The sequence below is a fragment of the Panthera pardus genome, unplaced genomic scaffold (genome assembly GCF_024362965.1).
Source record: "Panthera pardus isolate Hobbes unplaced genomic scaffold, ASM2436296v1 HiC_scaffold_27, whole genome shotgun sequence".
In the NCBI taxonomy this organism is placed as follows: Eukaryota; Metazoa; Chordata; class Mammalia; order Carnivora; family Felidae; genus Panthera; species Panthera pardus.
In genome coordinates this window covers 114,416,760-114,488,495 of record NW_026526843.1, presented here as the reverse complement: position 1 = coordinate 114,488,495, position 71,736 = coordinate 114,416,760, and the positions used below count along the sequence as shown (strand labels likewise).

At 46.8% G+C, this 71,736-nt stretch overlaps 1 protein-coding gene across 2 annotated transcripts; it reads right to left on the bottom strand.

Annotated features, from left to right (window-relative positions):
* Nucleotides 1-30,374: 30,374 nt before the first annotated feature.
* Nucleotides 30,375-49,574, bottom strand: GEMIN8 (gem nuclear organelle associated protein 8). Of its 2 annotated transcripts, XM_019417929.2 has the most exons (5): nucleotides 49,441-49,574; nucleotides 45,442-45,524; nucleotides 41,597-41,641; nucleotides 40,590-41,028; nucleotides 30,375-30,899 (listed from the first exon to the last, which is right to left on the bottom strand). In XM_019417929.2, exons 3-5 carry the CDS (start codon nucleotides 41,606-41,608, stop codon nucleotides 30,643-30,645), a joined length of 708 nt encoding a protein of 235 aa, XP_019273474.2. In that variant the 5' UTR covers nucleotides 41,609-41,641; nucleotides 45,442-45,524; nucleotides 49,441-49,574; the 3' UTR covers nucleotides 30,375-30,642. The 2 variants fall into 2 exon arrangements, with proteins under 2 accessions (XP_019273474.2, XP_019273476.2); XM_019417931.2 differs by lacking the exon at nucleotides 45,442-45,524 and having other exon boundaries at nucleotides 49,441-49,553.
* Between the last annotated feature and the right edge of the window lie 22,162 nt (nucleotides 49,575-71,736).

Here is a 71,736-nt window from a genome sequence, read left to right as displayed (position 1 = left end):
ATTCCATTGAGTGTATGTGTCCAAAATTTTTTATTTATTTTTAAATATTTTATTAAAATTTTTAAATAATGTTTATTTTTGAGAGAGAGAGAGAGAGAGAGAGAGAGACAGAGACAGAGTGTGAGCAGGGGAGAGGCAAAGAGAGAGGGAGACACAGAACCCGAAGCAGGTTCTAGGCTCTGAGCCATCAGCACAGAGCCCAATGCGAGACTCGAACCCATGAACCGTGAGATCATGACCTGAGCTGAAGTCGGATGCTTAACTGACTGAGCCAGCCAGGCTCCCCTAAAGATTTTATTTTTAAGTAAATTCTACACCCAACGTGGGATTCCAACTTACAACCCAAGATCAAGAGTCACATGCTTGACCAACTGAGACAACTAGGTGCCCTATGCACGTGTCAAAATTACTTAGCCAGTCCTATACCGGTAGATGTCTGGATGTTGGCATTGTTTCCAATCTTTTGGTATCATAGACAATACTTGTATATATAAGTCATTTTGCACATATACAACTGTATCTGTAGAATACATTCCTAGAGGTAATTCAATTTGTCACTTTGTGCATTTATAATATTACTGCATATCTTATTTTTGGGTATGAGGACACAGGATTTTCAAGATGTCAACCTTTGGGGTGCCTGGCTGGCTCAGTCGGTAGAGCATACGACTCTTGATCTTGGAGTTGTTAGAGCTCTACACTGGGTACAGAGATACTTAAAAAATATATATATTTTACTTAATATATATTACTTTATATACATGACTTATAATATGTGTGTATATATATACATATATGTGTGTGTATGTATATAGACACACACACACACACACACACACACACACACACACACACATATCCTCTGTAAATTAATGTGAGATTTCAACGTCATTCCAACCAAAATATCCATAGTATCAGTTTTTGGAACTTTAAGTCCACTTATGACACACTTTTGCTCTGCATTCACCAATGGCTCCCCATCTTGCTCAGAGAAACAGCCCAAATCTTCATTTTCCCACAAGGCCCTCTTGGATTACTCCCTGTTACTTCTCTGACCTCATTTCCTTCTCTCTCTCATGCGCTTTGCTCCAGGCACACTGGCCTCTGGTCTCAGGGCCTTTGCACAGTGCTTCTGCTTGTCCGCGCACTTTGTTTCCTCACCTTAACCGCCATATTCTCAATGAAGCCTGTCTTGATCCCCTGGTTTCGTACTTTCCCCACTTCCTATCTTCCTTCCCTATTTTGTCTCTCTCCGTCTCACTTATCACCCTTTGACACTGTAGGTATTTGACTGATTTGTCTTCCTCTCTCATGCAGCTAGAACGTAAGCACCACATGGGCAGATATTTTCCCTTTTCTGGTCACTGCTGTATCCCCAGTGCTTAGACCACTGCCTGTTGCTTAGGAGTTGCCCAGTCAACACTGATTGGTTTAAATAAGCATGTGGAATAGCCGGAACCCTGGGGGGGAAATGATTAACAGGTAAGGGGTGGTGATTAGCTTTACTACATAGGAAAATAGGTTATAAAGCAAAACTAATTAAAATTGGGTTTCTGGACCAAGAATAACTTGAGCAGAAGAAGAGAACAGGGTTTGGAAATAGACCCAAATCCATATGAGAATTGGAAACACGATGACAGTCACGTACGAAATCAAGACAAGAAAAGATGGATTATTCAATAAACGGGTTTGGAATACCTGTCTAGTCACTTGGAGAAAACAAGATGAAAACTCTATGTCTCCTCTTACACCAGGGAACCAAAGATACACAGTAAAACCCTGGGTTGTGAGCAACTTGTTCTGTGAGTATTCCGCAAGACCAGCAGGCACTGCTGATAAATTTTTATTTATTTATTTTTTTGAGGCTTCTTTTTTTTTTTTTTTAATATATGAAATTTATTGTCAAATTGGTTTCCATACAACACCCAGTGCTCATCCCAAAAGGTGCCCTCCTCAATACCCATCACCCACCCTCCCCTCCCTCCCACCCCCCATCAACCCTCAGTTTGTTCTCAGTTTTTAACAGTCTCTTATGCTTTGGCTCTCTCCCACTCTAACCTCTTTTTTTTTTTTTTTCCTTCCCCTCCCCCATGGGTTTCAGTTAAGTTTCTCAGGATCCACATAAGAGTGAAACCATATGGTATCTGTCTTTCTCTGTATGGCTTATTTCACTTAGCATCACACTCTCCAGTTCCATCCACGTTGCTACAAATGGCCATATTTCATTCTTACATTGCTGATAAATTTTAACTTGATAAACGAGTGATGTCTTACAATACGAGTAGTAGGTGATGCCGAACGTTACATGATCACAACTGAGCCAATGGTTCTCGAAATTCGCTTTGATACACAAGTGCTTTGGATTACAAGCATGTTTCTGGAATGAATTATGCTCGCACACCAAGGTTTTACTCTATCTGGAAAAAAAATCTAACACTAAAATTTGGGGGGACTAATTTGTAATCATGGGGACAAGACTAAGAAGAGATGTAGGAAAAGATTAATAAATTTCACAAAAAACAAAAAAGCTCTCGTAGGGAAAATTGCCACAGACAGAGTTAAAAGACAACACGTACTAGTAAGAACTTTTCAAGATATATGACTTGTGACTAATTTCCGAAAGTTGCAAAAAGCTCTTATTAAATCGATAAGAAAAAAATGAAGAACCTGACAGAAAAATGGGACAGGACATGAATAAGCAGTTCTCAGAACAAGAAATCACAGTGGCCAATAAATAGTGACAAAAGGCTTACTTTCACTTATACTTTTAAACATGCAGATGAAAATATCAAGAAAATACATTTTTTTTCATTATCAGATCGGCAACGATCCCCCAATTTGTTAACAGCTACACTGGCAAAGAAGAGACATACACATTCTCACTTACTGCTGGGAGAGGGCGGTTTCGGGCGATCTCTTTGCAGAGCACTTTGGCAATATCTCTGAAAATTAAAGCTGGACAATGCTCTCTGACCCAGCAGGTCCACATCTAGGAACTTGTACTATGGAGACAAGGAAAAAAGATCAAGCATATACATTGTAGAATTATTTGCATTAAAAAATAAAACCCCGATTGTCCAATCATAAGGAAACACCAGTTAAATAAACCATTCTGCATCCATACAATGGAAATATTCTACAGCCATTTAATAAATTACTTGGGATCTTATATGTGATTATGTGATACAAGATTCAGTAAATGCAAACAACACGTGTAGTATATTTCTATTTGTGATAGAGTGGACATGCGTATATATTATTGTATATGTATAAAAAGGGTTCTGGAAAGATCTATAATGTAGCAGGTAGTGGGAGTTAGGTCTATGTTGAGGAGACAAAACTGTGCCTCTCATTTTGTAGCTCCTTTCTGGTTCTCATTTCTTGCACTGTGCATGTGTCACATGTATTATAACAGTAAAACACACACACACACACACACACACACACACACACACACACACACACAAAGTTAAATTTCACTCTAAAAATTGTCCTAATTCTAAGGAATGAGGTTCGGGGTGCCTGGGTGGCTCAGTCAGTTAGGCATCTGACTTCGACTCAGGTCATGATCTTGCGATTCCGTGGGTTTGAGCCCCACATCAGGCTCTGTGCTGACAGTGCAGAGCCTGCTTGAGATTCTGTCTCCCGCTCTCTCTCTCTCAAACAAATAACCTTTCAAAAATATGAAAAAAAAAAAAAAGTCTCTAATGACATTCATCTCTACTGAAATGACTTCAACTATGGAAGGTAGTTTACTCCTCATTCATATTATCTTTGTTAGCAATAACAAAAAGACCTTTCCAGAGGCAGGAAGCTGGAATCAAAAGAGAATGTATGAAATAAAGGCCTGATTTAAGTCCATGAGATCAAAGGACATTTTCGTCTCCCAATTAAAGAGACATTCCCACTTTCCAGTCCACAGACACGGATGATTGGCCCCAAGCCCACTGTAGCCCGAGAGAGCTCGGTTTGCATTCCCAATCTATAGCTACAAGGTGACCCAGGAAAAGTTATCGAGTCCCTCTCCATCAGTTAAGTTACGAAGTTGTATATAAAGCAAATCCCCAAAAAACGGCTTAAAAGAGATAGAGGTTTTTCTTCCCTCTGACACGAGGTAATTCCAGAGTTGTGCCCTCCGTAGAATTGTGAGATAAGAAATTTGTGTTCAAACTGCTAAGTTAGTTTGTGGCAATGTGTGCCACAGCTGTAGAGAACTAATACAGAGGATGGTGGAGGTCGATGGCCCTAGATCAGGCGTCAGCAAACTCTGACCTGGCCCACCAACCAAACCCAGCCCACTGCCTGGTTCTGTAAATACAAGGCTTTACTGGCACACAGCCACACCCGTTTTTGTCATGTGTTGTCTTTGTGCCCGTCTGCCTCTCGTGCTGCCATGTTGGAGCTGAGTAGCTGCAACGCCTAAAATATTCACTATCTAGTTCTTTAGAGAAAAAGTTTGCTGACCCCCGCTCTAGCTGATCTCGAGATAACCAGATGACAAAAGCAGTTTACTTGGGTGGTGACTCCTGAAAGCACTGGGGACATGGTAGAGGTGAGATGGGGAACAAAGGCAGCCAACAGTGTGTGATTGAGCAGGGCATCACTGTGGGTGACTGAGGCTGCATCCTACCAGAAAGTTCTGGGAAGCGGCATAGAACAGGCACCTCAGTTATCTATGTGATATAGGCAAGGGAGCCGGGAATTAATCAACCCCCATCAGTCACTGGTTGTGCACTGCTGATTCCGTAGTTTGGAGAAAGCCCTTGGGAAAAAAGATGTTAATACAGACAGTCGGAAGTCAGCCTTAAGTGGTAAGTCCTGGCGGGTAGAGATGGGGCAAGAACTGAGTCTGCTACAAGTGGGAAAAGGACATGTGTCCGAGTCCAGCTTCTGCCCACGCCCCCACCCCACTAACCATCCCTCCCCCGAGAAGGAATGACCCATTTAATTGGTGAATTTGGAAGAAGGAGGTGAGCATGCTTGGCTCAGGGTTTCTTGAGTTCTCTTCCAGATTTGTCTGCCCACATAAAGGGTCCACTCTGTTTTGCTCTCCATTAGGAGAGAAGCTTATGGCATGGGCACCACCCCAGAAATAGCAGAGCCCACACTTAGGTTCAAGTCGGTGAGAATGTATTGGAAAGTCTGTTGGCCCCTGGATTTAAGGCCACATTCTTCGGTCATCAACAATGCTGATTATTTCTATCTCCACTTGTTGGACTCTTGAATTTATTTTTCAGTTGGTCTTAAACTTGGGTAGAAGGAGGGTTGCAATTTATTAGGCTCTTAAACCCCACAGATGATTATTATTTCTATGGACTGTCTTACTTAGGTTCATAACATAATCGAACACGTTACTGTGAAAATCTCAAACAATGCCCAATTTGTGGTCAGTATATTTGCTTCCTTATATGGAACAGGTCTAAGAACAGAGGACAGAATGTTGTACCAGAAATTTGCTTTCCCAGCTAGTACCCAGAACTGTTTTACTGGAAAGATGACAGGAAAGTGCTGTGTACTGGAAAATGCTCATGATAGATTCATACTCTTCTCCTCATAACTTGGGCAACAATGGACTTTTGTGACCTGAAGAGACACACTATATTCTAGAACAGAAATAACAGATGTGCATGTCTCCATTGCACAGGGAATGCCATTTACCCCAGAGAAAGCGGAAGGAGCCACAGACGACAGAACAGTAGTGCCTTTTATGGGCTCTTTTTAGAAACTTGATTCTTATACCCCTTTGCTTTTCACTTCACGCGGGGTTATAAAGACATTCTCTGCCACTTGTATCTGTTCGGTAACAACTTCTATTTCTACTGCACATTTTTTTTTTTTAAAAAAGCTTGAAACATCTCATGAAGCACTCGCAACAGAAAACAGAAAAATGATACATGCAGGGAAGCAGAAACGTCAGACAAAGTGAGTTATTATAAATGCGACTACAGTGGGCAGAGGATGTGAGTCAATAATGGGAGGAAACGGCCATGGCCGTCCTCCATCTTGAATAGCCCAGATCCTGACTGGCCTGACCCCGGGGCCTTCTCACAGCATGGCTGGTGGCTACATGTCTCAAAGAGGATTAGGTGCCGCTGTCGGTAAAGCGAGACTCTAAATCACAGTAGTTCAAGAAGACAGAACTTTGCTTCCTCGTGTAAAAGTTAGGGCAGGGCAGTCCAGAGCTGGTGTGGCTGTTGTGCTTCCTGCAGTCCTCAAGGGTCCAGGCTCCCTTCCTCTCACTGCTCCCCAATCCCCAGGGTGCGACCTTCCATCTATGGTGTGAGATGATTGGGACTCTAGCCACCACATGGGAATTCTGGGCAGCAGGAGAGGCAAGGGGTGAAGAAGAAAACTGCACCACGGTATGTGCCCGCTGTCTTTTGAAGGAGGTGCCTGACGGCAGCCATGGGACACTTTCGTTCACACCTCATCAGCCAGGACATAGGCACACAGCCACATCTAACTGCAAGGGAGGCTAGGAAACGTGGCGTTTCCGTAGGTCCAGCTAAAAATCACAGTTCCTATGACTATGGAAGAAGGGACATTGGATATTGGGAGACAACCAACAGTCTCTGCCACAATGAGCTGGAAATGGATCACTGGGGTGTGGTCTCCACGTGCTGTTCCCAAATGCTGGTCCTCAGAAGCAGTGCCAACCCCCCGACAAAGTATTCACTGGGCTCTGCTGAAACGTAGACAGGGGCGCCCGGGTGGCTCAGTTGGTGAGGCGCCAGACTCTTGATTTCGGCCCAGGTCATGATCTTACCATTGTGAGATCTAGCCCTGCATCGGGCTCTGTGATGGGCGTGCAGCCTGCTGGAGATTATCTCTTTCCTTCTCCCTCTGCCCCTTCCCCACTCCCCCACACGTGCGTGTGCACTCTCTCTCAAAATAAATAAATAAATAAATAAATAAATAAATAAATAAATAATTGATTTCAAAAAGAAATGTAGACAGATTTGTGCAATGTGGTTTTTTTTTAATACTTATCTTTAAAGTTTATTTATTTTGAGAGAGAGAGAGAGAGAGTGCACGAGCAGGGTAGGGGCAGAGAGAGAGAGGGAGAGAGAGAATCCCAAGCTGACTCTGTGCTGCCAGCACGGAGCCCAACTCTGGGCTCGAATTCACAAACCATGAGATCATGACCTGAGCTGAAATCAAGACTCGGATGCTTAACCGACTGAGCCCCCCCCCCCCAGGCTCCCCAGTAGTTATTTTTTGAGGGACTCCATAGGAACATCTGTGGGGCTTCCTAAGACCCTGTCTACCTCTGCCACCCTCAGACACATGGGGAACATGCTTTTGTGCCCATGCCTGGCTGCCTGAGACCCATTTGCCACAGACCGAGGGGCCATGATTTTTCTAGGGTCTTACTCCTGCCACAGGATTCCACCCAGGAGGCGAGACACAACCTCTTCTGGGATACCTAGGTCAGGTCCGTATTAATTAGAAAGCTTTTGGCTGCAAGTCAAGTGGTTTAAAAATATGGATTGAATCATCTCACGTGACAAGAAGGTTGGAAGCAGACAGGCTACTTCTTTGCCGTTCTCTTGGCTTCCTGCTCTTAGTCATAAAATATTTGCTTGGCACTAAGTATCACATTGTCTCATGACCACATCCAAAGCAGGGAGGAGTGGTCCTTGGCTTTCTTTCAAGGAGGAAGAGTCTTTCCAGAACTCTTCTCCTTAATAACTCATTGGGCAGAACTGGGTCACATGGCACCCCTAAACCACCCGCTGGCAAAGGGCGGGATCACCATGGCTGGATTAGAACAATGACGATTCACTCCCTGGAGCTCAACACATTGTCACCCAATATCTGAACAGCATCAGGGTTCAGGACAACCGTTGGTGTCTGTCACAGCTTCTTTCTGTCCTCTCTTGCCTCCGGCTTTTCTGGGGGAAGGGTTACAAAACCCAAAATGTATCTGCTTGTGTAACTGCCCCTCTGGCAACTGCCCCTCCTGGGACAGGAGACTGGGGAATGGCTGAGAGAGGGTGACGACACATTGTTGAAACTGATCTCCTGTTCTCCAAAGTCTATGCTATTTGCACATAGGAGTTCCACTTACCCCTCCCGAGCGTGAGGCTGTTGGAACCCAAGAGCCCAAAGGTGACTCTTATTTTCTCTATTTCCGGATCTCATCTCTTCCCAGAGTTAATGAATGGCTGAGCAGGGGTAGGGTTACAGAGGAGAATCCTTTCTTTCGCATTCACCGGTATCCCCAGGTAGACAGCAGCTCCTTGAGGGCGGAGGCTTGCTTTGCTCTCCCTAGCACCTGACAGCCCGGACGGCGAGCTCTCATGCAGTACAGATGCAAACAGTAAAAGACCTCGCCCAGGGGCAGGAAAGGTAGCTGTCAACTAGTCAGCGGGTTCGAACACTAACTGTTGTACTCCTAAGTCAATAAAGATGACATTTCAGCTCTCCAGAGTTTCTGATTTTCCTGAAAGGGAACATCCAGATCGGGAAGCCAGGCAAACTAGCCGAAGCCGAGCTAATTAGAATACGGCTGGGGTCACCACAGGATTGATAAATCCTATCTGTTTCACAGAAAGGGTATGGAAAGGAGTTGTAAAAGTTGAAAAGTGTTCAAGATGGGAGGGAATGCCTCCAGTGCTATGAGGCCAACGGAAACATGGTATAGAATCCCTTGAAATCATGCAGACGGTTATACTCTGAGGAAGAGTAGCTAGAGAGTTCAAGCTTACCTACGAAGAGCTTTCTTAACAGAGACTGAGAAGCTACTGTGTACATTAGGTAGAAACGCAGAAAAAGCCCTGAGGGGGTCAAAGATTAGAGTTACAGAGCCATAGCGGAGAATTTCTTTCTCACCGTAGACAAGACCTTCTTTGTATTTCTTCCTTCCTTCCTTCCCTCCCTCCAAGTGGTTGACACCTTACATTAATCTCAAGTGTACAACACAGTGATTCGACAGCTCTATACGTTACGCTGTGCTCGCCACAAGGGTGGCCGCCATCTGTCACCATGCAGCGCTATTACACTACCAGTGACCGTATTTCCCAGGCGGTACCTTTCATCCCCGCGACTTACTCATTCCGAACTGAAGCCCGTATCTCCCACACCCCTTTGCCCATTCTGCCTATGTCCCCACCCCACTCTCCCCCGGCAACGATCTGTTCCTTCTCTGTATTTATGGGTCTGGTTCTGCTTTTTGTTTATTCATTTGTTTTGGTTTTGAGATTCCACATATAACTGAAGTCAGGTGGCATTTGTCTTTCTCTGACTTATTTCACTGAGCATCATGCCCTCGGGACCCATCCATTTTATAAGACCTTCTTCATATTTCTCAGCCTTTTAAAAATTTTTTTTACTGTTTGTTTATTTTTGAGAGAAAGAGAGACGGAATGCGAGTGGGGTAGGGGCAAAGAGAGAGGAAGACACCGAATCTGAAGCAGGCTCCAGGCTCTGAGCCGTCAGCACAGAGCCCGACTTGGGGCTCGAGCCCACGAACTGTAAGATCATGACTTGAGCAGAAGTCGGACTCCCAACCACCAACTGAGCCACCCAGGTGCCCTATCAGCCTTTTTCATAACAGCTTTGTTGAGATATAATCCACATCCCATACAATTTACCCATCTAAAATGTCTGATTTGGGGCACTTCAGTGGCACAGTTAAGCGTCTGGCTTCGGCTCAGGTCATGATCTCATGGTTCGTGAGTTCGAGCCCCGTGTCGGGCCCTGTGCTGCTGGTGCGGAGCCTCCTTGGGATTCCCTCTCCCTGCCCCTTCCCCGTTTGTGCTACTTCTCTAAATAAAGAAATAAACCTAAAAATTTTAAATAAAAAAATAAAATGTGCAATTTAGTGATATTTTTAGCACGTTCACAGAGCTGGGCAACCACCACCACGATCAACGTTTGAACATTTTCATCACCCTGAAAAGAAACCCCGAACTCGTTAACATTCCCTTTCTCTTCGGTCTCCTCACCCTCGCAACCACCAATCAATCTACTTTCTGTCTCTATGGATTCCCCTTTTCTGGACAGTTCACATAGACGGAATTGCCCAATATTTAGATACTGTACGTGGCCGTGAACTTCGCCATCCTCATAAATTGCATTGCTACAGTTAAACAGCCTGGAGAAAGCCATGTTTGTCATTAAATGGGCATAATCACATAAGTAGGCCATTGTCCAGGCATATACAGAAAAAGAGATGGGATGATCATTGACTCCCTTAAAATATCTGTGTTATCTGAAAATTAATACTAACATGGGAAGGCCATATTTTTGACTTATAGTATTATTAGTGTTGTTTTTATAAAAAATGTTGTTCCTGGGGGCACCTGGGTGGCTCAGTCAGTTAAGCGTCTGACTTCAGCTCAGGTCATGATCTCAAGGTCTGTGAGTTTGAGCCCCGTGTCGGGCTCTGTGCTGACAGCTCAGAGCCTGGAGCCTGCTTAGGATTCTGTGGCTCCCTCTCTGTCCTTCTCCGCACCCCCCCCCCCCCCACACACACACACTGTCTCTCTCTCCCTCTATCTCTCTCTCACAAATAAACATTAAAAAATTTTGTTTAAATGTTTTTCCTGGTATTTCCTTACTCCTTTGGTCTTCCCACAAACTCACAAATTGGAGCCCTGCCCTTCTGTCTGTGCTCATTACGGAGGGAAGGGTTGAGATGGGAAAGTAGAGCAAAGAAGAACCTCTTCCAGGCTTTTAAAGTTCAAAAGCCATGCCCTTCCACCAGACTTGTGCAGACCTGTGAGGTGGGCCCTCTTCTGTGGCACTGTGGGGGCCCAGAGTGCACTGGCCAGGGGCTGTGTCCCCCTGGATGGAGGGGTGCTTTGGTCTCATGGGCTAGCAGCCTCCTTCTCAGCTGAGAACGGAAAAGCTTAAGATTTGGCCACACCTGGGGCACCTGGGTGGCTCAGTCGGTTAAGGGTCTGACTCTTGATTTCGGCTCAGGTCATGATCTCAAGGTTTGTGAGATCAAGCCCCACATTGGACTCTGCACTGACAGTGTGGACCCTGCTTGGGATTCTGTCTCTCCGTCTCTGACCCTCCCTACCTCTCTCTTGCACCCGTGCTCGCTTGCTCTCTCTCAAATAAATAAACTTTTTAAAAAAACTTAAAAAGAAATTTGGTAACAGATGTCAGAGAGTACTTGAGTCAGAACCAGGCTTCACACACAGACCCCACACACAGACGGCCGAGGGACTCGGAGAGGTGAGATCATATCCTTTCCCCCTTTCAAAACCTCAGCTTGCTTCTTGCTGCGCCTGGTACAAATCTACACTCATTTCCACCAATGCCGACCGCAAACCCGTACTGTCCGATACGACTTTGTGGGATGATGGCAATGATCTGTTCTGTGCCATCCATGTGGCTGCGGAGCATACGAAGTGTGGCCAGGGTGACTAAAGAACTGCATTTTAAAGTAATTTCCATTTAAGCGTCACACGTGGCTAGTAGCTACCGTCCTGGAAAGTGCGGACATTGAACATTTCCACGATTTCATTGAAGACGTTGGTATTAGATAGCGTTGTTCCTTCAGAAACCAGCCTTGAGACAGCGTGTGGAATTTACTGGGAAGGGTCAAGAAGGGGGAAGATGAGACCTGAAAGGAAGGGAGCCAGGAAAGAACAGGGCCACACTGAGAGCACCTAGAGCCCAGGGACGCAGGGAACTCTGGTGATCCGTGCAGAGCACGCACGGATGATCTCAGAATCGTCCCACTCAGGGGGTACAGGACTTGGTATATTTCTCCATTAATTCCCACCAGTCATTGATTGAGGGTGGCTCTCAGGGGGTGTTAATTCTCGAGCATTTCCACCCACCCAGAGCATGGCCCGGGAAGGCTCTGTGGCCCCAACGACGCTTCAAGCCAAGTCATGAGGGCAGTGGTTGTGTTGACGGGGCCTGAGGGCTGGGGGCACCGGCAGTGGCTGCCCCCCTCCCACTCCTGACCCCCCAGTCTGCTCTCCAGATGGGACTGTAATGTTTCACGCATATCCTTAGAGGCATTTTTGCATGTATAAATATAAATACACATAATACCTGTAAATAAATTTCTAAGTTTTCCATTTATGCAAATGGGATCATTCCACACGCAGTCTCTTGCCCGTTGCCTTTGGCGCTTAATAGTTTACCCTGGAGCCATTTCGTCGTAGTTGTTTCTTTAATTTCCCCCGCTCGGCTGTCTTTATCACGAAGAAGTTCAGACTCAGAAAAAGAGCCGCAACGGCTTGGCTGCAAGAATGCAAAGAGATTTGTGTTTAGCTTATGGATTTAAAAGGCAAGCTGTTTGTTGAGACTGCAGAGTTTGGTTCAAGGCATTGCAGGATGGTGTGATTTTCCTGTTAAAAACAAATGGGAATTTGCTTGGTGATAAACTCAGGCAGTGTGTGGGCTGATTAGACAATAGAGTCTGCAATCAATAGATTAACCTCCTAGGATGATTGCAGTCGCAGAAGGCAGCTGTCTCCGGGGTCGGGCGTCCTGCCCGGCAGAGAAGCCTCGTGAGCCCCGGGGTTCAGGCCCCAGCTCTGCCATTGACCTGCTGTGTCACTGCGCGGCCGCCTCTTGACCTCTGAGGGCGTCTGTTTTCTCGTCTATTTAATGAGAAGGGTAGCGCCTACGTTGCTGTCTCTCGATGGGTTTGACGCACCGACCAACGGTGGCGGGGGGAGGCTGCAAACCCAAATGCCTTCGGGGGCTCCCAGGCAAACGCACGAGTCCAGCGACGCTGCCAGAACAGGCCGCAGTGGGCACTCTGGCTAAGAGGGGGATAAATCCCGCACCGCCCGTCTCCCACGTGGGAATCTTTTAACCTTTATCTTGGCCAAAACAACGCCGATCTGTGGGCTGCGTGGGGCCCTTGGGCAAGAGCGTGCATCCTACAAATTAGAGTCCTCGTTGCTGCAGGGACGAGACGGCACTCCTGTGGCCGTTTACTAAGCCGCATCGCTACGGACTCTTCCGAACCCCCCCTCCCCCTCCAGGAGGTCCCTCGCTGCACTACCCCCCCCCACCCCCCCCCACCCCCCGCCCCGGTCAGGTGAAGTTAGACTGGGCTGTGGGAACGACTCTAAAACGTGAGTAGCTTTAAACACCAAAGGTTTACTTCTAGCTCACACGCCACGTCCCCTGCGGCACGACACGACCAGGTTGACGGCTGGACGCTGACGGTCACATTCTCACCGCACAGCCTGATGGGCCTGGGGAGGGGAGCGGAAGCTCCTGCGCAGGCTCTTACCGGCTTCCGCTGGCGTCTCATTGGCTAGGGCTGGTCACGTGGCTCGGGGGTACCTGAGGCGGACCTCCAGCCACGTGCGTGCATTCCTTCCATCGATTTCTTCTTCTCTCGGTCGGATAAAGATGTTCCTCATCGGGCCGCGTCCTTTAGTCACAGCTTTGCAAGCATGACGAGTGACATTCTTTGGAGGCTCCAGGACGTTTCGTCTTCCTCGTTGCCATGGCACTCCACGCCTGAGCTCCTCATGGCCAGAGCAGTGCCATAGTGGCCGGACGGTCCCTTCTCCGGCTCCTGCGACCACCAGAGCTCCTCAATTTGGGGTTCGTTCTTGGGCAGTTTTTTTCTTTTTTCCAGGATTTCTTTTTTTTTAGAGCGGTTTTCGGTTTACAGTAACATCGAAAGTTACAGAGATTTCCCGTGTTCTGCCACCACATATGCATACCCTCTTCCTCGTCAGTGCCACTCACTACAGTGGTACCTTTTTGTTTGTTTAGGTTTGCCTATTTTCCAAGAGACAGAGCAAGCAAGGGGAGAGGGGCGCAGAGAGAGAGAGAGAGAGAGAGAGAGAGAGAATCCCAAGCAGTCTCCTTATGGTCAGTGTGCAGAGCCCGAGGTGGGGCTCAAACACATGAAACTGAGATTATGATCTGGGCAGAAAGTAAGAGCCAGATGCTTATCTGAATGAGCCACCCAGGCACCCCATCTTTTTTTGTTTTGTTTTCTTAATTTTTTTAATGTTTTTATTTTATTTTTGAGAGAGAGACACACACAGTGCAGGTGGGGGAGGGGCAGAGAGAGAGGGAGACAGAATCCGAAGCAGGCTCCAGGCTCTGAGCTGTCGGCACAGAGCCTGACATGGGGCTCGAACTCACGGACCGCGAGATCATGACCTGAGCCGAAGTCGGATGCTTAACCAACTGAGCCCCCCAGGTGCCCCTGTTTTCTTACTTTAGAGACAGAGGGAGTGTGTGAGCAGAGGACAAGGGCAGAGGGGCAGAGAGAGACAGAAAATCTCAAGGACTTTATGATCCCAGGACTCTGGGATCATGACCTGAGCTGCAATCAAGAGTCAGACACTCAACCAACTAAGCCATCCAGGCACCATCAGAGAGAGAGACAGAGAGAGGGAGAGAGGGAATGAATCTTAAGCAGGCTCTATGCTCAGTGCAGAGCCCGACACGGGGCTTGATCTAATGATGGATACATGTCATTATACATTTGTCCAAACCCATCGGATATACACCACAAAGAGTGAATTCTAAGGTAAACTATGGACGTAGTGTGAAGATGTGTCAGTGTCGGTTCATCCTTTATAAAAAACATACCACTGAGGGTGCCTGGAAGGGGGAGTGGAGGGAGAGAGAGAGAGAAAGAGGGAGTCAGTCTCAAGCAGGCTCCATGCTGAGCACAGAGCCCGACATGGGGCTCGATCCCAGAACCCTGGGATCATGACCTGAGCCAAAATCAAGTGTCAGACACTCAAGCGAATGAACCACCCAGGTGCCCCCAGAGTGCCATATAGTTGGAATCACACAGTATGGACCTTTTCACATTGTTTTCTTTCACTTAGTAATATACATTTAAGGTTCCTCTATGTCTTTTCATGGCTTCATACCACAATATTTTTTCAGCACCGAATAATATTCCACTGCCTGGACGGACCCCGGTTTATGTATCCATTCACCTACTGGAAGCCATCTTGGGTGCTTCCGGGTTTTGACAATTATGAACACAGCTGCTGTAAACATCCATGTACAGGCTTTTGTGTGGACGTAAGTTTTCAACTCCCTTGGGTACATACTGAGAAACATGATGATCGGATCAGATGGTAAGAGTTTGTTTAATTTAGTAAGAAGCTGCCAAACTGTGCTTCAAGGTGGCTGGAGCGTTTTGCGTTCCCACCGGCCGTGTAGGGAAGTTCGTGTTGTTCCAAGTCCTTGCCAACATTTGGTGGTGTTGGTGTTCTGGCTTTTGGCCATTCTCCCAAAAATGTGTAGTGGTATCTCATTAGTGTTTTAATTTGCATTTCCCGGGGGGACATATGAGGCAGAGCATCTCTTCACGTGCTTACTTGCCATCTCTGTGGATCTTCCTAGTTGAGGATTTTTGTATCTGTGCTCGTGAACATATTGGCCTGTGGTATTCTTTTCTAAGAAAAAAATTTTAACGTTTATTTTTGAGAGAGAGAGACAGAGTGTAAGCAGGGGAGGGGCAGAGAGGGAGACACAGGATCCGAAACAGGCTCCGGGTCTGAGCCATCAGCATAGAGCCCAACGCAGGGCTCAAACTCACAAACCGTGAGATCGTGACCTGAGCCCAAGTCGGACCTTCAACTGACTGAGACACCCAGGTGCCCCTGTGGCTTTCTTTCCTTGTAGTGCCTTTGTCTAGTCTTGGTATTAGGGTAATGCTGGTCTCATAGAATGAGTGAGGAAACATTCCCACTGCTTCTATCCTTTGAAAGAGACTGTAAAGACTTGGTATAATTTCTTTCTTAAATGTTTGGTAGAATACACCAGTGAACCTATCTGGGCCTGGTGCTTTCTGTTTTGGAAGATTATAATTACTGATCCAACTTCTTTAACAGATACAGGCTTGTTCAGATACTCTGTTTCTTCTTGTGTGAGTTTTGGAAGATTGTATCTTTTAAAGAATCGATCCACTGGGTCTAGATTATCAGATTTGTGGGCACAGAGTTGTTCAGGGTATTCCTTTATTATCTTTTCAGTTTCCATGGGATCTGTAGTGAATATCATTTCTGAGATTAGTAATTTGTGCTTCGCTTTTTCCTTGTTCCCATTTTAATCTCCTACTCTTTTTCTACCTTTTGTAGTTTTAACTAAGCATTTTATAGGACTCCATTTCCTCTCCTTTCTTAGCATATCAGTTATGCTTTTTTTTTTTTTTTACTTTTTTTAGTGGTTTTCCTAGAGTCTGCAATTATACATTTACAACAAATCCAAGTCGACTTTCAAATATACCACACAATGTAGTATGAGTACCTTAAAATAACAAAATAATCCCAATTCCTCCCTTTTACCTCTTCTAATATTGCTGTCATTCATTTCACTTATACATAAGCATACATAGGCATATACACTCATAAGATATACACAAGTATAGGTAATTGAATACATTGTTGCTATTATTATTTTGAGCAAACTGTGATCTGTTAGGTGAATTAAGGATAAGAACAGTAAGAAATAAATGTAAAAAATAAAAAGTAAAATAATCTTACACCATACACAAAAATCAATTGAAAAATGTATTAGGGGCACCTGGGTGGCTCAGTTGGTTGAGCATCCAACTTCAGCTCAGGTCATGATCTCATGGTTCATGGGTTCTGGCCCCACGTCGGGCTCTGTGCTGACAGCTCAGAGCCTGGTGCCTGCTTAGGATTCTGTGTCTCCCTCTCTCTCGGCCCCTCCCTCACTTGTGCTCTGTCTGCCTGTCTCTCTCAGAAATAAATAAACATTAAAAAAAAAACAAAAAACTGGGGCGCCTGGGTGGCTCAGTTGGTTAAGCGGCCGACTTTGGCTCAGGTCATGATCTCATGGTTTGTGGGTTCAAGCCCCACATCGGGCTCAGTGCTGACAGCTCGGAGCCTGGAGCCTGCTTCAGATTCTGTGTCTCCCCCACTCTCTGTCCCTCCCCCACTTGTGCTCTGCCTCTGTCTCTCAAAACTGAATAAACATTAAAAAAAATTAAAAACAAAAACAAAAACAAAAAAGAAACAAAACTGGGTGCGCCTGGATGGCTAACTGGGTTAAGCGTCCGACTTCAGCCCAGGTCATGATCTCCTGGTCCGTGAGTTTGAGCCCCGTGTCAGGCTCTGTGCTGACAGCTCAGAGCCTGGTGCTGCTTCAGATTCTGTGTCTCCCTCTTTCTCTCTGCCCCTCCCTCGCTTGTGCTCCGTCTGCCTGTCTCTCTCAAAAATAAATAAATATTAAAAAAAGATTTTTTTAAAACATATTAAAGACTTGGATGTAAGACCTGAAACCACAAAACTCCTAAAAGAAAACATAAGAGGTAAAAGCCTCTTGATATCAGTCTTGGTGAGGATTTTTTAGATTTGACACCAAAAGCAAAGGCAACAAAAGTAAAATCAACAAATGTGACTACATAAAACAAAAAAAGCTGCTTACAGCAAAGGAAACCACCAATAAAATGAAAAGACAACCTACGGGATGAGAGAAAATATTTCCAAATCATATATCTGATAAAGGGTTAATAGCCAAAATACATAAGGGACTCCTACAGCCCAACAGAAGAAAACCTAATCTGATTAAAAGTGAGAAGATCTGAAGAGACATTTTTCCGAAGAAAACAAGTGGCCGACAGGCACATGAAAAAGCACTCAACATCACTCATCATTGGGGAAATGCAAGTCAAAACCACAGTGAGAGAGCATCTCACATCTTTTAGAATGGCTTTTATCAAAAAAGTAAATAACACTTGTTGGGGAGGATGTGGAGAGAAAAGAACCCTTGTGGACTGTTGCTGGGAATGTAAACTGGTGCAGCCACTCTGGAAAACCGTATGGCGGTTTCTCAAAAAATTAAAAACAGATTTATCATATAATCTAGCAATCCCACTTCTGGGGATATAGCCAAAGGAAATGAAATTACTCTCTTGAAGAGATATCTGCACACTAATAATGTTCACTGCAGCATGATTCATGGTAGCCAGAACATAGAAACAACCTATGTGTCTACTGACAGATGAACACACAGTGGAATATTATTCAGCCGAAAAGAAGGAAATCCTGCCATATGCAACCACGTGGATAAACCCTGAGGGCATTATGTTGAATGAAATAAGTCAGACAGAAAAAGACAAATACCACATGATCTCACTTATATGTGGAATTAAAAAGAACATCCCCAAACCCCTATAAACTCATAGATACAGAAAACAGATTGGCGATTGCCAAGAAGCAGGGGGTGGGGGGATGGGTGAAGGGTGAAATGGGTCAAAAGGTACAAACTTTAAGTAATCTCTACACCCAACATGGGGCTTGAAGTCATGACCCCAAGATCAAGAGTTGCATGCTCTGCTGAGCCAGCCAGGCGCCCCTGAGAATAAATCTGGAAAGTTCTCATCACAAGAAAAAAAATTTGTTAACTACGTGTGGTGATGAATGTGAGACTAAACTTACTATGGTGATCATTTTGCCATATACATATATATATATATATAATTATGCTGTATGCCTAAAACTAATGCAATGTTATATGTCAATTGTATCTCAATAAAAATTTTAACTTAAAAAAAAGTAAAAGTAAAACCAAAAAGTAAGACCTTTGTTGGAATTTAGATTCCAAAAGACGTAGCTGGATAGGTTAAAAAGCTATACTGTTGAATCATATATTATACACCTGAAACTAACATAACTCTGTATGTTAACTACACTGGAGTTAAACGAAATAAAAGGACATACTGTTAAATGACGGGTTTTATTTTCTGCTTTATAGTTGGGCCAAGTTTTCAAAGGATCCCATTTCCGAACTGTTTCTCAGCCCATGATTAGGCCTCATCCTCTTTGGCCTAAATGTCTCACGTGTGACTTAGCACACTGTATCACTTATCCATTCCCGTTTGGGTGGTTTGGTGGGATGTAATGTATCCGCAGCGTTTCCCAAAGAACCTGACTTGTAACTTGGCAAAAATGAATGTACTCAGACATTCTGAATTTCGCCTCGGGGCAGACCAACTTTGAAGTCACTCTTCGACTAATATATACAAATATTTTAAAGCAAGAGTGGGAATGTGAAACATAACCTACTTCTCTTTCCTATAGAGATTCTATTGTATTTAAAATCTATTTTTACACCAGTTGGCATCCTGCTTTTTGGCCAAGTACTCGTCATGCACATCCGACCTTGCGGAGCCTGGGACAGATCGCAGCATACTAGTGAAGAGAATTCCAAGTAGTTTGCAAAGCTTGCTCGCTCATTTTCCCATGATCACCTCCATCAAGCAGCCCCACCACCAGCTGGAAGAACAGAGATTTTCAGGACAGGTGGGATAAATGTTCTGAGAGGCTGTGCCCAGAGGAATGAGCAAATAGGAAATGTTTCTGAGCTACTTGAGTGTTTTAAAAAAAAATGTTCCAGGGGCGCCCGGGTGGCTCAGTCCGTTAAGCATTTGACTTAAGCTCAGGTCATGATCTCGCCATTCATGAGTTCGAGCCCCTCCACCCCCGCTGTCGGGCTCTGTGCTGACAGCCCAGAGCCTGGAACCTGCTTCGGATTCCGTGCCTCCCCCTCTCTCTGCCCCTCCCCCACTCATGCTCTCTCTTTCTCAAAAATGAAAAATGTTAAATTTTTTTTTAAAATTCCAGATTAAACAATCTTATCAAAGAAAACGTTTAAGGGGCGCCTGGGTGGCGCAGTCGGTTAAGCGTCCGACTTCAGCCAGGTCACGATCTCACGGTCCGTGAGTTCGAGCCCCGCGTCAGGCTCTGGGCTGATGGCTCGGAGCCTGGAGCCTGTTTCCGATTCTGTGTCTCCCTCTCTCTCTGACCCTCCCCCGTTCATGCTCTGTCTCTCTCTGTCCCAAAAATAAATAAAAAAATGTTAAAAAAAAAAAAAAAAAGAAAACGTTTAAAAACAACAACAAATTGCCAGTCATGTTTGAATTTGACACTATCACGTAAGATAGAAGCTGTCAGTGTTTTGTTCAAGAAGGAAATAAACCACTTAACATATCCATACTATCTTAAACAATGACATTACATTAAAATAACCAAACCTTAGTTAAAAGAATTAAATAGTTTGGGGCACCTGGCTGGCTCAGCGGGTAGAGGACACGGCTTTTGATCTTGGGTCATGAGTTGGAGCCTCATGTTGGGAGTAGAGATTATAAATAAATAAACAAATAAATAACCAAACTTTGAAGTGAAAAAAAATACAAAAAATGTTTTTATTTTACCTCGACTGATTTCTCCTTTGATGCTCTTCCTTTCCCTGTGTGAGTCCAAGTTTCTGACTTGTATTATTTTCCTTCTGCCCGAACTCGTTAACATTTCCTGCAAGGAAACAAATTTCCTCAATTTTTAGAAAAATTATTTTTTAATGTTTATTTATGAGAGAGAGAAAAACAGAGCGTGAGCAGGGGAGGGGCAGAGAGAGAGGGAGACAGAATCCAAAGCAGGTTCCAGGCTCCAAGCTGTCTACACAGAGCCCAACGCGGGGCTCAAACCCACGAACTGTGAGGTCATGACCAGAGCTGAAGTCAGACGTTTAACCGACTGAGCCACTCAGGCGCCCCAAATTCCCTCAACTTTTATTTGAGAAAGTCTCTATTTCTCCTTCATGCTTGAAAGATAACTTCACCAACTACAGAATTCTAAGTTGGTGGGATTTTCCTCTCAACACTTTAAATATTTCATTCTACTCTCCTTGCTTGCCTGCTGAGAAGCTGGATATGATTCTTATCTTTGTTCCTCTATAGGTAAGGTGTTTTCTTCCTCTGACTTCTTTCTGGAATTTTCTATCTTTGATTTTATGTCATTTGAAAATGATCTGCCAAGGTGTGGTTTTGTTTTTGGCATTTATCCTGCTTGGTGTTCTGTGAGCTTTCTGGGTCTGAGGTTTGGGGTCTGACACAGAAATGATGGAAATTCTCTACCATTATTGTTGCCAATCTCTCTCCTGTTCCTTTCTTTCTTCTCCTTCTGGTATTCCCATGTGTATCTAACACGGTTTTGTAGTTAGTTGTTCCCCAGTTCTTGGATATTATGTTCTGGGTTGTTCTTTTCTTTCTTCCCCCAGTCTTTTTTCTCCGCTTTTTGGTGTTCAAGGAGTCTATTTTTTTTTTAAGTTTATTATTTTGAAAGAGAGAGAGAGAGAGGGCACAAGTGACAGAGGGACAGGGAGAGAAAGGGGGAGGGGGAGGGAGGGAGGGAGGGAGAGGGAGAGAGAGGGAGAGAGAGAGAGAGAGAGAGAGAGAGAGAGAGAGAGAGAGAGAGAGAATATCAAGCAGACCCTGCACTGTCAGCACAGAGCCCGACGTGGGGCTTGAACTCCCGAACTGTGAGATCATGAGCTGAGCAGTAGTCAGAGGCTCACCTGATTGAGCCAGCCAGGCGCCCCTCAAGTGAGCCTATTGATACATCCTCCAGCTCAGAGATGGTCTTCCTCAGCTGTGTCCAGTCTACGAATAAACCCACTAAAGCCACGCTTCATCTGTGTTCCGGTGGTTTTGATCGCTAGCATTTCCTCGTGGTTCTTTTTCAGGATTTTCCCCTGCTGACGTTGCCCATCTGTTCCTGCGTGCTGTCTCTCCATCAGAGCCTGTGCATACGAACCACAGCTGTCTTGAATTCCTGGTCTGACAATTCCACCGTTCCTGCTACGTCTGGTTTGGGTGGTTGCTTTATCTCTGCAAATCGTCCTCTCTGTCCTTTGCCACGCCTGGTCCTTTGTTCCTGATAGCTGGACATGGTGTGCCAGGTAAAAGGAACCGCCGTAAACGGGCCTTTGGGGGATGTGCTGGCGAGGACGGGGGGCGGGGCTAGGAGGGCTGCAGTGAGGTTCTGAAAATACCCCGGCAGGGTAGGCTCTGGTTAACTAGCTTCCCCTGCGGGCAGCCAGGCCCTGCTGCGAAAAACAGCCTTGGCTTAGTTCGAAAATGCTTCCTTTCCGCCTCTCCCTGCCGGAAACCTGATTTTCTGCCACACGTCCTCTGGGAAATCTGCTCAAGCTCCTGGAGGTAAATCTCAACGACCGATGTCTGGCCCTCGCCCCCGGAGCTGTCCACACTAGGCCTCCAGCAGTCCGTGTCCTCCCGTCCCGACACGGGTTCTCACGGACGCTTCCTTCCGCCTGGGGGTCTCTGCCCGTGGAAAAGCCACCACTCGTGTTCACCTGCCTCCCCACCCCCACCCCTCCCCTTTCTTACGGAGCCTAGAAGACACGTTGATTTTTTTTTCAGCCTGTTCAGCTTTTTACTTGTTTTAAGGATACGCTGGTGACTCCTGAGCTCCTTACGTGGGGAACCGGGCTCTGCCAGTTTTAAGTCTCCACAAACCAGTGAATGAAAGGTTTACACTCACATCATTTACAAGTCCATTAACACCGCAAGACTGACTCAAACAAGCAGCAGTCCCCGCCACCTTCGTTGCACACCTGATTCCGCTCCCCAGAGGCCAGCAGGTGGTTAGAAGTGTTCTGGAGGAGGGGCGCCTGGGTGGCGCAGTCGGTTAAGCGTCCGACTTCAGCCAGGTCACGATCTCGCGGTCCGTGAGTTCGAGCCCCGCGTCGGGCTCTGGGCTGATGGCTCAGAGCCTGGAGCCTGTTTCCGATTCTGTGTCTCCCTCTCTCTGCCCCTCCCCCGTTCATGCTCTGTCTGTCTCTCTCTGTCCCAAAAATAAATAAAAAACGTTGAAAAAATTAAAAAAAAAAAAAAAGAAGTGTTCTGGAGGAGATAAAGGCGAGAGAGAGAGAGAGAGAGGGAGAGAGAGAGGAGCCCCTCCCTGATGGAGGGGCTGAGGTTTTCAAGATAGAGAAGACAACATGTGGATCAAGGAGGGAGGGAGTGATTTATGTGGGTACATAAAGGGCAAGCTGTCTGGACAAGGAAATGAACACACAATCCTGGGGGCAGGAGGGATACCCCAGGGGGCCTTGTTGCAACGCAGATTCTGATTCAGTGGGGCGGGGGGAGGACTCCAGACAGCTTTTCCAGTGGGTTCCCAGTAGGTGCTGATGCCGCTGGCCCAAGGAGGCACACTTTGAGTAGCAAGCTTCTAGAAAGAGGAGCTCGGTGGGGCCAGAGCAGAAAGAGAGAGGGGCAAGGAGACTGAACCGGGGTCAGAAGGTGAATAGGGGACCAGACCTGGCGGTGCAGTGAGGGCCGCTGGAGGAGGGGCAGAGCTGTCGCCAGGAATGACATGAAGCAGAGAAAAGCATCTTGGACGCATCTGCGTCGGGGCCTTGCTGAGAAGAGCTCGCAGGGGGCGGAGGCGGGTAGGAAGCCGCCGAGTGAATCCAGATGAGAGAGGGCGGTCCTTCCGACTCAGCGGCCGCGGGACTGGGGGTGGGGGGCGGCGGCGCCCCCCGGATCCGTGATGGATTGGCAGGGGGAGCGACAGGGGGCTGCGGGCAGGTTGCCGGCTCTGCCCCATCCGTCCTCTCCCTGCAGACCCCCCGCCGCCCCGGCCAAGCCCCGTTGGTCCTCACTGCTGTCACTGCCTGCGAGCAGGTGGTGTTCCTGAGAGATGCTCCGACCCGGCTGGGCCTTTGCAAAGACCTCGCGGTTGCCTGCTGCGTCCACAGCCGGGCGGGAAGAGCCTCCGGAAACTGGCCCTTTCCCCCGCTTCTGGGCCACCACTCCCCTCCACGAAGCCTCACTCGGGCCCAGGTCCCGACCACCTTCTCCCCACACTTGCTAGGGAGCAGGGAGAGCCGTGGGGTGTTCGCCAATCCGGCCGGCTGCCCTGACACCAACCCGGGTGTCTCCCGTTCAAACACCTGCATCCGCTGTCTTATAGGTACTTAAGCAAATCACTGGAAACTTCCCTTCACTGGTCCGCTACTGTCATACCACATGGCTTCCCTCCGTGCCACTCAAGGTGGAGTCCGTGGCCCAGTGGCATCAACATCACCTGAGGGCTTGATAGAAATGCAAGTTCCTGGGCCTCACCCCAGACTGCTGAATCGGAATCCGGCAGTAGGGCCCAGGAACCCCGTGTTCTAGGGAGCTCCCCAGGTGATTCTTGTTGAAGTCTGAGAGGTAGGGAATAACACCAAACCTCAAACTGAACATCAGTAGGTCCCGGCGCCATGTTTGAGAAAGCGGGTCTAGCCCAGTGGGCTCAACCCTGGCTGTACATCAGGATCATCTGCAGAGCTTTCAAAAAAAGATACCCGTGCCTGGGCCTCCACGGCCAGCAGTTCTGATGTACTTGGCAGGAGCAGGGCCCAAGGGAGTCTAACTTGCAGCCGGGTCTGGGAATCTTGGGAGCTTGGCAGATGGCCCTACATTCTTTTTCCCACACCCAGCTGCATTTCCTGTCCCTCGCTGGTCACTCTACCTGAGGGGTGTCCCTGCCATCTCCATATTGCCAAATCTACCCATTCAAGGAACAGACCGAGTCCAAATCAAGCTGCTCCTCAAACTGGTCTCTGATTCTCTTTCGGTTTCCTGAAGCCACATGGGCACCTGTAGCCTAATAAGACCCCTGCGTTGCTCTCTTTGTTAAAATGAGGCCTCGTTCAGCGAACTAGTGGTTCTCAAAGTGTGTCCTCAACACATAAAACTTGGGAAATATTATGCACCAGATGATTTCTGCACCTCACTCTTTGGGTTTTCCTCCCATCCCCACACTATCCTTTCTCAGTCTTCTTTGTTTGTTACATTTTCTTCCATGCAGCTGAAATTCACAGAACACAAAAGCAGCCATCTTGAAGTGAACGATTCCGTGGCATTTAGCACACTCACTGCGCTGGGCCACCACCACCTCTATCTAGTTCCAGAACTACAATTTCATCGCCTCAAAAGTAGTCACTCCCCATTTCTACCCAACCCCCAGCCATTAGGCGTGTTACTTCTTTTTACTTTGAATCGATGTGCTCATCAGAAAATTGAGGATCACGCTTCATCAGGTTGTTAGAAGAAACAAGGCAGGTAATTTGTGTAATTGGCCCAGCACTACGTATGCTGGGCACCTGACAAAGGTCGGATCCTCACTTGGCTTTCCCTTCAGTCCTGTCATACTCGTGTTCAAGAGGTCAGATTTCATCAAGAGGTCAGATTTCACGGCACTTTGGCTTTGTAAATGCCTCCTTTAGAAAAATAAAAATATATCTTCCCCCTTTGGAAGGTGATGCAAGGGTAACTGGTATAAATACGATCACCAAAAATCAATATTACGTTTCTATTTTTATTTTAAAGTTTTTTTTGGAATTATTTTAGATTATACAAAGGTTGTAAAGATCACAGAGATCCTGTACTTCTTCACCCAGTTTCCCATATTAACATTTTACACAACCATGGCAGAAGTTGACATTTGGCAAGACTAAGAAATTAACATTGGCACATTCCTGTTAAATAAATAAAACTATAGACTTTGGGGCACCTGGGTGGCTCAGTCGGTTGATCGTCTGACTCAGTTTCGGCTCAGCTCATGATCTCGTGGTCTGTGAGTTCGAGCCCCACGTCGGGCTCCATGCTGACAGCTAAGAGCCTGGAGCCTGCTTCAGTTTCTGTGTCTCCCTCTCTCTCTCTGCCCCTCCCCTGCTTTCTCTCTCTCTCTCTCTCTCTCTCTCTTCAAAATAAATAAATACACTGACACACACACATAAATAAAACTACAGACTTTATTTGGATTTCACCAGTTTTTCCATCAATATCCTTTTTCTCCTCCAGGGTCCAATCCCAGATCCCACATGGCAATTAGTTGTCATGTCTCCTTAGTCTCCCCTGTGAGTCTCTGTCCTTGCTTGTTTTTCCTAATTCTGAGGGTTTTGAAAAGCGCTGGTCAGGCATTTTGTAGACTGTCTCTCAGTTTGGGTTTATGTGACGTGTTTCTCATGATGAGACTAGGGTTATGGGTTTTGAGACTACTGTAGAGGTGAAGTGCCCCTTCTCGTCACATCAGATCCCATCAGGTAGCACAAGGTACCACAGAACTTATTACTGGTGATGTTAACTTTTGAGCGCTAGGAGACAGTGAACTGAAAGTTGTACTTTTTCCCTTTCTATCCTCTGTCATGGGTTTAGCCCCCACTCAGTGGGGAAGGGAGAGTATGGGCCACCTCTTGGAAGGGGCAGTATCTACAGATCTTTGAAATTCTTCCGTAAGGAAGGCTTGTCCCTTCTCATTTATTATTCGCTCATTTATCAGTATGGACTCGTGTGTCTTTCTTTTCTCCGTGGCTTACAATCCGATACTATGTTATATATCTGTGCTCAAATTGTTCCAGTTTGCCCACGGGGAGCTCCTTCAGATCGGCTCCCATGCCCCTTGGACATGCCCCAATCCTTCCCTGCCCCCATCCCAGTATATTCACTTTTGATGTAAAATGTGGTTTTCTGCCTCACCCATCCACTGAAACTGCTCTAAGGTCTTTTAGATTACAACGGTCTCTAGATGGTGAGGCCAAAGTCTACTCTTACCAGACCTTTCTGTGACAATGCTCTTCATCTCTTTCTTTCAAAGTGCATTTGATTTTCCAAAAACTTGCTATGGCATGTTCAAACACAGACCACGCTAGAGAAAAGAGCATACTCAACCTCCGTGTACCCATCTCCCAGCTTCAATGGTTCTCAATGTTGTGTTCATCTTGTTTCACGGGTCCCCTCTCCTGCGCTCTGCCACTGGAACCCTTCAGAAGGAATCCCAGGCATCCCAGGAATTCAGCTGTAAAGAGTACAGTGTCTTTAACAGGTCAGAACTTTAAACAAACAAACAAAACAAAACCAACCATAAGCACAGAACTATTACACCTAACAAAATAAACAATTCTCTAATATCCTCTAGCAGTTCATATTCAAATTTCCCAAGTTTTTAAAAAAGTGTTTTTAATGTTTATTTATTTTTGAAAGGCAGAGTCCGAGTGGTGGGGGGGGTGCACAGAGAGAGAGGGAGACACAGAATCCCCAGGTTCTGAGCTGTCAGCACAGAGCCCGACGTGGGGCTCGAACCCACGAACCGTGAGATCATGACCTGAGCTGAAGTCGGACGCTTAACCGACTGAGCCATGCAGACGCCCCAAGAGTCTGTATTTAAAAAAAAATTTTTTTTAATGTTTATTTACTTTTGAGAGACAGAGACAGAGCGCGAGCAGGGGAGGGGCAGAGAGAGAGGGAGACACAGAATCCGAAGCAGGCTCCAGGCTCCGAGCTGTCGGCATGGAGCCCGACGCGGGGCTCGAACTCACGAACCGTGAGAACATGACCTGAGCCCGAAGTCAGTTGCTTAACTGACTGAGCCACCCAGGCATCTCAGTCTGTATTTTTGATGTAGACCCTCTCCACTGACTGGCAGGATGTCACTGGATGCCATGTGAGCTCTTCACACTCTGTCCCAAATGGAATTAGTTCTTCATCTCAAACTGCCTCATTGTTTTCTTTACCTCAGTGACTAGAACCGCCATCCAAGACAGAAACCCGAGCCATCCCAGACTTTTCCTCACCTGCCCCCAAGTCGCTGAGCCGCAGAACTTTCTACCCTCAATATCTCAAGCGTGTCCCCTTTTCTTCCAGCTGCCACAGCCTCAGTTCTAAAATTCAAAGAGCACAAGTGCACCATCCAGGGTCACACATTCTCAAGCAGAGCCGGGACTGGAAGCTAACCCCGTGGTCCAGCACGGAATAAGCTGGAATCTTTGCTGAGGGCTGTCGGCGGCTCCAGATTCTTTGCTGTGCTCCGGATATATTGTGCTTTACCCATATTGCGAATACGGTTGTAGAGGCCGACTTCCGCAGGGTGAAGCGGCTCAGAGTGGGGAGCTGGGGAGTCAGAATATTCGGGTTTCACACCCACATCCGCCACTGAAAGCGGACTTGGTGAAGGTGGTTAATTTCTCTGTGCTGTTTCCCCGCATCCACGACAGGAATGCTATTCCTTCACTCTTCCGAGATCCCCGAAGCCTTGGAAACTGGCAGGCGTGCATGGGTTTTAAATAATGTTTGGCAGCTCGACCCGAGCTGACTGTAAGGATTTGATGCCGAAGGCCGATCTGAACGGACCTGAGGGTATTTATGGTCTCTACTTCTCCCACCGAGAATACTACTGACAACTGTCTGTGAAGAGAGGCTGCTGGCGTGGCCCGCTGGGACAAGTTCTACGACATGTTGTACTTTGCCAAAGTACAGCAATGTCTGTGTTCTGCGACACACCTGATGGAAGGGTGTTGGAAAACAGGCCGGGCAGCTGAAACGGCTAAATCACGGGTCTGTCACATAGGTTAATTGCTACAGAAATTAGCATTCGTAAAGCAGTTAGAAAAGCGCGTGCCCGGAGTAAGCCCTGTAGAAGCGTTTGATAAACGCTTCACGTAATGGCTAACCCTATGAATGAAATGAAAGATTAACTCTTTTAATTTTTTTTTAACATCTATTCGTGTTTGAGAGACAGAGACATAGCGCAAGCGGGGGAGGGGCAGAGAGAGAGGAAAACACAGAATGTGAAGCAGGCTCCAGGTTCCGAGCTGTCAGCACAGAGCCCGACGCGGGGCTTGAACCCACGAACCGAGATCATGACCTGAGCCGAAGTCGGACACTTAACCGACTGAGCCACCCAGGCGCCCCGAAAGATAAGCTATTTTATGTCAGAAGAGAGTTTGAGGAATTCGGGGGCTTCCGTCAAAGCGGGGTTCCTACCATGGCTCTTCTGTTGGAAAGAAATTAAGTATCAGAGAGACCGAAAAACGCCTTTTGAATGGCAGTCCTGTCCTCACCCTGCTCAGAACCAACCAGTTTTGAAACTGGTGTGGATCACGTCCACGCAGGCTTCTTGGTTTTAGTACATATATGTGCCTCCAGAGTACATAGGTTTTTTAGAACCAAGGATGATCCGGCCCCGAATGTCAACAGTGCGGAGGCTGAGAAGCCCGGCCCTTCCCCTCTTGTCCCCACTCTTCCTCCCCTTCTTCCTCCCCCTCCCTTCCTTCCCCTGGCCTGCCGGCACCTGGTGACCGTCACCGCACACCGCACACCAAACTTTGCTGAACAGACCCGCCAACAGATCGTGGGTCCCTCCCAGACCCCAACAAGGCAAAGCGTCCATTGGAAGAGCCGCCGGGGAGCCCTCTCTCCGCATTTGAGAGGTTTCACACCCGGGACTTCCTGGGGCACTCTGGCAGTTTTTGAAGGCAGGGAATACACGTCGACGCTTCCCGAGCATTTACCGCGTGGCCTGCACTCTGTTGGACAGGCACGAACTCCAACGTGGTCTTCACACGGACCTGGCGGGGGGGGGGGGGGGGGGGGGGGGGGGGAGGTGGGCATCACTGATACTCACGCGTGTGACAAAGTGACTTGCCCGCACCGGCGGCAGCGGTCACAAAGCCAGCAGGGCCCGCCCCGCCCCGCGGCTCCTCTGGGGGAAGCCATCGAGACCTTTGCAGAGAGAACAGTTCACTCCCCGAGAGCTAAGCTGCTCCATTCCAGGCTCGCTTTGTATTTGTGCCCGAGCCACACTTCCTGTCTCTTTAGGATTTGAAATTTTAGTCATGTGCCACCTCAGGGGAAGTGAATTCTGATTTTTGTCGGCAGGACCCAAGCACAAATCACAACTCCAGGAATACAAAGAGAGCCTGGAAAAATAGGCAGCTGGGGCTGAGGAAAGCAACGCACTGCTCTCAGCGCAGGGGCTGAACCGTGGAGCTAAGTATTCTTTGGGACAGACCTGTCGATACTAAATCTTTTCCCCCAACCTCTGATGGATGTGCTCATCTTCTCAGGTCAACACGGGCTCACCCAGGCAACGCGCTGTAATAACTTATTGAAAAGGCAGCTGGCGTTTATAAACGGACTGTTCCATCAATTTTTAGATTTTCGTCCTCAGAAATGTATTCTCTTCTCAAAGCAGTATTTGCTATACGTAGTAAGAGCTCAATGACATCTCTTCTGCAACACAGGATCTGCAGAGGTGAGCAGGTTTGGGGATTATTGTTCTTTGCTGTCAATTCTGGGTGACATTCAAGCTCTGTAGAGATGACGAGATAACCAGAGGTCAGAGAGGTATTCTCATTCCATTAGAGCAGGGGTCGCCAAACTACCGGCCACAGGCCAAATCTGGCCCGAGGCCCGTTTTTATAAATAAGGTTTTATTGGAACACACCTACACCCATTTGTTTACTGACCGTCTATAGCTGCTCTCATGCTGCAAGGGCACAACCGAGTAGTTGCCAAGCAGTGGCCTGCAAAGCCGGAAGCGTTAACTCTCTGGTCCTTTACGGAACACGCCCGCTGACCTCCACGTTGGCCAGAAGCGCGATCTGTCCCGCTGGATCATTTTCAGTGGGGGCTAACGGGAGCTCCAGCAGGGGAGGACGTCTGACCCATTTAAGGCATCTGTGTTGAAGTTCAGTTGGGTTGAGAGAAGGACAGAAGAAAATAGAAAAAGGCAAAAAAAAAAAAAAAAAAAAAAAAAACCCAAAAAAACCCCAGCCAAACCAAAAACCAAAAACCAAAAAACACTAGGCAGTGGCAAAAAGAGGACTTTAATGAACCGAATATTAACCTCAAAACCAAGTATAATCTACATGAAATCATCACTTTAGGCCAAAAGAAAACCTTTCATGTTGGCAACAGTATCCGTCTCGCCGACTTCCAGCGGCCGACGTGTTACCCCTGTGGTGGGCCCCCTGGGACTTTGGTGAACATGCCTTATTCTCGGGCTGAGAGACATTTCCCTGAGAAGATGCGCGGGAGGGGAAGGGGGTGATGGCTGGGCACGCTGCACCCCGGGCTCAGAACTTGAGCGGAATGACCGGCCAGTATTTGGGCTGCTTCCTGTCACAGTGCTTGTCGAAGCTCAGCTGCATGGCGGCCTCCATGGCCTGGATCTTGGCGGCGCTGTCCCCGTACAGGCGCTTCATCTCGGCCTGGCGCCGCTCGCCGGGCCTCTCGGAGGGGGGCTCCACCGAGCGCCGGGTGCCGTAGTACAGGCCGTGGTCGGCGTTCACGTAGTCGTCCAGGCGCTGGGCGTCCAGCTGCTGCTGCCGCCCTGAGAAGGAAGGGACACGGGGGACCGGGGTGAGCTCGGGGACGCCCCGTGGCCTGCGCCCGCCGAGCCGTCCATAGGCCGAGGCGACGCCCGCACACCGTCACCCCCGTGGTTAGGGGAACGCACCGGTCGCTCGCCGGGGAGGCAGACGCTGCCGGAAACGGCAAAAAGCCGCCGGGAAGCAGGTCACCGGACACCATCAAACCTCTGCACGGAGCCCCGAAGATCCAGTTCTCTCTCCCTCTGTCACGTTCGCGGCCTGCCCACATCCCGGCCAGCTAGGACCGGCTGGTGCAGCTCGCCTGGTTTCCCACTCCCCCAGGCCAGCAGGGAAACGAAGTGCTTTCTGGCAAGTCCAGGGCTGCAAGAAGTACTACTTCCACCCACAAAGGAGGCGCTGGGGGAAAAAGTACGGATTTTAGGCAAACTGCAAAAGAGCAAGTGCTGGTAACCACAGAATCGCAGCGACGGTCCGCGATCCTTCACACCCGTCCGAAGCACAGGGCACACCAGGCAATGAAGTCAAATGACTCGGCGCTTGCTCGAGGCAACCGGGCCAATCAAGGGCAATTCTGCCAACGGAAGGGAGACCTGACGTCTAATCTTCCTGCTGTGTTCACAGATGTGCAACAGCGCGGGGACCGCCTCGCTATGGGATTTGACTTTCCACTTCACAGGTTAGCTTAGGCTAAATTTCAAGTGATAAAGTGATCTGCTTTTAACCCTACTGATTCTTTCTTTTCTTTCTCTCTCTCCCTCCCACCTCTCCTACCTTCCTTTCTTTTAAGACCAAGAGTGTGCTCGCAACAAGAGAGTATGAGTTGGGAGTGGGGAAGGCAGAGAGAGAGGGAGAGAGAATCCCAAGCAGGTTCTGCATGGACAGTGCAGAGCAGGATGCGGGACTCGAACTCATGAACCATGAGACCGTGACCTGAGCGGAAATCAGGAGTCAGATGTTTCACTGACTGTGCCACCCAGGTGCCCCTGGTCCTACTAACTTAACTGGATTCTTGTAAAGTAAGAAATTAAATTATATTCTCCCCTCTCTTTTTACTAAAATGAGTCCTAATATCAGAACTGTTATTCTTATGTAAACAGAAATAATAAAAACACATCAATGAAACAATGATGCATATGGTAACATTTGGCCCACCGACACATTTTTGTAAGCAACTGTCACAACTGTCGAGAACAGAGAAACAGACAGTAGAAGGCACCCATCTGGAGCTACTACTGCTACCAAGACAAATGCTACTGAATAAGGAGTGAAGATAGTTGTAGGGGATAAATGATATAAATCATTCTTTCCTTGTTAAAAAAAAAAAAAAAGTAGCAGAATAAAACCTTAGTATATAGGAGGGAACCCAAAAGTGAGCAGCAAGATATATCTGTGGCTAGGCAGTCACACTCCTAAGCCCGTTCTTCATAAACATCACCCTGGAGCTGGGGAGAAGGAGTTCTGGAAACTTAGAAACACCATAAAATGCAGACAGTCACTTCTGACGTAGCACATCTGCGGTTTCTTTCTTTTTTCTTTTTTTTTTTTTTAACGTTTATTTATTTTTGAGACAGAGAGAGACAGAGCATGAACAGGGGAGGGGCAGAGAGAGAGGTAGACACAGAATCTGAAATGGGCTCCAGGCTCCGAGCTGTCAGCACAGAGCCCGACGCGGGGCTCGAACTCACGGACCGTGAGATCATGACCTGAGCTGAAGTCGGACGCTTAACCGACTGAGCCACCCAGGCGCCCCTGTGCGGTTTATTTCTTATACGAGGAGGTAATCTACGCAGATGCCAGATGACCCTCAAGGAAGTAAATGCAACGTAAGTAACTGTTACCTTATCCACAGAAAAGAGATGCCATTGTCTTACTGTGAAGTGCAGAACTAAACCGAAATATTGGCGTAATGTGCACATGAGTGGGAGGTCAGTAAGCATTTGCTTCTCAGTTTTGGTCTTTCTGTCAAGTCTGAAACACGAGGATGTAAGTGTTCAGCTCTCCCGGGTGTTTAGTCCTGCCCTCCAAGGACTGCGCTTCTGAATGTGTGGCATTTCCACATTAGCCAAGGACAATAGATTCCCTCTGCTACCTATGGGAGCCTTGGGTGAGTTACCAATCCTTGAGCTTGTTTCGTTGTAGGCCCAGAGCAAACAATCCCGTGGGGGGGAGGGGGGTGCTGTGGGGGCCCCAGAGCCTGTGCATCTAGAGGACAGAGATTCCCAGGCCACAGTCCTTTTACTTTCCGATTTGTCCCAGGACTGTAATCAGCTTTCCTGACAGATCTAGTGACACAACAGATTGTTCAACTTCCTGTCTAAATCAGAGTCTTTGCGTTTAGAATTTTTAAAAATGTTTTTATTTATGTTTGAGAGGGAGAGGGCACAAGTGAGGGAGGGGCAGAGACAGAGGATCTGAAGCGGGCTTTGCACTGACAGCACGGAGCCCAACGTGGGGCTCAAACTCACGAACCGTGAGATCATGACCTGAGCTGAAGTTGGACGCTTAACCGAGCCACCCAGGCGCTCCGCATTTATAAGTTTTTTTTTTTTAACGTTTACTTATTTTTGAGAGAGAGAGAAAGAGACAGCGTGCGAGTGGGGGAGGGGCAGAGAGAGGAGGAGACACAGAATCCAAAGCAGGCTCCAGGCTCTGAGCTGTCAGCAGACAGCCCGATGCGGGGCTCGAACCCACAAATCATGAGATCATGACCTGAGCCGAAGTCGGAGGCTCAACCGACTGAGCCACCCAGGCGCCCCCCGCATTTAATCAACATTTAATCATTTAATTAACACCAGGATCCTCGCTCTCTTAGCAAGCGTGGCTCTCTGCCGCTAGGACATGTGAATTTCACCTTCCTACTTTTGCATCTTTCTCTTTTCCTTACAACTGAACGTGGTTCCAGTTATGGTCCTTTGTGCTTCTCTTCTGACCAAAACTATCTTACAGATAGTAAATCAGCAGAACAATTCTACATCGAGATGTTTTCTCTTATCGTTGACATCTGTAGATGAAACACTGTTAATCCGAACTGACCGCAGCCGCCAAGTCAACATAGCCAGTGCAACTTCCCCAGTTCACACTTGGCACGTGCTCATGGGTTACCATCACAGGGTTTCAGTTAATGAAGCTCATACAGTGTAAAAGAATAAAAAGCACAGCCATTCTCAATTCTCTACGTGTACCTCTTTCCCGTTCAGGTTTCCTTATGAAAATTTGAGGCTCAGGCCTTGTCACCTCTCTGCCTCACAAGAGGCTCAGAGCTTTCCCGGTTTCCAGCATGGCGGGCAGCTGCCCTACAACATAGACCCAAGGGGTGGGAAGCCTGTCCCCTCCACTGACCGGCTAGTGCCAAAACCTGCCCGTGGGAGTCGCGTCTGGGGAAAGGACACTGTCGCCTTCGCACACATCCCCATTCCTAGCCCCGGGAGGACACAACGCCTGACACAAGGTAGGTGCTCAGGAAATGGCTGCTGAGAGAAAGCCTGGACACAGGCCATACAGTATTTTTTGTTAACAGCTATTTCTTCCAGATTCTGTTAAAGAAAAATGACGACAACCCAGGGACAGAGAAACGGATGCTCAAATCTCAGCTGGACAGAGCCCCTCTCCCGGAGGTTCCTCAGAGTCTCCATGGCAGAGGCGGGGGGAGACAGGGGCACCAATGAGTTGGGGTCTGATCTTGTTCCTTTACATCTGAGTCACTGTGCCTCTACTTAGTTAAATGATTACAAAAAAAAAAAAAAAAAAAAAAAAAAAGCCCTAAGTCTAGACTACCAATGTGAAAATCAGTCCGCTTAAAACCAAATGCACTGAGAGGGGCCAGTCACTGGAAGCCCCAGCTAGCATCTGCAAGTACTTTAGTGTTCACGGACTTCGGGGGCCGAGCAAACCTTAGAATGGAATATACGCGTCTGAAGGCATCGCTCATTCTGTTTTTATTTATTGCTTCCTTCCTCCCTATGAAAGAAAGGATTCTCAGTCACTAGCAGTTTTTCTTCCTGTCAAAACAAGGTGAGGGCTCAACCAGATGGAGAATCATCTGACGGAAGCAGAACATCACACTTCAGACATAACTGAACAGGTGCCTTGTCGTGGAGAAGTTAGTCGTTTTTTTCCTAGAAACAGCTGTGGGACTGCATGTTACCCAGTGCTTTTTCCTTATAGGCTGCTCAGCCATGGGAATTTGTTTGGATAGAAATCAGAGTATCTGTCTAGATTCCAGCTTTAAAACAGGGTTATAGTGGGTTAAACAGCATCCCCTCCAAATTCACACCTACAAGGAACCTGAGAATATGACCTTCTTCGGAAATAGGGTCTTTGCAGATATAATTGAGGCTCAAGATGGGATCGTACTGGATTAGCGTGGACCCTAAACCCAAGGAAAGTGTCCTTATGAGAGACAGAAAAGGACACACAGAGACATGGGGGGAAACCATGTAAACATGGAGGCAGTTGAACTATGCTCCCACAAGCCAGTGAATGCCAGGAGCTACCAGAGCTGGAAGAAGCAAAGTCCCAGAAACTTCTGGAGGGAGTGTGGTTCTGCTAACGCCTTGGATTCAGACTTCTAGCTTCCAGAACTGTGAGAATAAATTTCTGTTGCTTTAAGCCACCCAATGTATGGTAACTGGTTACAGCAGTCCCAGTAAACGAGTATCACGGTTAATACACACATAGGGTTCAAACAAGAAAAACGGTAACATCCTGTTAAGGAGAAACGCTACTGGATCCCATCTGGGTTCAGGATATCAATCTGTAAATTCGCATGATGTAAATTCGTCCCCCTCAATCTGTAAATTCGCATGAGGTTAGCCAATGTGGACTTAGTCTACAAAGGAAAACAAAATCATGAGAAGGGACTTAGATTTTAGAAGACCGGACACAGGAAAACATCCATTCAGTATTCCACAGATAATTAGCCCAAAGGCAGAACATTTTGGAGGACAAAGCACCAAGATGAGTGTGGGAGAATGTTATTTTTCCTCAGTTTTCTGGGATAAGCAAGGCTTTCTGGTTGTACTCTCTGCTATGCGGCCAGAATTAATGATTTTAGCACAAGTGCGCGGAAGCACAGACTTGATTTATGTCATGAACGACTCATTTCTGGCTTGTCAGCAACACGCCCGGAACACAGGTGCTTGCCAGCAGACCTGGAGCCGTTTCTGATGGGTCTGCACCCTCGCCTCACATCCCTCTCTCCGTGACAAATGAAGTCAGTGAATGATTACCATTTTCACTTTTAGGATAAAAGTGCATTTCCGTCCCTCCCTTCTACTTTTCTGCAGTACGGTGCTCAGTCGGTGTGGTTCCACACTTTAATCTCATCCACTAAAGCACAGCAGCTCGCTAAATCCTGGGCTGTACGTTTCGCCATACGCTCCCGGTTTTCCACAGAAGGGTGGACCAAGGGCGACCGGGATGGGGTTCCAGCTGACTGAAGGTTCGGGACGAAAACTGGCGTGTGAACCTTCCAGCTTCGGTGGACCCAACACGGAGCAGATGTCTCCCAGCAGGTGTCTAAAAGCACCTGGCCCCGTGGTCAGAAGAGCACCTGGCGTGCTAAGAGGGGAGTGGATGTACCCCCCTTTCTTCCTCTCACCATCCCAGCTGACCCCATCCCTCAAAGCCTAGAGCACGCTCTGTTTTCCACCACTTCCCCCGAAGCTTCTCCTCTGACAGCTGACTTCACTGGCTCCACCCCATCACTGCCAAAGTGCCTGCGGACCACACACAGACAGCTCTTCTAGGAATCAGTTTTAGTTTGATTTCGTCTCCTCTTCTCAACTGAGTGTAAGCTCCTTCTGAACGTGTCTCGGTTTTGACCCAGCAGCTACCCAGAAAACACAGGGGATAAGAGCTGGTAGGCTCAAGCCCGAGACAACAGGGGCCGTGTTTGTGTCAGAGGGCCGTCTCCCCCCACTGGGAATAACATTCCCGCATTCTCCTTCTAAGTATTAGGACTATAACCTTGCAGTCTCAATTGGTAGTTATTTATGACTTCAACGGGATACTTTTCTTAACCTAACAATAAGCATTTTTTTCCTAAGAAATAATTGGAAACACAGCTGACCTTCCAAACTCCACAACTGTCTACTTTCCCATAAGCATTGTTATCATTGAAGTTTTGAATAACGGAAGTATCTCGTTAGGAAATGACATCTAACAATCAAAAGTATGTCTGTTCCCACTGCACAGTTCTTTATTTATCCTAATTTTTTGGTTACCATTAAAATGTTAGAGATTATGTGGAAGAGCAGTCATCACAAACAAGAACACGCTCTCCAGCACGAAGGATTTTATTCTAAGAAAATATTAAATAAGACTCAGCTGACGATGATGAATGATAGAACATACATGTTCTCGTGGAAGTGAATACTACTGAAAAACAAAATCTTTCAAGTTTACCTATGCTTTTTCCTGCTAGTGCTATTTCATAAGATTCTGTTCTCTCTAGATGATCCATATTCAAAGCCGAATTAGCCTTTATTGAACGAGTAGCTTCTAGTGGTTCAAAAGAGCAAAGCAAAACAACCGTAACCAAGCATTCACACTACTCAGGTCCCTAATCGCTGTTAAAACACATCCCAACTGTGTATGTAACTAAACTTCCACGAACATTTCTAGTAGAGGGAGGTAATGGGTTGGAAAGCACTGTGGGCATTGACATTACTTACATCTGAATTCAATCCTTTGTTCCTGCTTGAAGGAACACGTGTTCATCCTCCACGCCACCAGAAGCGCTGGCGCAAAGAATCATGCCCGATACTTGCGCTGGTGCAGGGTCGGGCCCCGGCAGCTTGTAAATCTTTAGCAGTCAGATTAGACTCTGACACTGCAGCGTGTTCCCGCCCATGCCAGACAATCTCCAGGTCTTCCGAAGACCTGCTAATATCTTCAGGGCACCCCGGAGGGCATAAGAGCATGGCAGAGACGCTATGGCAAGTAGTTTTCAATCATGCTACAGCTACACATGTAAAAAGCACAAAGCAGCAGCTCCGTGTGTTCAGCGTTGTTATTAGTAATACGGAAGTGCATTCCTTTCTCCACGTATTTTACTATAGTAAGTTACATCAATGTCCTTGAATGTCCAAGCAAGAATGTCCTTGAAATGCACTAAAAGTTGTATTAATGCCTACTTTGATGAAAACGGTATGAACGACTAGACTGGACATCAAGACTTGAATTCTTTTGCTTTTTAAATATTCTAAACCAATTTAAGAATCTTGAAAAGTGCAGGGTAGAAATATGACTTTTGAAGCCATAAAACATCTTTTATTAAAAATATGCAGAATCTTGGGGCACCTGGGTGGCTCAGTCAGTCAAGCGGCCAACTTCAGCTCAGGTCACGATCTCATGGTTCGTGGGTCCGAGCCCTGCATCGGGCTCTGTGCTGACAGCTCAGAGCCTGGAACCTGCTTTGGATTCTGTGTCTCCCTCTCTCTCTGCCCCTGCCCAGCTCACACTCTGTCTCTGTCTCTCTCAGAAATAAAATAAAAAACGTTAAAAAATTTTTTTAAAAAAAATGTGCAGAATCTCAATCAAGCACTAATCAACACAGAGAGCATCACAGTAAAATCAGTATATGGTTAAAGATCCACATTCAAGGATGAGTTATTAGCAACTAACCATAACGACTAACATTTCCCGGGCACTGACTTCGTACCAAGCACAGCTCTAGAACTTTTCTTTTATTGTCCCATTATTTTTTAATTATTTTTAGTATTTTTTTAAATCTCATTTAACCTTCATAACTACCACTCCATTAATGAGGATCTCCACTTCCCGGGTGAGGGGACTGAGGGACAGACTGGTTAGGGCAGGTGACCCGCAAGGCAAGCCCTCCGACGGACAAGTGGCGGAGGTGGGCAGGGCCCCATAATTTGAGCGGTTCCGCCACCGCTTGCCCTGTACAATGTCAGGTTAAAGATGAAGGTTGTACGGGTTTTCATAACATTCCCTTTTTTATCGGTCTGCTATCTAGATCACAGTAAAACAGATATATACCAGTTTCTTCATAGAGATGGTGAGACCTGTGCCCTTCACTTCATGTCCCCTTGCAGAAGAAAATTCTCACAGAGGCAGGGGGGCTGTATTAGTTCCCTAGGGCTGCTGTAACTAACAAAGCACTGCAAACAGGTGGCTTGGAACGACAGAAATTTCTCGTCTCACAGATCTGGACGCTAGAAATCTGAGATTAAGGTGTGGGCAGGGCTGTGACCCCTCTGAAGGCGCTAGGGAAGATCCATTCTAGGCCTTTCTCCTAGCTTCCAGTGGCAGAGCTCCTGTCTTCACATGGCCTTCTCTTGGGGTGCATGTGTATCTCTGTGTCCGAATGCCTCCCTTTTAATAAGGACCCAGTCATAAGTGGATCAGGGCCACCCTAAAGACCTCATTTTCACTCGATCACCTCTGTAAAGACCCTATGTCCAAAGAAGGTCACATCCTGAGGTGGGGTGGCATCGGGGGGGGTTAGGACTCCAACCAATCTTTTTTTTTTTTTTTTAGGGAACACAAGTCAACCCATAATAGTGATGATGATAGTATAATCTGGAGGTTTGAAGTAAACTCCGCAGATTTAGGAATAATATAAAACAAGATATGAAGTTCATCAAGTTTATAAACGATTCAAAGCCTCACTCATTTTGTAGAATGTCCCACACAAGCAGAGCAAGTTTAGCATTCTGTGGGATATTTGAAAACCTCTGATTTAAGGCTCATAATTAATACTAAAACACCTCATTCATTCATTCAAAACAATATTAAGCACCAGGCACGACTTAGCAGGTAACTCCCGTGACATTTTGTTTAACTTACCTAGACCCCTACCTGACCAAGGTGAGAGGGACGGGGGCGGTTCATGGCCATATCTGTGCCTGAGCTGTTTATGCTGGAAAGACACACTTTGTTACTGTATCTTCATTACACTCACAACTATTTTCTATTGAATAACTATGTACTGAGTTTACTTTAGATCAGCAGATAATTCTAAACGGCCTTTTAGATGACTGGGGTTTGCAGCCGTCCTTAATTAGAACTTCTATCATAAAAGTGTCAACCTTTGGTGAGAAAAACACCTTACTCTACTCTCTGGTAAAGACAAAGAAAGAAATCCCATATCCATCATATTTTCTTTTCAAAGAGCTGTAAAAAAGAGCATTCCAACCAAATGTGGACATGCTTGAACACCTCCTCTCCTTCATCGTTGTATACTTTCAAATTAGAGTAATGGTTATTTCGTATGTATTTTGTCTAAAAGGTAAAATTTATTTCTGAAGATGAAGGAAAGAAATGTATTTAATGTAAAATAGAAAGTAGTGTTTTAAAAATACTTGTTTGGGTATACTTTTTATTTTTTATTTGAGAGAGAGAGACAGCGAGCGAGCGAGCGAGCGAGAGAGAGAGAGAGTGGGAGAATCTTAAGCAGTCTCCATGCTCAGCTCGGAGCCTGATGAAGGGCTTGATCTCACAAACTGTGCGATCATGACCTGGGCTGAAATCAAGAGTCGGACACTTAACCTACTGAGCCACCGGGTGCCCCTAAAAAGTCCTGTATTAAAACGCCTCCTCGGAGTGACAGAGCTGAGGCGGGACTGGATGCGGAATAGCATGAACTTAAAAATAACACCCAGGGCAGACCACGCAAAAGGCAGGGCGCGGAAGGAAGCACGCGGGGCCAGGCGCACACTTACGTCGCTCCTCCCGGTGCCGCTCGGTCTCTGCGAAGTACTGGCGCAGCTCCTCGGTGATCTCCATGTTGCTCAGGTCGCACTCCACGCCCCCGTCCGACTCGCTGTCCGCCTCCTCCTCTGCGGGCCGAGCCCGCTCTTCTGTCGCGCAGGCCCGCGGACGCTGCCCGGACCTTCTAGTATGTGAGTGGCCGCGGCGCGAGTCCGGAGGGGCCGGGGGGCGGTCACGAGAGGACCAAGGAGACCCGGCCTTGTCAGCGTAAGAGCTTCTGGGGAGAGCCGCAGGAGGGAAGAACCACGGGCTGGTGAGGTAAGACTCCACGGCCTTCCTGTAGGCATTATGGTGGCTTCGCATCCAGGCCATCGCCTGATGGTAGTGTCGCCAGTATCTTGCGTATACGGGATGAGAAGACCAAGGCTCCGTAGTTTTCCAGGCTGCCGCCTGCGAAATAAAGGGAGGTGGAGAACCGTCGAGTGTTTGACTAAACCACAAGTATCCACCGGGTGTCTACTAAATACCTACCCTGCATCTACTCTGGTGCTACTCCTGCACCAGAGGACGCAGGACGGCCCACGCCCACAGGAGACACCAAGTGTATGCACACGTGCTCTCACGTGCGCACGGGACAATGAGTTTAAGGTTACGGCCGTGATAAAGTGGGGACAGAGGCTACTAATTATCATCATTAGATAAGACGCAGGGAGAGATGAGGACGTCGACCATCTTGGGCCTCTCTACCCGCTGTAACTAAGCGACGGGTTCCACCAACCGCACGCACTAACGAGCAGGACCTTCTCCGGTCCTGCCCTCTCTGCTCCCTAAACACCTGCCGGCCTGGCTCACTCCTCGGTGCCCGGACAAAAGAGGTCTAGCAGCCTACCCAATGGTGCCTTCGAGTTTTCCGCTGTATTTGTTTCTTTGGTCTTCTCCCTCATAGACTGAGAACACCAAGACTCTAAAGACTAAATTGTACCCTTTTCTTCATGAGTTAAACAAAACAAAACCTTACCATTGCTGCCATCTGTGATGGTGGAAGACCAAATGGGCACTGAATCTAGGAAAGAACAAACACAGTTCAAACGTGTGGTCGGTACACGTGGGAGATATTCGTGGCTATTTCATGGTTTGTAAAGCAGCCCCTCAGAGGCTGCCTCCTCTCAGTACTGTGCCTCATCTTACCGCAACACACACTATGGGGCCCCGGCACGTGGGTTATGGCCTTGTGGGCTGAAAAGGAGGGCTCCCCTTAGGTCCGATTAAGTAGCTCAAAGGACACTGCATTTTTCAAACGTTTGTTTACCCGCTGAAAGACTGGAGAGAACCATATAGTTCACAGCCAGTGCATATACAAAAAACATCAATATAGAACATGAATTAACAACACGTAACTATTACTGACTTCATTTCCTAATCCTTAACTCATGCCGATGCCTGTTTAAATTAACCCTAGATGATCCCACAGTTTGGACAGAATACCTCTCGCCAACTCCCTGGAAACCACCGTTGGCTCTTGCCTCTGACCTGGGACTTGGAGAAGCCTCTCCAAATGAGATCTCTCTCCAGTGTGGGTTGGGCCCTGGGCTTTAAGCCCCCAGATGAGCCTTGATTTGGTTTCGATTGTGACAAGCATCTCTCAGTGTGGTGTGACACCACACTGTCCCTGCCTGGCCACTGTGCCTGTCTTTGTAGCAGCAACTGTTCCATGAGACCCTCCGGCAAGTGACTGCACAGAATGCCTTTGCTCAACAGCCTTGTTCTGCCAGGATTTACTGCTTTTGCCCCTTCCCAACTGCTTCTGATTTACTGATGTGGCAGAGGATACCTAAAGGTAAAGTTTAATCTGCAGCTGTACCTTTTAGAACCGATTTAAAACAGTTATTTTTTTCCATTCCTGTTCAAGAGTTCAGAGCTACTAAAATGCCAGCATGCATGAGAATGTATTTAAATAAAAAAAGAGGGGGCGGCGCCCGGGTAGCTCAGTCGGTTAGGTGTCCGACTTCGGCTCAGGTCACGATCCCACAGTTCGTGAGTCCAAGCCCCGGCGTCAGGCTCTGTGCTGACATCTCAGAGCCTGGAGCCTGCTTCGGATTCTGTGTCTCTCTCTCTCTGTCCTTCCCCCGCTCACACTGTTTCTCAAAAAAGGAATAAATGTCAAAAATTAAAAAAAACAAAAAACAGAAATAATATCCTAAAACGCATGAGAATTTAAGCATCTGTGAGAGGAAATCACTAACAACGCAATGCTGGGCAAACAGCACTTGGGTTTCGAAACTCTGGGACATCAGATACTGAAGGAGGCCTGTTTTTCCTCCTTCACTTAATTAGAGGGTGGAATTTAAAAATCTCTAAGCCTTAAGCAATAAACTTGACTTCTGTTGTAATCTCTATCAAATGTTTTGCTATGGTTAATGTGGAGAATCGAGATATTACATTGACCCTATCTTTTAAGATCTGGCCTGAAGAGAACCATTCACTTTTTTAAATACACTAAGCTTTCAAACAGGCGATTTCTAAGAGGGTTGACACGATCTTCTGTAAATTTATCAGGAACATAGCCTGCACTTCCTGTTCCCTGTTCTGAATTCAGGAATACACACACATGCAGTGCGTGTAAACTGGGAGAAAGCTAACCAATGCAGTGAAAATATAAGTGTACATTAAGTCCACGTTACTTTAAAACCGTAAAGGTTTAAGACATAAATAAATAACTGAAGGTTTAAAACATGAGCACTTATCTGAAAAGCTGGCTAACTCCCGCGTGCTTTACAAGCTACTGAAGAAATGTAAAAGCCGATACAACGAAGGGGTTAACCACGCAGAGAAGTGGCACTGACACAAATGAAATCACAGTGGAAATCGCTGGAGCGCCAAGCTGTAAGGTGCAGCCTGTGAGTGGCTAATTCCTTCCAGCTGGGTTTCATATTTAGCTCACTGAAATCTGAACACTTTCCTGAGAGCCCGCAGCACGTAATGCCATTGCAGTGAACTCCACGTGTGTCTTCAGCAAATTTGTTTTAGAGATTAACAAGTAGCATAGGAATTAAATTTGAAAAATCTAGGAGGCATCTGCGTGTCTTCTGGAAATGAAGAGTTTTGAATCCCGACCTCTGTGCCTCAAAAAATGTACTTAGAACCAGATCAGCGGAAGTATTAATTATCCCAAACTGGGAAGTGTGACAGCCTCAAATATGCAAGAAAGGTTATTGTGATTGAACACTACAGCAGACCTCAGGAAATCCCGTTTTGATTTGTACGTGGGAAAATCCAGCCTGGCTCTAAAATAGGACCAGGGGCACCTGGATGGCTCAGTCGGTTAAGCATCTGACTTCGGCTCAGGTCACGATCTCACAGTCATGAGTTTGAGCCCCGCATCAGGCTCTATGCTGACAGCTCGGAGCTTGGAGCCTGCCTCGGATTCTGTGTCTCCCTCTCTCTCTGCCCCTCTCCAGCTTGCGTTCTGTCTCTTTCCCAAGAATAATAAATAAACATTCAAAAAAAATTTGTTTTAAAGTAATAGTGCCAGTATTCTGAAAATGTCCAAGATGGCTTTATGAGAGGCAACTCTGTCACCACTTTTATTCTGACCGTGCTTTCTGCAACGTTTTGGCCGCTGGGACACTTACAGTCAAACCTGCTGCCGTCCTCTGGCAAGTTGAGTCCTGGAGCTGGAGGGCGCGTACGCTCGTTCACCCTTAGCTTATCACTCTCCCTCCTCAAATTCCAAAACCTATGTTTCATAGATTCTTTTACCTTTTCAGTATTTTCAGATTCCTAAAATCCTTCAGATATTCAGTTAAAAACAGTTCCTGAGACTGTCTGACAAATTAAGGAAACTCCCAGAAATCAAATAAAAGAAAGTACAGGAAAACATGGCCAAAGGAAGAGCAGCTTGCAAGGAGCTTTAGAATTATTGGCTTGCTCTTGCCAACATGACACTTGGTATTTTACGCCTGCAACTTTTTTCTGTGAAGGGTCAAATAGCAAATATTTTGGGGTTGTAGGCCACATACAGTCTCTGTCACACATTCTTCATATTCTTTTTAAAACTTATAAATAAAAAAAAAACCCAAACCCAACCCTTTGAAAATGCAAACCCCATTCTTAGCTCCCGGGCAGTACAAAGAGCAGGCTGTGGGCCACCCCTCGCTGGCCCTGTGGTTTGTGAATGTCATATAGCCACATCGACTCCGCTCTTGCACGTGGAGTGCCCTCACTGCTGCTCGTTCTTGGCTTAGCGACCCCTGGAGGGACTCTGGGATTCTCACTCACCTAGTAAATGAGGAGGCTTGGAGGAAGACTAGTAAGCCAGACACATGTGACGATGACCACCAGCAGTCCTGGTGACCAGCTCCTACTATCTGGAACAAAAGACTCGTCTCCACGACGAAATAAGGAACCTGGACCGTTTCTTAAAGATCGATATAGACATTTAAAGACTTAATTAAAAGAACAAACTCCTGCGATCAACAGGGCTTAGAATGCACATGGAGTGCCGTGTTTTCTGGTGGAGACCCTGGCAACGGCCACGGGCCAGACAGCAAGCCAAGGAAGGGAAGCCGGAGGTTCCCGGAGTCTCTTCCTTGGAAGAAAGAATACACAGCCTTCCCTGCAAAGTGTATCAGTTGGTTCCGAAGGGAAGGTGAGAACCTTCTCTACAAACGGGTCCTGTGAACTCTTTCAAACTGGCTACCCTTTGCACACAGAGAACTCAAGGACCTAACAAAATGCCTGGGTTTCTGGAAAGCCAACCTGAAACGAATTTCTGGACATGACAGCAACACCTGTCCAAAGAAAAGCAAGCTTCTGGCCACAGATTTAGATGCCTTTCAGTTGCCTTTATCTTTCGTTCCCCACCTCTTTGGGAGTGTCTCCTACTCTCTTATGGCACACGTCTTCCTGGACTGAACAGCAGCTTTTCTCCTAAGGGGATGGTGGAGCTGAAAGAAAAGAGAATGGCGATGTCAGGGCAGGCCGGGTTCCACGGTACCACCGACCCCGCAGCCCTCCCCAGCGAGCACAATGGCATCATAGTCACCACCCAGCTGAGCCCAGGCGAGTACAGAGACCGAATTCATGGTCTGTCCTCAGCCACCAGAGGAGGAAGGGAAAAAACAGCGCTGAGGTCATTCACGAAACGCTGCCGTGCCCTGGGTCTCAAACCGTAGATTTTCCCATACAGCTTTTCTTAGAAAATGCACTCGTTCTTCAATGAATATGCTTATCCTGGAGATGTACGTATGTATGGATTTAGGAGCTGTATTTTCAAATGCGTCAATATACAGGAGGGTAACAGACAAGAGCTTTGTTGTTTTCAATGAGAAAAATCCAACGATTTCCGTGAAGTTATTAAGAACCTCCACAAACACGTAATGCGGCTTTGTCAAAAGGTAGTAATGTCACACGTGTTCTTTTAACAGCACATTTATGTTCCTATAAATATAGGATATGGGAGGTGTCATCCCAACCAATAAAATAAAAACACAAATTCCCCCCAAACGATAATGTACACTCTGCAACTGGATTTTCCTCTCTAGCCTCCTTTTCCAAAAGAATTCCGAAAATTAAACACCTGAAAACTCACCTGCTTTGATTTGTTTGCTTCGAAACCCAGCGAGCCAATCATTAAGTTATGCTGGCTAAAGGCCCTGGAGTCAAACCTTTCTGATAAGGCTCCCAGCGATGTGGCTCTCTGAACCAACCAGATACTCTGGCGGATCGAATTGAGGCCTCCGGTATACGTTTCAGGGTAGAAGGGGGTCCGCTGGAGACCGCGCAGAATAAACGAAGGCACAATGAGAAATGTAAGTGACATAAATTGGGTCGTGTGATTCTAAGGAATTTCTGGATATGCAGTAATAACCCTCTCAGAGAAGGTATCTTCCAATAATGCTTGTACTAGTAGGAACTTCCTCAGCTAAGATAACAAAAGGAGGGTTTCTGACAGCACTGCTTCCTGCCCCCCACCCCCAGCTGCCTGAGGGCAATGTCAATCCCTTGATGCCCTCGTGGGCTCCCTCCTGTGGCTTCGCGTGGTCCCTGCGGGTATTGTGGACATCAAAGATGGCTGAAGGGATGCCTGAGTGGCTCAGTCGAATTTTGGCTCAGGTCACCATCTCACGGTTCGTGCGTTCGAGCCCCGCGTCAGGCTCCGCGCTGGCAGCTCGGAGCCTGGAGCCTGCTTCGGATTCTGTGTCTCCTTCTCTCTCTCTGCCCCTCCCCTGCTCACACACTCTCTCTCAAAAATAAACAAACATTAAACAAACAAAAAGATGGCTCAAGACTGAATGGCCTTCTCCCACCCTCAGGAGTCCAAGCTCGTCTTGGCGGCACAAAGGCCTCCTACAAGGGCACTTGCTACTGAGTTCAGAAAGCCCGCATCTGTCTATAACGACTATCGTTAAAACTGATGGGTGAGGGAGCCAAAAAAAGTTTTACTTCCTTCTCAACCCTTCAACCCCAAACCCCAATTTCCTCTCTTCTGGGTGATGCAGTTAGAAGTAATGTCACAAAGGAAGGTGCAGCACGGGGATGGACAGAGACTGAAAGGATGCAGTTAGGCGTTCTTTAAACAACAAAAACGAAAACAAATAACATTCCACCCACAAATGGCACTGTTTAACTTGTCAGCGGGGTGATGGATTTGTGAGTGGATTTATTTGCAAGTTCCCCAAATCCCCATGTGGCTAACAGCAGAATCTTAAGTGAACTATGAGGCCACTCAAAGTTACTCTTACTCATGAACACAACAGCCAATAGGAGTGTTGAAAACTGGGGTAACTAAGAAGGACAGAAGAGTAATACAGCTCAAACGGGGAAACAGTAAGTTCCCCACACTGCAAGTGTATCCCTCACAGTTCAGAGCATATCAGCAAAAGCCATGACTAGTTTAAAGTGGTTAAGACCACCAGGAGATTTCAGGAGCTTTATTTCAAGTTTGACTTGTATAAACACATACACAGTAATTCCATTTAATCGCTGTCTTTTCTGAATTTATATGCCACTGACTATGCCCCACTTATTTAAACAATTACTTGTAGGCATGGATTCTGCAAGCTCTTTCTTTTAAATGTCCTATTTTCCTTCTGGCATAAAAACCAGAGCTGTATTTCCCTGCCTTTGGATGCTAGTGCGATTGTTGTTTCCTGATAATAGCCTCTCCTCCTCCTCCTCCCTCCCTAAAGAAACTGAGTAGTTAGTCACTCAAATAATTGTAAAGTTCCAAATCTTTTCAGGAAGCAGACGTTTAAATACATTAATATGTTTAATATGCTTTTGGGTTTTTTTTTGAGAGAGAGAGCACATGCCCGTGTGTGCGGCAGGCATATGAGAGGGGGAGGGGCAGAGAGAGAGAGAAAGAGAGAGAGAGAGAGAGAGGATCCCAAGCAGTATCTGTACTGTCAGCGCAGAGCTGGACACGGAGCGCCAGCTCACGAATCACGTGAGATCATGACCTGAGCCGAAATCCAGAGCTGGACACTTAACTGACTGAGCCACCCAGGCGCCCCACGTTAGTAGGTTTTCAAAAATATTTGCATCTGATCTTTGATCAACGGCGGTTATGCTGTTTTCTCACTTGTCCAACTGTTCTATGGCTGGATTTCCTATCGGAGGGAAGGAGCTCCAAGAGTTTTGCACTGAGTTTGTAATCCCTCCAGCCTCCACTCTGGCTGTAATTGTTCAATTCCACTCTGCCCCCCGCCCCCATCCTGCTCATCTCACCCCACCCTTAAATGCTGGATCCTAAAAAACAAAGTAATCCTTCACCGTCTGTCAGTTTTAGAATGAAAATTTCTCTCTGGAGCTTTCATTTGTGTACTTTCCCAGGGCAGCAACAAACAGAGATCTGAACTCCGTACTGTGAACCTGCCTTTGATTATACCCATCCCAAGTTACTAACCAACGATCTTTAAAAATATACGGTATCTGTTTGCATTGCCATCCCCGGGGGGCTGTTATAAACTGTATTATAGACGTCGTATTGGTAAAGGTTATCTCCACCGCACAAATCACGGTAACCGTGAGTGAATAAGCCCAGAAGTGTTATTAATCTTTAGTCTAGACTTTCGAGTAATGTTGTTCTGACTTCAGGTGCAAAACAGCTGAATACAGAACCTAGCCTATGAAACGACTTTAAAAATCATTCCTGAAAACGATAAAATTATCTGTTCAGAACCATGTGATCTGTACTAAGGGACTCCCATGATTTCAGAGGTAAAAGCTACTTCGTTGGTCCCTGGTTCAGCTCCACTCAGCTACTGAGGAAGAAAAGTGGGCAAAGACATTCTCCCCTTTCACCGATAAGGCCCTTTAAAGACTACCGGTGCCAAATGTTCTCCAGGTAACTTCCACCAAACTTTAGGACTTCCCACAGAGGTCAAAGTGTGAGGTAAAAGAAAGAAAACGCCAAGTTTTGAGCGGACGGGCCAATATTCCGGACATCCCTCCAAGGATGAGGCTGCCCTGGGCTGCACGGCCCAAGTCCGAATTCACTTTCCAGACTTTTACTCGGCACCCCGGAATCACGTGGGCGAGCTTCACTAGAAACACCGATGCCCGGGCCCCACTTCTAGACACTCGAATTCGAATGGTCTGGGATGGGGGCCCGGGCATCCGAATTCTTAAAAGTCTTCCGCCGATTCCGAAGCGCGGCAGAGCGGAGTCTCTGGAACCGGTTCTCTGTCACCACTGAACCGGCAATGATTTAGGAATCTCACGGGCCCCGCGGGTCGATGCTAATTACGACAACGGGACAGCCAAGCCCTCGGCTCTCCCGGCATCAGAAGAAGCCAGGCTCCGGGGCCTCCAGGCTCCTCCCTCACTCCCCAAAGGAAACCCAGTAGTCCCCGGAGTCACCTCGTGGGCTCGCAGCTTGCTGATCTCGGGCGGTGGGCGAACATGGACCTATTTCCTGTGAGGAGACCGAAGGGGTGCGGGCGGGAGGGGCTGTTGCCCGGGAGACCAGAAATGCACTTCCGGCGCGGATCACGTGAGGCGCGCCACCGGAAGTCCCGGGCCCGCCGCCGCCGCCGCCACGTCCGCGCTGCGTTCTACGCCACGTGGGGAACTGTCGCGAGATGAGGCTCCGCCTCCCGGGGCGGAGCGTCGGGATGGCTGGCGACGGGCAGGGGGCGGGACGGCTGTACCTGCGCCGACCGGTGTGGCGGGGCCGGAAGGGGAGGGTCGTTTCTGCACCCCCTTTGTCCCCGCGCCACTTCCTTGACTTTCGGCTTTTCGCCCTTCTCTCAGCTCCGTCGTCTCCCCACTCCTGTCCGTAGATAGCCTTTCCTCTTTTTTGAAAAACTAGAACGGCTGGAGGTCGTGGCCCAGGAGGACGCGCCCAGCTTTTGGAAATAGCCACCGAAATCTAGTCCGACTGCGATTCTAGCATTTAGCTTATCAACCTTCCGAGCCTCGGGTTCTTGCCCATAAGATGCGAATAATCCCTCGTGCCCAGTGCCTGGTGCTATATAGCAGACCAGAATTAGTACACATTAACCTGATTTGTATCACAGTCATTGTCAGCGACACCTGTCCTGTTAGCATCCCAGGGGGACTCATGAATAACCGAGCAAAACCCACTGGGGTAATTTGGAAAACCACGGCAAGAACCCTAAAAGGGGAATAATTCGTCCCGGAATTTTCACTTCTGGGAATTTATTCCCAGGAAAAACGGACGTTAAGCCAGATGTTCATTGCAGAATTATTTTTAAAAGTGAAAACCAAACAACTATAAATACCTTAATAAGAGGAGATACCTCAGTCAGTGAGACTCTACCCATGGCGAGGATGTTATTACCACGTTATTCCTGTACCACAGAAGAATCGCACAGTATGGAAGATTAACAAATAGGTAGTGGATGCCTACTATGTGTGAGGTATTATTCTACATCTGCGCGGTCCATCGAAGTCACTAGACACACGTGGCTGTTGAGAGCTTGCAATGTGGTAGTCTGAACTGAGGTATGCCGTAAGGGTAGATCACAGTGGATTTTGAAGATTTATCATGAGACAAAGAATGTAGAATATCTCATTTTACTAATAATAACATGTTAGGGAAGGACTGTTGAGATAAAAGGAGGTTAAAATTAATTGCACCTTTGTTTTTTTACTTTGTTAATGTGACTGCTAGAACGTTTAAAATTTTTTATTTATTTTTGAGAGAGAGAGAACGCGAGCAGGGTAAGGGCAGAGAGAGAGAGGGAGACAGAGAATGCCAAGCAGGAGCTAGACGCGGGGCTCAAGCTCAAAACGGTGCGATCTGGACCTGAGAGAAAATCAAGAGTCTGAGGATTAACCGAGGGGGTCACCCGGGCGCCCCACTGCTAGAACATTTGAAGTGATCTGTGTCCTATGCGTCATATGTTTATAGATTTCTATTGAACAACGGTATTCTATTTACCAGATATACAGTGGTGAACAAGACAGGTTTTGACCTCATAAAAGTAACACTATTGAGTGGGGTATAGACAATAAACAGATAAATAATGTCATTGTGTATCTCAGTTCAGTGACAAGCATAAAGCAGGATAAGGGCCAGAAAGGGTGTATATATTGAGGGGGGTTATTTTAGATGGGATTCTTCCTCCCCTGTTCAGAAAATGGATGTGGGAGGAATGAGGTGTGTATAGATAGAATGGGAAGGGGGATGGCAGGAGGGTGGTGTCTTCTGGGCAAAGTCAGATATGGATTGAGGCTGATACATCGGTTGGGCCTGCTGGAATCTCTGCCTTAGGGAAGAAACCACATCGGGACAGGAAGAAAAGAGAGAAGAGGGGTAAGATACCGGAGAGAAAGAGCTCAGGGGGCCCCTGGGAAGGGCAGAACAGAGCAGGCCTCCAGTGGGCAAGTCTCGGCAGGTAGTGGAGAAGTAGGACCACATATGCTATAGCGCTGGGGGTGTGTGAGTATATATACATAATGAGTAGATTATGCTACTAAATAGGATAGTACTTTGGCTGCTGCCACAGAGACCCAGAAGGAGACCCTTGAAAATGTATTTCTGTGTCTCTAGGTGTAAGGTGTTCGGAGCAGTAAGGGAGACGCATGGGACCAGGGACTCCAATTTCACCCATCTTGGAGCGCCCCACTCCCTGGTTTGTTGCCTCGGCCCACATGGCCAAGTTCCCACTGTGCCTCTCTTCCAGCCAGTGGGAAGGAGGGGAGGGGAAGCTGGGGCAGCCCCCTTCCCTCTAAGGTAGGGTTTTCCGCCTGCGCGCAATTCCTATTTGGGGCTGGACAGCTCTGTGTTCTTTTTTGAGGCTCTCTTGAGCATTGTAGGATTCTAGTAGCATCCTTGGCCTTTACCCACTAGATGACAGTAGCATCCCCCAGTAGGACAACCAAGAATGTCTCCAGACGTTGTCAAATGTCCCCTGGAGGGCAAGGTCACCCTTGGATGAGAACCCTTGCTTTAAGTGTCCTACTACCTGGAGGGTACTCACAACACTTCCGCTCGAATCTCACTGGTGGCCAGAAATTCATCATCCAGCCATCCTGAGGGCAAAGGCGTCTTGGAATTGTCTGCTGGCCAGGTGTCCAGCTAAAAGTTCGCGAAAGGAGGCAACAAGATGCTAGAAGATTCTCCTGCCCCCGTGTTGCCGCAGGGGATGGAAACCCCGCAGCTGACTGAAGACACGACCCTGTTGTTTTCATCTTCCAGACTGAGTTTTAGTCATTCTTCATGAAAACAAAACAAAACAAAACAAAAAACGTTTATTTATTTTTGAGAGAGAGAGAGAGTATGTGCGAGGTGGAGGAGGGGCAGAGAGAGGGAGACAGAGGGTCCAAAGCAGGCCTTGCACTGACAGCAGAAAGTCCGATGCAGGGCTCAGACTCACTCACGTGAGATCGTGACCCGAGCTCAAGTCAGACACTTAATTGGCTGAGACACCCAGGCGCCCCTAGTCATTATTCATTTTTTTTAAAGTTTATTTTGAAGAGAGAAGCAGAGAGACAGAGGGGGGCGGAGGAGCAGAGAGAGAGGGAGAGAGAAAATCCCAAGCAGGCTCTATGCTGTCAGTGCAGAGCCTCACGGGGGGTTCGATCTCACGAACTGTAAATCACCTGTGCCGAAATCAAAAGGGACGCTTAACCGACCGAGCCACCCAGAAGCCCCAGTCATCATTCATTTTAATTCACTTGCATAAAAATATTGGTGATGGGAAACACCGCGTACCTAAAAAGTGAGGCTCCGATTTGAAAAGGATGGGCAGTGTTACCCCAGAGGGCTGACCAGGGAGAGAGACTGGATTCTGAAATGCAGGCGGCGGGTTGGATTTTTCCCTTGTGTTAGAGCGCCATCTGGGGGAATTTTATAAATCCTACCATTCTTCACCCTCTTGCCTGAGATGGTCTTTGGGTGTAAACCTCAGTTTATAAATAATCCTTAAGTGGATTTTAGCAAAACTTTAAGGGTCCTTGCAGACGAGGAGCTCTTTAAATTGGGGTTTCTCACCCTCGGCACTATTGACATTTGGGACTGGATCATCCTTCCCTGGGGGCTCTGTCCCGTGTCCTGTCCTGTGTCCTGTGTACCATACCACGACGTTGACCAGCCTCCCTGGCCTCCACCCATTGGGTGCCCGCAGCAACCCCATCCCTCCCCTCTCCGTTGGGGAGATTGACTGAAGGCTGCCAGGAGGCCGGGGAAGTGGATGTGGAGTTTCTTTAAATCCCCCACAGCGAGGGAATCTACAGAGGCCTTTGCTTAAAGCCGTGAGTAGCACAGAATAGTCCCGGACTGTGCTACCGGGGGTGGTGGGGTGGGGCGAAGTCCCCCCCCCCCCCCCCACCCCCAGGGATGAACGGGTGTGGATGGTCGCGCTAGGTGTGGGAAGCCGTGGCTAATTTTCTGGGGGCTTTTTGGATCTCCCGAGCCCTGGTACCCCTCTGCTGCCTGAGTGTTGTGGAGAAGCTGGTGAGGAGCCAGTCCCCTTGCCTGGGTCCCCTGAGCGGTGCTGAGGCACCTGCCACAACAGTCCTGAGTTCCTACCTGGGAGCTGCATGAAGGAAGGTCACCTGAACATATTTCTAAATGTTTATTTACTTTTTGAAAGAGATTGAGAGACAGACTGCGAGCGGGGAGGGGCAGAGAGAGAGGGAGACCCAGAACCCGAAGCAGGTTCCAGGCTCTAAGCTGTCAGCACAGAGCTCACTGAGGGGATGGAACTCACAAACCGGGAGATCATGACCTGAGCCGGGGTCAGAAGCTCAACCGACTGAGCCACCCAGGCGCCCCAAGCAAGGTCAATTTTGATGTGAACTGTTGGGGTCCAGGAGCGAATGTCAAGAAAGAAGTCCTGAGACGTCTTCAGTGCAAAAAAGGTGGTTTTATTAAAGCATGGGGACAGGACCCGTGGGCAGAAAGAGCTGCACTGGGGTTGTGAAGAGCGACTGATTACATACTTTTAAGTTGGGAGGGGGTTCTGGAGGGTCTAAGTCTCTAAGGAACTTGGGAGCAAGGTTTCCAGAACCTTCGAGGGGCTAGCTGCTGTTAGGAAAAGGCCATTTATTACTAAAACCTCAGTCATGTGACCCTTCAGATGTATATCGGGGGCCATATGCTTGGAGGATGATTGCTAACATATTATCTTGGGGGGTGGAGATAAAGGAAGTTTCCAAAGGAATTTTTATAAGTTCAAGGAGATTTACAGGATCCTGGAGGTCGGGCATATGTCAAGCTAAGGTTGCCTTTCGCCTCTAGCAAAGTATTCACACGGAGACAGCTGAGCTCCTAGAGGAAGGTCACTCTGCCTGTCTCAAGGACTTGTCGACGGGCTGCAAGTTGGAAGGAAATTTCATTTTTTCTGCATTTCTTTTGCCTTTGTTCTCCACATCAAGTTTCCCCAGGAGCATTGCCTCCTGGCGGCTCCAGGCCCCCCTGAGGGCCCCTGCTACACTTTCCGATCTCGTTCAGCTTTGCCCCCCGCCCCCCCCCCCCCCCCCCCCGCCCGCCATGGACCGTCCCCCCCCTCCCCCCGCGACAAAAATGCAAATGACCAGGGCGGGTGTCCTTCCTTGGAAATGCAGCGCCCTCTGAACTCCACACTCACCTCGCCTCTTGTTTTAGAGCCAGAGGAATGTCGGCTTCTGTTTGGCCCAGCCCATGCTCGTGTTCTCCGGATCCAATTCCGCGTCCTGGTGGGCACCTCGCTCCCTCGATAATGGACGTCTTCTTCCATCCATACGTTTTCCTTCCCCAGTCCCTTCCCCATTAGCATCGGCCTTGCTCAGGCGCTCCAATCCTTACAGTCGTTTTGGTTGATTTTTCACCTCTCTGTCCTTACTGTTCTTTCTCCTTCTCTTTTTGGTCCTGCTTCTGTAAAAAGTGGGCCACGTAGATTTCCTTGCCTTCCTTCCACCGAACCCCTTGCTGTTTCTCTGCCAGCAGTCCGTTAAACACCCCCCCCTTGCCCCCCCCCCGGCTCTCTGCTGACTTCTCCCTATCTGCTACCTACTGTTATTTGGCCCCTGCAGTATCCGATACTATGGCCCATGTCCTTTCTCTCTTTTTTTTACAGTTGCCACACTCTCCCTCCCCAAACTGCAGAGTAATACACGGTTAGTGCACAGAGCAAAACACAAGAAGAAATCCACAAATCTCGGAAGACACATGCGCTTAAGCAGGAAGGAAAACACCAAGAATCCCTCCCAACACCATTCCTTTAAAAGAACCGCTCTTTATAATTAGTGTATCTCCTCCCACTTTTGTTTTACGCTAATAATTTTAAACACACACACACACACACACACACTCTTTTTCTTATATATGCGCTCAGAAAGAGAGCCGGCTCTGCGATGGAGTTGACGGAGGAGGGTGCTTATGAAGAGATGACCTTGGTTGGCACCAACACCCAGGAAAGGGAAAGGGAGTAGGATTGGGTAGAACAGGGTTTCTCAGCTGGAGTACACTGACGTTCTGGACCAGGCGATACTGGACCCCACAGGCATCTCAGGAGCTAGAATGGCCCTTCAAAACGTAACATACTACATGGGAATAAACACTGCTTCAGTGAAATGAAACGAAGTGGGACAATAATTGCGGTTATTTGGATATTTGCAAGCTTAAATACTGTAACGGAAGGGTTCATTACGCATTTTCTTGAGATGTGGGAAACTCCAAAAAGATGAACCCATATTTACATCTTTGTATTTAACTGTGAGTACTTTTTTGAGAAGTCACAAGAGTCAGTATCAGCTGATAATACAGTACTGAGCTAATCTTTTTAACAGTGTTTTGAATCTTTGGTAGATGAGATTCTTGAATAGTAATGTATAAAGAGGTTTGACAAAGTTTTGCTTAAATAGATAGGATTATAAAAAGCACTATGTTCTGTCTGTGCAGAGCTCTGCAAAAACAGTACCCACCTTTATCCAGCAGAGGGCACAGCTGGGTAGAGTTGGTGATGGAGATACTTTAGAAAGTGACCGGGGAAGTGCGGGAATCTCACCGCCAGACACTATGGTGACATATGTCATCGCATGTACCTGAGTGGAGCTGTACATCAAAGGTTCAACAAGGTGTTGTCTGTAGACTGCATCCCCAACTCGATTCTTCCCCGTTTTAAAAAAGTTGAATCTTCAACAAGCTCGGGGTTAGGTGAGTAAGTAATACTGTTAATTTCAGCTGGCTAAAATCCTTTGAGCCCACCAAGGTGTAAGGGTTTTTTTTAGAGCATAATTCCACGTATGGCATGTTTTCAGTTCTCACGAGATGTCATGACACGGAGGTAAAGGACACCCGCCTATACTGTGCAGTATTCGCCTTATAGGTTATGGGGGAAAAAAATCAGGTTAATAGCGCCCCACCCCCAATATTTTCAGATTTTGCTTGGCATGGATACCGTACACCAGGAGCTCGTGTGCTGGAATGGGCACATCGGCTCTAGGGGACGGAAGACCTGGCTTTGTCCCTTGCTGCTTGTGTGGCCTGGGTCAAGTGACTAGTCCCCAGAGCCTATCTTCATCTGTTCATAAGGAACAATAATGCCCGCTGGGCCCTTTTCACAGATGGGTGAGGGGTGCTCAGGTGTAAGAGCCGCGGACACGCGCTCCTCGCGAGCACGGGGTCATCTTTGCCATAATACAAGAGACACCGGCACCACAGCCGCCGTCACCAAATGTCCACCAGATGGCAGCAAAAGGCTCCTGCTTTCTCTGTGAAGAACAGATTTCTGGGTTCTGGGGCAATTAAAACAATTTTTTTAATATGTTTATTTGTGAGAGGGAAAGGGTGAGCAGGGGAGAGGTAGGGGAGAGGGGGAACAGAGAATCTGAAGCTGTCAGCAGTAAGCCCCAATGTCAGCAGCGAGACCAATGCGGGGCTCAAACTCACAAACCCTGAGATCACGACCTGAGCTGAAGTCGGGGGCTCCACCCACCGAGCCCCCCAGGGGCCCTGCGTTCTTGGGCAGTTTGGAGCGGTGGGAGGAAGGGGGCTCCAAGTGGGGGGCTAGGTTGAGGCTAATCTGGGGGAGGAAGGTCTTGGTAAGCGGTAAGACCACCTGTAAAGCAAGTCACGGTTCAGATACAGGTCTTACTTTAGATAGATTTCGAATCCCATTTTGGGGAATTTATCCTCTGATAGTAATTCAGAACTGTAAAAGAACACAATAGCTATCTACGTCTACCTATATAGATATAGATGTTTATTACAGCATTGTGTTAAAAAACAAAATTCAACCGAGTGAATTTAAAGACGTGGGGGCGCCTGGCTGGCTCAGTCAGTAGAGCATCAGGATCTCGAAATTCAAGCCCCGAGTTGGATGTAGGGTTTATATTAAAAAAAAAAAAAAAAAAGATATAATTGGCTTTATTAAGTGATTCCCGAAGGGAGCAGTATCCCAGCTAACAAGTACTTAGAGAGATACCCCAGGAGGTATACGGAATGGGAGGTTTTTACAGGAAGGGTGGGGGTGGGGGGGGCTAAAGTGATTAGCAAAAGAAAAGCAAAGATTGTTACTTCTTGTTTCGGTGGGGGAAGGGAATAGGAGTGTTTTTATCATGCAGATGACCCCACTAGTGCCAATCAGGACAAGTCAATCTGACTCCGAGCGTCGCATTGCCGCAGAGGATGAAACTAAGTGAGACTGGGTTTGCTGTTGTTGGGGGGTGGGGTGGGGTGGGGTGGGGTGGGGTGGGGGCAAGTGGCTCCATTTTGGCCTTCTTGTTTCTTTCTTTTTTTGGTAAAGCACTCATCACTGAAGTATTTTTATTTTAGGCCCAAAGAGCCAGCATTAAGGTAGCTATCTTGGATATCTGCAATTGCGGTAGGTATTCTGGATGACCCGTTCAAGGAAGGTCACTTAATCTAGCTTGCTGAAGCCTGTACCTTCGGGTGCTGACACACTGGCGGCGCGTTTTGAGGCCGTATTTCGGGATCAGACCCGGGGCGGGGTGGGGGTGGGGTTTGAGCAGAAGCGGCAAGAACGAGAACCCTGGCCCAATTTCCTCGGAGGGCTCCAGTAGATCTCCTGGTGTTGCATCTTGCTGTCTCGGTTGCAACAAGGCAAAAGGAAAGAGCTTTCTTTCTTTTCTTTCCTTTCTTTTCTTTTCTTCCTTCCTTCCTTCCTTCATTGCTTATGGATAATTAGTAAAATTGGAAGCCATTTAGAATCATGGAATATGGCATGCCACCTGCCATGGCAGCCATCAAAATGAAAATTAGGAATATTACCTAGGTGCATGGGAAGTAAGTCTGATGAATGATAAGTAAAGTTAAAGCCGAATGAATTATGTTAATAACTAGGTCAACATCCAGAGCATAGGTGGCTGGGAAAAAACTGTCTCTCTGTGTGTGTCTCTCTCCTTCGGGAATCATATTATCACTGTTATAGTGATATTCGCAGAACATGACACTTCTAAAGAGATTTTCATGCTTCGTTTGAAAGACGGGAATGCCTAATGTATCCAGCAGGTTAGGGAAGACCTGGCCTATTTAAATGACTTCGGGATCCGCTTTTCTTTTTTCTGTTACAGGTTTTTTTTTTTTTTTTTTTTTTTTTAACTGCTTAAAAAGTAAAAGATCTTTTTTCCCCTCCCTGAACTTTACGCATTTAAACACAAAAACAGTAGCAAAACTATTTTGTCTAGAAATCTTTCTAAAATGTATCACATACTTCCTGCCTTCTCCAACAGTTTGCTGAGCATATCTTGTTCCAGTCTTTTTATCTCAGGCTTCCGGGTGGATGTCAATTTCTCTCCCACGCCGGAATCCAATGGTCAAGTATGGGGTGTTTGCCTCTCTGTGGCATGATCCCATCTCTGAGTTTTGATTCCTTGATTCCTGTTTTTATAGGTTTTCTTTTCTTTTGTTCTTTGGTCTTTTTCTCTCTTGCAGTCTATCAGATGTCATTTTCATAGCTGCCAGTGTCCCAGCCTTTGGCAACTCTCCTAACCTCCCAACACACGTGCTGTTTAAAGTGCTTTGCTAGAAAATCACACAATAGAGCTTACTAGAACTATGTGCATAGAACTCCAAAGGGCTTTCCTCTTTATGAAGTGTTTGGACGGTGGAGACTTGGCCATTATCTATTTTAGTTGCTCGGAGGTATTTTGGCTTATTTCTTCACTCTTGGCTGTTTCCTGGCTACGATGAGGTCTCCAGGAAATGACCTATGCACCAGGGACATGCAGCAGCAGGGAAAATAAAACACTGGCTCTCAAAAAAAAAAAAAAAAAAAGCCAAAAAACAAAAAAAGTGGCTCTCTAAAACAAAGCATCGCAGTAGTAGATCCTGTCAACGCCAAGAAATCAATGGAAACTGAGAGCAGAGCCAAGCAGTCAATAGCCATCAAAAATCCCATGCTTGCACCATACTTCTTCTGGGTCACTTCGTCCTTCCACCCGCAGACTTCATCAGTACTAGAGAGATGATTAGAAGGTCCATACTGTTTATTGCTTACCGTGTTCACCTTCAGTTTACAAAGGAACACTGGAATGAGAAAAAGCAGAAGTTACACAAAATAGAGAATAATAATTTTTTTAAATTTTTTTTTAACGTTTATTTATTTTTGAGACAGAGACAGAGCACGAACGGGGGAGGGTCAGAGAGAGAGGGAGACACAGAATCTGAAACAGGCTCCAGGCTCTGAGCCATCAGCACAGAGCCTGACTCGGGGCTTGAACTCACGAACCGCGAGATCATGACCTGAGCCGAAGTCGGACGCTTAACCGACTGAGCCACCCAGGCGCCCCTAGAGAATAATAATTTATGTGATTGAAGGATCTTTCCCCTAGACACCCAATAAATAGCACACATTTTGGACATAAAAGGCATATATATATATATATATATATATATATATATATATATATATATATGTTTACTTTTGTATTTTGAGAGAGAGAGAGCATGAGCATGAGCAGGAAGGGGAGGGGCAGACAGAGGGAGAGAGACAATCCCAAGCAGACTCTGTGCCATCAGTGCAGAGCCCGATGCAGGGCTCGAACTTACGAACTGTGAGATCGTGACCTGAGCCGAAACCAAGAGTCGGATGCTTAACCAACTGAGCCACCTAGGTGCTCCTCCAGGGCATATTTTTAACATATAAAGCAGGTTGCCAGATGCCATGAAGACTCAAAAAGAGTAGGCATTGATGCTCCCTATGCTTTGTTTGTTTGCAAAGAGTTAACTGTAGGAGTGGACCATGTGTGCAATTAAAATCAAAATGTCATTAAATGACACATAGCTCTCTGGGAATATATGCGTTATATGAATTCAGATATTTCTGCTATCCAGGGTCAGTGTAGACTACATCTACAGTGTAGACTCATCTTTCGAAGAGAGTTTCTGCCATCATTTATTGAATTCCACCCTGCTCTTGGAAGTATTTATGCACTCCCGGGGCCTGGGAAAACTCGTGACCCTTCCAAGCCTTCTCTTCCTTCCACAAAATACCCAACAAAATTGGCAATAACCGCAAAACAAAATAAGCAAACCCATTCCCTAATCTTCAGAGTAGGGGTTGAAAGATAACTTGTAATTGAACGTAATTTTTGGTTTCTTTTGCTTAATTCTGACGAATCTTATGAATTCCATGGATCAATGTGTAAGGAGTGACTTACACTTAGATCAGGGAGTGAGAAGTGACCCTCTCCTAAGAATCAATGCAAATTGCTGGGCAAAGTTTTGTTCAATGTCATTACGAATGATCATCAGTACTAGAGAAATGATTAGAAGGTCCACACTGTTTTATTGCTTACCATGTGCAGGTGTAGACTGTCTAAGGAATGAAAGGGAGGATACTCGGTGTGAATAGCAGTGTTGTGTCTACACTGGGTAAGATTTGCTGGTCGTTGTTCTAGAAAGCAAGTTGGGAAAATGGTCATCTTTTCCATAGTTTGAAGGTGAGATTATAAAAATCTACAGTGCCCTGCTGTTCTCTGAATAAATCCCATATTAGAAATGCATTTGTTGCATTTGAGCCCGTGAATTCTGGATTGCTCATGGTGGTAGGGACAAGATTAACGTGTAGAAAAATCACCTAATCAAAAATACTGGAATAATCCAAAGGAGAGGGTTTAGAGCCCTGAAACCACTCCAAACCACATTGTACCCAATAATGAAAAAAATTTCTTCCATTACAGTTTTACAGTGTTGTGAACAACTATGAAATAACTAATAGCATTTCCAACTTTTTTGTTCATTTTCTACTGGAAACGATGACGGGAAACAAGATGGCCAAAAAGTTAGGAACTAGGGAATGCTTTCCGTTCTGGCTGGAGAATGCAATGAACCTCTACAAATCTGACGATCAATGAATGTTGATAATAATATATGTACTCAATTTATTAGGTAACCGTTTGGTTTTCTATTAGGTTAAACAAATGCAATCAATTTACATAATTCATAAGACCCATAGAAATAACGTACTAGTTGAATAATTTATAGCAGTGGTTCTTAGTTTTGGATTCATACTAGCAGCACTTGGAGAGCTTTTAAAAAACCCTAAACCCAGGCCACATCTTGGACCAATTAAATTAGAATCTCTTGTGGCTGGGACTCAGCTATCAGTACTTTTTCAGCTCAGTACGTGATTACGTAATTTGGGAAACACTGCTTTACAGAATATCTCTGTTTACTCTTAGGTAAGCTTAAGTACATTAGGGACTCTTTCTTTACCCATCTTTACCCGTCTCTTATTAGCCTTTAAGGACTGTTTCTGTTTCTTTTGCTTTAAACAAATCAGTCCAAAAGAATAAGGGTATTTGTTCTCATTTCTTCTTCCTGTCTTTTTCTCTGCTCTTGGTTTTTCTGATGGTCACTGCTCGGGCATTGCTTTTGACATCTAATGGGTCGATGTCAACAGCGTTGTTAAACATTCTACAGTGCACGTGACAGCCTTCAGTAGTATCTGGCCTGATCCACAGAGTGAGGCTCTGGGGTCTGACTGCCTGTATTCGAATTCTCGTTCCTCCCCTTCCTAGCTGTGAAACCTTTAGCCCTTACTGTTCCTGCCTGAATCCACCTGAAAACGTAAATATGATTAACACTCACCTTGGAGCTGATACGAGCTTTAAATGGGCTAATAATGCAAGGAGAGCACGAACACAGTGTCCAGTAGCCAATTGCCACTGAAATACGTCTCTTTCTGTGTTGAGCCATTCATGCCTTCTTGTCAGCGTCCTTGACGTCATTTGCTTGACCCTGCTCTTGACGGTCTCGGCATTATTATTTCATAATTTGATGGCAGGAGGGGAAAAGGGTTTGCAGGGTGGAGTTGTCTTCGGGCAGGCACCTGCTTTGGGCTCCCAAGTGGACACGTTACTACTACCTTGACACTTGTGTTGGGTAGAATGTCCAAATAAATAAGCTTGTATTGTGTCCAAAAAAGAGAAAAAAAAGTCAAAGTTATTCTTGTAAGTGCTGATTCTAAGAGGGCTAACGCCAGGGAACACAGTTTAGTAATACACTTTATAGTTATTATTGTTTAAAAATTTTTTAATGTTTATTCATTTTTGAGAGAGAAGAGAGAGACAGAGTGGGGGAGTGGGGGAGGGGCAGAGAGAGAGAGAGAGGGCGACACAGAATCCGAAGCAGGCTCCAGGCTCCAAGCTGTCAGCACAGAACCCGACGCGGGGCTCGAACTCACGAACCGCGAGATCGTGACCTGAGCCGAAGTCAGATGCCCAATCGACTGAGCCACCCAGGCGCTCCTAGTTACTATTAATAAGAGGCAGATAGTTACAGGAGTCAAACTCAGCAAAGAGCTCTGTGCAGTAAATAGACTGGCTAATCATTGCTACAGAAGGGAGTCAAGGTTATAGGTGAGAATGAAACTTGTTAGGGAGGGTATGGGGAGGAGAGACAAGGGACTCAGGATATAACCCAAGACATATCCACTCAGCTAATGATTCTTGTAGACCTACTCTGTGTTTGCCAGTCGCCTTTTTTTTCAAGATTCTTTATTTTTGAGAGGGAGAGAGAGAGAGAGAGAGAGCGCACAAATTGGGGACGGGCAGAGAGAGAAAGGGAGACACAGAGGCCGAAGCAGGCTCCAGGCTCTGAGCTGTCAGCATAGAGCCCGGCGTGGGGCACGAGCTGTGAGATCATGACCTAAGCTGAAGTCAGATGCTTAACCAACTGAACGACCCAGGAGCCCCTGCCAGTTGCCTTTCTAATCTATTCTACTACCTTTGACTTTTAGGGAGAGTTGTCTTCTCTTCCCTCAGTGCCTGTCCCCAAATGTTGTAAGCCTTTACTTTACTGCAGACGACATGGAGTGCTTACGAAACTAGCTTGCAAATCTCTGCACTGGCTCCTCTCCATTAATTGGATTCATTTTTATTTTTGTTATTATAATTACATGATCACATTGCAAAATATTTTTAAATTTGAATGTTTTCCTTTCTGCGTCTGCTTTTCTCTCATCACAGCGTGCACATAACTAGATGTGTTCTTTATAGCAACTTACTGAGATACAATTCATGCACCATGCAATTCACCCAAAGTATACAATTTTTTTTTACGTTTATTTATTTTGAGAGAGTACAAGTGGGGGAGAGGCAGAGAGAGAGAGAGAATCCTAAGTAGGCTCCGTGCTGTCAGCACAGAGTCCAACGCAGGGTGTGAACCCACGAACCATGAGAACATGACCTGAGCCAAAGTCGGACGCTTATTCGACTAAGCCACCCAGGCGCTGCTCAGTGGTTGTTAGTATAGTTACCGAGTTGTGAAACTGTCAGCACAATAATTTTTTTTAAGTTTTTTTTTAAGTGTATTTACTTATTTTGAGGGAGAGAGAGAGAGAGAGAGAGAGAACGAGTGAGTATGAGTGAGCAGGGGAGGGGCAGAGAGGAGAGAGAGAATCCAAGCAGGCTCAGCACTGTCAGTGTAGAGCCCGACATGGGGCTCGATCCCACGACCCATGGGATCATGACCTGAGCCAAAGTCAAGGGTCAGACGCTTAACCAACTGAGCCACCCAGGTGCCCCCAGCACAATATATTTTAAAGCATTTCCATCATTCCCAAAGAACCCCCCTTTCCCATTGGCAGTCATGCCCAATCCTCCTAGCCCTAGAGATTTTCTATCTCTTATAGATGTGCCCATCCTGGACATTTCATATACACGGATTGACTCAACGTGTGGTCTTTTGTGACTGGCTTCTTTCATTTTGCCTAATGTTTTCAAGGCTTATCCACACTGTGGTTGCTAGAAGTACTTCAGTCCTTTTTATGGCCGAACCACATCCCATTGTAGGTCCGACCGACCGTGGGTATGCCTCCTTTTGTTCAGCGGGTCATCAAGGAAGCCCGTTTGGGTGGTCGCCGCCCTTTGGCTATTGTGAACAGTGCTGTTAAGAACATTCACTTACAAGTATTTGAAGGACTGGTTTGAATTCCCTCGGGTATAAGCCTGGGAGTGGAATTGCTGGGTCACGTGGTAAGTCCGTGTTTAACCTTTTGAGGACCTGCCCAAATGCTTTCTAAAGTGGCTGTGCCTATTTCCCTCCCTGTCAGTCTTTTCCACGGTAGTCATTCTCGGGGTAGGAAGTGGCCTACCGTTCTGGTGTCGATTATATATTGTTCTTTAAAAATGTTATGTGATATGCATTCTCTCGGTCACTATCCCTCATAATCAACATTTCAATTGGCTTCAAAATATTCTTTCAAATGGCTATATTGTAATTTGCTAGACCATTCTTCTACCTGGGGACATTTAGCTTGTTTGCCAAATTTTTCCCATTATAGATTTCCCTGCATACCGATTTTCTAATGTTGGGATTATTTTCTTAAGCTACTTACAAGATCCATTTTTGAAGTCTTTCTTTATCCGTGAAGAATGTATAAAGGAATATGCGACTGGAAAATCTTGTGTGATGGAGAAAAGATTCTAACATGGATTAATATTTATCTTCAAAAGTTTAAACTCCCACTAAAGAGAAGGGTTCCAGGGCGCCTGGGTGGCTCAGTCGGTTAAGGGTCTGAGTTTGGCTCAGGTTATGATCTCGCAGTTCCCAAGTTTGAGCCCCACGTCCGTCTCTGTGCTGACGGCTCAGAGCCTGGAGCCTGCTTCGGATTCTGTGACTCCCTCTCTCTCTGTCTCTCCCTTGCTCATGCTCTGACTCTCTCTCTCTCTCAAAAATAAATAAACATTAAAAAAGTTACGAAAAAAAACAAAGAGAAGGGTTCCAACCACGAAGTGAACACTAGGTCTTCTCTGATTTCCACTTGAACAGAACTCCCAATGCTCACTATTGAGCTGGCACGCTTCAATTTATTATTGCCTAAAAATAGATTTGTTTACTGTATAAAAAACAGGAAATCAAAGCAAAAAGAAGGAAGGAAAATCCTTTTACCTGGAAATAATCATTGCCTCTTTCTCTAGGGCCCCTGGGTGAAAACCACCTTAACAAACACTGGGGCCCCCGAGCTCTGAAAATGTGGGCTTTCTTCAAGAAAATTGCCTCAGAGAGAAGACACCTGTTTCTATTTTCTTTGGTCTTTTGGGTAGTTTATATGTATTTAAGAGCCAAATTCACACAAATATGTGGAAGGCCGTTTCAGTGGGCCCTTCCAACTACTTCAGAACATTGATTTAAAATCGGAGTGACAGGAGTGCCTGGCTGGCTCAGTCGGTAGAGCAGGCAACTCTTAATCTCGGGGTCGTGAGTTCGAGCCCCGTGTTGGGTGTAACGATTGCTTAAAGATAAAATCTTAAAAAAACTTGGAGTGACACTAATTCCCAATGCATTAATTAGACAGCTTGCAGGGTCCATCTGTTAATTTAAATAATTTCCCTACGTTCTACTTTACCATATTTGTATGCAAAGATGTGCCATCGAACTAGTTTGATTGTCACAAAAGGGATTTCTTTGGACTGTAGAAACACAGACCTTTAAAGAAAAAATCTTTGAATGTTGGGGCACCTGGGTGGCTCAGTCGGTCGAGCGACCGACTTTGGCTCAGGTCATGATCTCGCGGTGTGTGAGTTCGAGCCCCACATCAGGCTCTGTGCTGATGGCTCAGAGCCTGCAGCCTGCCTCGGATTCTGTGTCTCCCCCTCTCTCTGCCCCTCCCCTGCTCGTGCTCTGTCTCTGTCTCTCTCTCTCAAAAATAAACATTGAAAATTTAAAAAAATCTTTGAATGTCAAATTATGAATATAGAAATACTTGCATACATCTATCATTCACATCCCAACCTTTTTTGAGCACTTACTGTGCATAAGGCAAGATGCTGGGACGCTGGTCTCCATTATAACATGGGTTGGATGCCAGGGAGAAAGACTCATCTTGAGGCAGAAAGGTCGCACCAGGAACAGAAAAGGGTCCATTGCATAGGGATTCTCTGAGGATTTTCCAGATGCCAGCTTTATTTCAGTTTCCTGTTTTAGAAAGCAGAGGTGAAAACCCAAACATGATGGAGACAGGGAGGGCCCAGGGGGTGTTTGATCAGTAAGAGAGCAGGTGTGGAGGTGCCTTGTTTGCAGTGCTGTGGGGGGGGGGGGTGAGCGGGAAGCCTGTCAGGGGGCCCCAAGTGCACGAGAGAGGTACACTTACCTCACTGCGCAATTGTGCCCCTGTCCCTACAGGGTGCCCAATGCCCCGGAGGCGAATGTTTGCAAAGCTGTGTTCCCTTGAAATCTCTTAGGCCTCCTCAGAAAAATACAAATAGCTTGACCCCGAGCCTCTAGACTGTGACTCAGTTGGTGGGCGGGGAGCCTGGAAATCTGTATTTTGACAAAGCATCCCAGGGCAATGCTCAGGGACAGCCGGTCTGGGGAATCCGTACCGTGCAGTGGCTCTCCATATGCCGGTGCTGCCTTATGACGGGGACGCACGTCAGAATCCGCGGCCGACTATGAACGGTGCTGAGGCCCCGCTCCCGGCCCTAGGGACTCTGATGTCACTGGTCTTCGGTGGGCCTGAGCACCCGGATCTTTTCCAAGCTCCCAGGCGATCGCAAAGGGCAGCTGAGTTGCCCTGGCTGAAAGGCGTTCAATCTCGATGAATCATCCGTCTTGTGGTCAAAGCTCGACGCGAAGAAATGGGGGCCCTTTGAACCGATTCCGAGAATTCAAGAGAATTGAGAGCTCAGAAGAAAGTGCTTTACCCTTCAAGCGGGGAAGGGAAGCAGGAGCAGGAAACATGAGCACTCTTTAAAAACCTGCAGCTTCTGTAAGGTTTACAAGGTGGCCAGCGCCTTGACTATGAAAGGAGGTCTTTGTTCCCGGAGGATAAGTGGTCTCAACAGTCGTTCAGGGCCAGTGGAAATATGGGAAGAGCCACAGGTATCAGAGAAACTAGGCTGTTTTCACAGACTCCGTACTTGCAACTGCTTGTAACCACTCGTCCTCCGTGTTTCTTCTCATTTACAAATAGCACAGCAGGAGGCAGTCGAAGAGAAGAAGAACGACAAGGGCCTGTGACTATCTCCAGCGGTGGCACCGAGGCAAGAGAGCAGAGTCTGGGAACTGTACAGCATGTGCAGAACTTTCTGGAATGACTGGACTGTTCTCTATCTGCACGGCATAGCACAATAGCCAGCAGCCACAAGAGCTTCCGAGCACTTAAAATGTGGCCAGCGAGGGGCGCCTGGGGTGGCTCAGTCCGTTAAGTGTCTTCCGCTCAAGTCATGATGTCACGGCTCATGAGTTCGAGCCCCACATCCGGCTCTCTGCTGTCAGCAGAGGCCACTTCAGATGCTCTGTCCTCCTCTCTCTCTCTCTGCCCCTCCCCCTCTCGCTTGCATGCTCTCTCAAAAATAAATAAACATTAAAAATATGACACATATGGCCAGCGAAAGGAAGGACACATATGGCCAGCGCAGGAAAATTTTAATTTTATTCAATGCGAATTAAGTCCAGTTTAAATTTAAGTAGCAACATAAGGCTTCCATATTGGACAGTGCAGCTGTAGGGAATGAGTTATGAGCTGTCACTTACTACCTGCTTCACCAGGGGCAAATTTTAAGACTTCTTAGAGCCTTGGTTTCCTCATCTGTATTTCTTGTTTGCTGGTGCCAGAATTCCTCACAGAGACAGAACTCCCTTTGGAAAATACCTTCACGGTATCATGAAAGTAAAGGCCTCAGAGAAGGGTCTGGAAAGGAAACGCAGGATACGGTCCAGGCCAATCATTTTCTATAAGAACGTAGGGGAAGTCCGTCATTTATCATTGGCCCTGTGGGAAGGAGTAAGGGAGAAGGGGAAAGAGGAGCCAGTAAGACTTGGGCTCAGGTCATGATCTTAAGGTTTGTGAGTTCAAGTCCCGCCTCAGGATCTTTGCTGTCAGCACAGAGCCCGCTTCAGATCCTCTGTACCTTGCTCTCTCTCTGCCCCTCCCCCGTTCATGCTCACAAACATGTGCTCTCTCTCTCTCTCTCTCTCTCTCTTTCTCTCAAAAAAGCAAATATTAAAAAAAAAATAAAAGGACTCCAGGAACAGGGAGAGCTGTTATTAGTTCCAACTTATTTCTCTTACTGTGCTGTTCACCTAATCTATCTTTCTAAATCTTTGGTAAAATTTGCTGTAAACACAAATGGCTGAGTTGGATGTGTGTGTGTGTGTGTGTGTTCGCGTGTGAATTAAGTAGAGGGATGGGCCTGGCGTTCTGTGAAGTGAATGGAAGAAAGAAAGATGTAAATACAGAGAACAAACTGAGGGTGGATGGGGGGGCGATGGGGGAGAGGGAAAATGGGTGATGGGCATTGAGGAGGGCAGTTGTTGGGATGAGCACTGGGTGTTGTATGGAAACCAATTTGACAATAAAGTACATTAAAAAAAAAGAAAGATGGAAGGATCAGACAGTTACGAAGCAAAACTCATTCAGCTAAAACAGGAGCTCAGAGGCAGGGGAAACTGAGAAAGTATGCTCTTAAGGAAGGGCTCAAAATCATGGGGCTAGCTAGCATTGCTTTGTCACGAAATGGAGGTTTACACCAAGCTTATGCAGATCTCAAAAGGAAGGGTCATCCCAGCTAATACTTGTAGTGTATGTAAACTGGGGATAAGAATACCTACTTGAACGGGCTTCAAGCTGTATTCCAAAGCTGTGATCATCAAGACAGTACGGTACTGGCACAAAAACAGACACTCAGATCAATGGAACAGAATGGAGAACCCAGAAATGGACCGACTAACCTATGGCCAACTCATCTTTGACAAAGCAGGAAAGAATATCCAACGGAACAAAGACAGTCTCTTCGGCAAATGGTGCTGGGAAAACTGGCCAGCGACATGCAGAAGAATGAACCTGGACCACTTTCTTACCCCATATACAAAAATAAACTCAAAATGGATGAAAGACCTAAAGGTAAGACAGGAAGCCATCAAAATCCTCGAGGAGAAAGCAGGCAAAAACCTCTTTGATCTTGCCCACAGCAACTTCTTACTCAACACGTCTCCGGAGGCAAGGGAAACAAAAGCAAAAATGAACTACTGGGACCTCATCAAACTAAAAACTTTCTGCACAGCGAAGGAATCAGCAAAACTAAAAGGTAACTGATGGCGTGGGAGAAGATATTTGCAAATGACATATCAGATAAACGGTTAGTATCCAAAGTCTATAAAGAACTTATCAAACTCAACACCCCAAAAACAAATAGTCCAGTGAAGGGCAAAAGACATGAATAGACGCTTCTCCAAAGAAGACATCCAGATGGCCAACTGACACATGAAAAAATACTCCACATCACTCATCATCAGGGAAATACAAATCAAAACCACAATGAGATACCACCTCACACCCGTCAGAAGGGCTAACATTCACAACTCAGGCAACAACAGATGTTGGCGAGGATGCGGAGAAAGAGGATCTCTTTTGCACTGTTGGTGGGAATGCAAACTGGTGCAGCCACTCTGGAAAACAGTGTGGAGTTTCCTCAAAAAGTTAAAAATAGAACTACCCTATGACCCAGCAATGGCACTACTAGGTATTTATCCGAGGGATACGGGTGTGCTGTTTCGAAGGGGCACATGCACCTTAATGTTTATAGCAGCACTATCCACAATAGCCAAAGTATGGAAAGAGCCCAAATGGCCATCGACGGATGAATGGATAAAGAAAATGTGGTATATGTATACAATGGAGTATTACTCGGCGATCAAAAAGAATGAAATCTTGCCATTTGCAACTATGTGGATGGAACTGGAGGGTATTATGCTAAGTGAAATGAGTCAGTCAGAGAAAGACAAAAATCATATGACTTCACTCATATGAGGACTTTAAGAGACAAAACAGATGAACATAAGGGAAGGGAAGCAGAAATGATATAAAAACAGGGAGGGGGACAAAACAGAAGAGACTCATAAATTTGGAGAACAAACTGAGAGTTGCTGGAGGGGTGGTGGGAGGGGGGATGGGCTAAATGGGGAAGGGGCACTAAGGAAGCTACTTCTGAAATCATTGTTGCACTAGATGCTAACTATCTTAGATGTAAATTTAAAAAATTAAAAAATAAATTAAAAAAAAAACCTGGAAGGATTGTGGTGAAGGACAAGATACTGCATGTAAAGTGTTTAGTTCAGTGCATGGCACACAGCGAGAGCTTACTCAGGGATTGTCAAGCTTCTGTTTCATATTTTTAAAAGAGGGGCGCCTGGGTGGCTCAGTTGGTTAAGGGTCCGACTTCTGCTCAGGTCATGATCTCGCGGTTCGTGGGTTTGAGACCCCCCATCGGGCTTTGCACTGACGGTGCGGGGCCTGCTTGGGATTCCCTCTCTGTCTCTCTCCCTCTCTCTCTGCCCCTCCCTTACTCGAGTGTTCTCTCTCTCTCAAAAATAAACTTAAAAAAAAAATACGCTTTTTCTTTTTAAAGAAAATTAAGGGAGATGCCACGTAAAGCTCTGGGTGCATAGCAAGCGTCCCTTAAATGCCACATGCATGCCTTTCAGCTTGAGCCACAATCACCTCAGATGTTTTCTCTGCCTCGTAGCTCATGTGGGCGTACATCAGTGGCAGCTTTCATCTAGTTTTACCTATTTGGGGGTCCGGTTCATCCACTCAGCTGTCCTTGCCTCTCCCCTCGTGGCCTTCATCTTCAATCGTTTTTCTTTTTCCTGCTTTTCCAATGTCACTAATTGCCTATTAAGTACACGCTGACTTTGGCTGAAATATGTTATTTGCACCTTAAAAAAATCTTCTTTGTGTCACCTTGGGCCCTGTTGCTGAGTACTTATAGATCATTCTGGTACATAGGAATCAAACCTCTTCCTGAGGACAGGCAGGGAAAATTCTGAGAATTATAGAGGACTTTGACTATGGTTTCTGAAAAACTCAGTACAGGTTGCTCTAGTGGTCACCAGACAGATGGTTTTCTTTGCAGATGATGTGATAACTTAAAGTTGGAAGATTCAAATGAAAAGCGTTAACAAGGGGGGCGCCTGGGTGGCTCAGTCGGTTAAGCCTCCGACTTCGGCTCAGGTCATGATCTCACAGTTCGTGGGTCCGAGCCCTGCATCGGGCTCTGTGCTGACAGCTCAGAGCCTGGAGCCTACTTCTAATCCTGTGTTGCCCTTTCTCTCTCTCTGCCCCTCCCCAGCTCGCTCGCGCACGCATGCTCTCTCTCAAAAATAAATAAAACATTAAAAAAAATTAAAAAAAGAAAGCGTTAACAAGGGGCGCTTGGGTGGCTCAGTTGGGTTAAGCATCCGACTCTTGGTTTCGGCTCGGGTCACGATCTCACGGTTCGTGAATTCGAGCCCGGTGT

What these genes read in the sequence shown, in the direction of transcription:
- GEMIN8 (XM_019417929.2), bottom strand. An exon ending in GCGGCACCGGGAGGAGCGAC is followed by an intron (nt 30,900 to 40,589) that starts GTAAGTGTGCGC and finishes CTTCCTTCTCAG; the next exon opens with GGCGGCAGCAGCAGCTGGAC.